Source organism: Zalophus californianus, chromosome 7 (genome assembly GCF_009762305.2).
Source record: "Zalophus californianus isolate mZalCal1 chromosome 7, mZalCal1.pri.v2, whole genome shotgun sequence".
Taxonomy (NCBI): Eukaryota; Metazoa; Chordata; class Mammalia; order Carnivora; family Otariidae; genus Zalophus; species Zalophus californianus.
This window is the reverse complement of record NC_045601.1, coordinates 71,242,396-71,314,484: the sequence shown is the minus strand read 5'-3', so window position 1 is coordinate 71,314,484 and position 72,089 is coordinate 71,242,396. Positions and strand designations below refer to the sequence as shown.

Below are 72,089 nucleotides of genomic sequence, written 5' to 3'. Positions count from 1 at the left end.
GTGATCAAATAAAGGAAGACTTTATCGCAGCATTAAAGAGAATCTCTTGGCTACCTAAGGACAGGAACTGCAGGGTGAAGGTGATTCTCTTTCAAGAGCTGTGTGGCCTTTTCCCCTCATGGTGTTCCTTTGTGTGTTTTGTGATTTTCTGTCTGAGAGCTGTATATTTTTCTGGAACTTCATCTGTGGAATCTTTTGAGAACTCGGTTGCAGTTGGGACTACTGTCAGGAGCTCTAGGAATTACACTCTCTGCTGGAAGTTTTTCAGACAACACAACTAGATGAATTTGGACTACAAGCTGTGTGAGGACTGGCTTATGGCTTATGGGAGATTGTCTAACCATCCACTCAGCACCAAGATCAAGACAGACGGGATCCTGGCTGCCACCTTCTGCAGAACAGGGTCTATTTGTCGCTCATCTGTACGCTAGGCATGTAGCCCTCTGGGCTTCCGACATTATGTGAGGAGCCTTCATTTAGATTGTCCATCTTAGGTGGGTCCCCAGCCTTGTGCAGCCCTCAAAGCAGTTGCTCAAATGCTCCAGGGTTTGGCAGAAACTTTCAGCATGAAAGCCAGTTTGGTATTCACTTAACTAACCAGGGTTCCTGCTCTGATTGCATTTTTGGGATCTACAAAAAACTTTGTTTTATGCCAGTTCATCGATGCATTTAAAAGCATTAAAAAAGGGCGCCTGGGTGGCTCAGTTGGTTAAGCGACTGCCTTTGGCTCAGGTCATGATCCTGGAGTCCCGGGATCGAGTCCTGCATCAGGCTCCCTGCTCAGCGGGGAGTCTGCTTCTCCCTCTGACCCTCCCCCCTGTCATGTGCTCTCTCTCTCTCAAATAAATAAATAAAATCTAAACAAAACAAAACAAAATTTTTAGCTGATATTTTAGTTGTGTCAACTGGGGAGTCGTTTGGAAGATCCGAATAAATCTCAGTGTCTCCACTTCCCTGTGGATATTTCTCTGTGTTCCTTTTTCTATTTGATCATCTTATTCTGTTTATTCAAAGTTTTTAGTCTCCAGAATTCCAGCTTCTTGTGATTTGGACAGCTAAGGCTTCTTTGGTTCTGACACTACTTTAATTTCTGCTCTTACTGTTTTTTGCTCTGGTACTCCCGTTCCCAAATGAAAATGAAGAGAGGGTCTAATTTTCAATTTGAACCATTTAGGTTCATAGGTTATTGGTCATAGGTCATTAGGTCAGAATGTATGCTGAGTTCAGTCAGGTGTGGTCAGTGTGTGTGTGTGTGTGTGTGTGTATATTGGGGTGGGGGAGTGGTAGGGTCAAGTGTTATAAAACATGGCCACTATTCCTTAACAAGGCTGTGGGCCTTCTGTGGTTTCCCATAGAAGACGGTGTGGGAGGGAACTATAAAACATTTCTGGTACAAAAACCTGTAAGAACAATACGCTTTCCTTCCCAGCCTTAAAACAACCAACCAAACAGTTGGATAGGATACCAGGCAGAGATGGTTTCTATCAAATTCTTCTTTAAAGTGAGAGCAGTGGCTATTGTGAGGTTATAACATGATATCCAAAGTGGAGTCCTGCATGAGGACTTGGTATCAGCGCCATCGCCCTTAAAACCAACTCTGTGTTTATGACTTTTGAAAGACCATGAAATTATTGCAGATATACATGAGAATCAAAATAAATTCACCAATGACAGTTTAGGAACTGCATTAGCGACTTTTATTAAGAAGTCTTTTTTAAGTATTACCAAATGTCCAAGAGCTCATTTAAGATGCACATTTGTATTTCTACATTAGTGCAATAATCGAATAAAATAAGGTATGGCCCTGACCCCACCTCTCCCTTCAGCTACTGCCACTTTGCAGCTAAACTTGCTGAAGCAGTATCTCTACTTTTCCACCTCCTATTTTCTCCTCAGTCCACTCTATTTTGTGCCACAACCCTTAGCACTGTGCGGAAACTTCATGGGAACAAGGATGTGGTCTGTTTCATTCACTGCTGTAGCTCCAGCAGTAAGGACAGTGCCTAACACATAACAGGTTCTCAGTAGGTATTTGTTAAAGAAATGAATGACTGAAATGGAATATTAGCCACCCATTAAAATGGTGATATTTATGAAGAGTTTTTAATGATATTGGGGAAACACTTTGACCAAGGCCTAAATGGGAAAAAGGATAGACAATTGTATATTTAGTATAATCTCAGCTACCAAAATGCATGGAAAAAAGACTGGAAGGAAATATGTTAAAACGTTAGCAGTTGTTCTCTGGAAATGGCATTATAAATGATGGATGATTACTTCCTTTTCATCTGTATTTTACTATTCTGTCAATGTTTAATAATGGGTAGTTTTTATAATTAAACAAAAATTAAATCCAAGCAACAACATGAAGGATGTGTTGTAGTATTTCAGTGTACCTTAATTTCAAGATCAAATAACAACTGTTACTATTGATGGAAGGTAATGTGCTGAGTGAGACTGCATTTGATAAGTATGGATGAATTGTTCCAATGGGAATGCATTTTTGGCTACCTAATCATTTTCAGTGTTTCAGCCTCATCCTTCTACTCAGATAGCAACCGTCTTACCACAAGGCAGTAGTCACGTCAGCAAACATTTACTGAGTGGTAACTATGTGTGGCAAATGCATTATTTCATTTAACCATCACACAAACCCTCTGAAAGAGATATTATTATCCCCAATTTTCAGATGAGAAAAATGAGGTGTAGGGTGTATATGGAACTTGCGCAGGATTGCAGTGCTAGTAGATTGGCCAGACCAAGTGCAGTTCTTAACCAGTGCTCTTGGAACCAAGGTTTTTATCAGTTAGCACCCTCCAGAGTAGTTTATCCTATGTGCAAAAGCACGATACCAAACACACGGTCTATAAACTGTTGTTTATAGGGATTGTTGCAGGGATTTTCAGAGGCTGCTCCACCCATCGCTGTAGGTATGTTATTTTTTCACTGTGGTTGGCAGAAGTGAAAAAAGAGTTCACGGTTGGTTTGGATCAGGCTGGGTATCGGGCTAAAATGAGAAGCACCCGGTGAAAATAATTTGGAGAGTTGTCATCGCTGAGAAGTGTATAAAAGCAAAGTATGTTCCAGCTCAAAAATATACTTAAAAAATCTGCGCTGCACACGGATAAATGGAAGCCACATGGGCTGAACTGGGCCAGGACACCATATGTGGGCTGCTGGGCCATGCAGATATGTGGGAGGACACATAGCCTAGCAGCAGTAGCCGTGGCCCTTTGCCTCCACAGTCCCTGGGCATGCCATTAAAAAAGTATAGAACTTTTTTTTTACAGTTGATAAAGTTACATGCACATGGTAAAAAAAAATGTACGAAAGAGAATGCAGTAAAACATCATCCCCCACCCACAACCTTCATTTCCTCTTCCCAAAGGCAACCATTGTTACCGATTTCTTGAGTGTTCTTCCGGAAATATTTATGCATAAAAGTATATATTTAGTATTTGTGTATATGCTGTTCGAAACACACACAAATGGTATCAAATTACACCCACCTCCCTTTTCTCCCCTTAATACGTCTTGGCAGAGTCTTGGCAGAACTATCATATATAGCTGTGCACAAGGCACTTGGCTGAGGGGAGAGTGGGCGCTGAAATTGAATAAACTGTGTTCTCTGGCAGGAGGCTGGGTCTGCCTAGAAGGGGCGTCCTTTTCTTAATTTGCACAAAGGTATCATCTTGGGCTCTAGAGTTTGTCCTGATCAGCACATACAGATTTATTTTATTCTTTTTCACCATCACCAGGGTATTTTGTTGTAGTGGATGAACAGTACTTTCTTGAGTTTCCTCTTGGTGGACATTTGGGTTCTTTCTAATCTTTGGCTCTTAGAAAAAATACTGTTACAAATTTCCTTATCTAAACATTTTTGTGCACCTGTGTGAGCACATTTGAGTACGAGTAAGTTTGGATATGCCACTTTTGAGTTTCTGAAATGTTTGGTTTCAAATGAGAAACAAAGTACCTTGATTTAAAAAATCCTGGACTCTAGAGATATTTCTTCTTTAATTTTTGTAAACAATATTTCAAATTTTCATTCATTATCAGCCTTGATAATTGACTTCCAGCTGCCACAGGAAATGCTTGCTTTCTTCTCTAATCATCCACAGCAGGTGCCTTTCCTCTCTTAGGCTGTCCTCACCACTCCCAGAATTATCCTTGTCAGCAGGGTCCTAGACCGGAGTAGTGTTCTTCCTTGGTCTTGAGGAGGTTCTTATGTACTGAAGTTTGGAAGAATTAAAATTCCTCACTTGATTTCCACAGGAGGGTGTACTTTATTCTCACATCTCTGGGGCCCTCAGCCTTCCTGCTATTAAATATCAGTAAATTTTCCCACACTTCAAAGTGCAGACAGTATAAGGCTGGGTATTTGGGTAAAGGGATTTGGGTGACAGAATTTTTATTCTTAGAGGCAATATTATGTAGTAAACAGGGGAGGGCCTTTGGAACCAACAGAATAGGAAAGAGAATTCTAGGTCTGTCATGCTGGATAATGAAAGTGTATAGAGCAATTTGCACATAGCCAGTAATCAGAATTAATATTGATGATGATGATAATGGAGATGATGAGGATGATGATAGCAAGGTAGTAAGTGTAAATGAATAAGGAAACAGATATGTCCTGGGGACTGTGCTGGGTTTTCTGTAGAAATTAAGTGATGGTCACCCTCTATAGTAAGCATCATCCCTCCGTTGTAAAGACAGAGTCAGAGAGGTGAAAAAGCTTGTTCAAGGACTCGCAGCTGCTAAGGAGTAGGGCTAGTATATAAGCCACACTTTTCCACATTCAAGAGTGTTTCTTTCCTAGGTATGTATAATAAAACACATGTTCCTTTCCTGGGTATATATAATAAAAAAATTTTTAGTCATATTTTAATGGTATTCTGAGCAGTGAGTTACATAGGTTCGATCTTTCTGCTTTCTGAAGACCATTTCTTTTCTTTTCTTTTTTTTTCAACCAATCTGCATATAGCATTTGAATTTTAAGAGTAGCTTTACATTTCAGTAACAATACAAAAGATGGCTTGTTAGGACGACAGGTTTACTAACAAGGTTTAGGTATCTGAAGAATTAATAAAGATGTGCTCAGGAAGAAACCTTTGATCTGCAATTCTATAAAAACATATTGTCATGATGAAGTGCTTTGCTGATCCTCAGTGTAGCCTTGAATATTTTACTGTCTTTTATTTACTTTTCTCAGTATGTACTTCAACCCAAGAGAAACTTTTCTATTTTCTTTGTCCTCTGTATTCATCGTTCGACCTATGAAACATCGGGTTCCTAATTCCTTTCTCTTTGGCTGAGCTGGAATCTAGACAGCTTATTTCTCTTATCTCCTTCTAACTCCATGGTGGTAGATTTTCCTGTTTCTTATCTCTTTTTTTGAGAAATATGACTTGTAGGATACTTTTTTAAGGTAGGAGGGAAGAAGATAAAGTAGCCTTGAGGGAAATGCAGCTGTGAAGTTTTGCCTCTTTGCAAAGCTGCATGTATAGGCAACTGCACCCTTGACAGTGGCCTTTCCTCTGAACTGGATCATCCGTCATCATGTCCTTATAATGTTTGAGGGAATCGCTTGGGCAATGCTGCCATTCCAAACTTGTTCTTATTTATTCTTTCTGAGGAGTAGCTTCTTTTCAGATGGATCTACCCATGTTGGGCTCAAGAATGAACATTTAACCTTTTTAAGAAAATTTTTTTTAAAAGATTTTATTTATTTATTTGAGAGAGAGAACGCATGAGCAGGGGGAGGAGCAGAGGGAGAAGCATGCTCCCCACTGAGCAGGGAGCCTGTGCGGGGCTCCATCCCAGGGTCCTGGGATCATGACCTGAGCCGAAGGCAGATGCTTACCCAACCGAGTGAGCCACCCAGGCGCCCCACATTTAAATTTTTGTGCTTTCTATTGTGAAAGTTTAACTTTCAGTGTGACTTGCTGCCATTTAAGCTCTGCATGAAAGTTATTTACATCCATCCAAGAAACATTTACAGAGTGCCTCCTGTGTATTCAGCATCGGGTGATGTGGCTGTGGTGGGTACAGCAATGACATTAACCTGTTTGGGTAGGGTTGCCAGATAAAATTGAGGATGCTCCATTAAATTCGAATTTCTGATGTAAAACAAATAATTTTCTTAAGTATAAGTATGTAAGTATAAGTAACAGGCCCCACATGGAGTTACTTGTGCTAAGCCCACATCACCAAATTGAGACTTAATACCTAACCTAATTGTAGTTTCAGCCTTTCCCAGAAATGTAATCTTAACCGGCCAATCTGGAATTACCTGATCAGTACTAGTGAGGTCTTTCATCTGGTAGACCCCTGCCATCCCTTAAAGGAAGGTGACCTTGCCTGAAACAATCCAGTCTTTGCTTATTCTGCCCCCTTTGGCTTATTAAAGTCTTTCATTTTGTACAGCTCTTTAGAGATCCTTTCTATTTGCTAGATGGGATGCTGCCCAATTCATGAGTCATTGAATAAAGCCAGTAAGATCTTTAAAATTTACCCTGTTGAAATTTGTTTTTTAACACTACTTATCTGAAATTTAAATTTAACTGACACCATGTATTTTAATCCATTAAATCTAATCTTAATCGTGGGAGACTAACATATAAATAGTTACATGACAGTGGAGTAAATGCTACGATAGGGGTACTCTAAAATATTCCAGCTATTACCTCGGTGGTATTCGCAGAGAAGAAAGTCTGGCAGGGAATTAAGGGGCAGTCTAACAAAAGGATATGTCTCCAGTCTGATGGGTCAGAGAGCTAGGATTGTGGTAGTCTGGCGTTTGAGAGAGGGGGAAAAAGTCGAACGGTTTTGTGAAGACACTGTGCGATCCAATATCCTTTCTGTTCCAGCTCCCACTCCCAGTGACAATCCTTAAGAGAACCATGGGTGTTGACATTTTAGATGCCTACTGGATCACGTATTTATTTGGCAGTTTAGTTTCCATGTCCTTCTGTCTCTAGCTACCAAAAGGATGGTGAACAAATATTTATTTGTTCAATAAGTATAGTGCTAAAAATACTGTATTCTGGTAATCTAGGAAGGATGGGAGAAAAAGCATGGGGCAAAGCATCTAAAATGATCAAACAGCTTCCTGCTCATGATCAGTCTGTTGTGTATATGTGCGGGTGGAGGGGGAGAACAGGGGGAGTTGGGATGTAAGTAGGGGTTGGGGCTGGGAGAACCAAGAACCAAATACTAAAGAGCCATATTATTTCAAACAATGTTAAAAAGAATCAAAGAACTTTATAAGCGAAGACCTGCATTTTTGGGGGCAGGATTTAGCCTTGATACTTAAGTGTTAAGGCAGTGAAGTAGCTTTCATCCAGCAAAGTTTCCTGGAGAAAATGACTGGGTTTGGTCTTAAAGGTCTGGAATTTGAGTGGGTGTAAAGGAGGAAAAAAGGCACAGCCCACGGGGAAAATAACATATTCAATGACATATTTCAGTACACTCTGCGCAGTGTGTGTGTGTGTGTGTGTGTGTGTGTGTGGAGTATCAACGGGGCTGGGTGGCATGAAGGTGAGAGGGTGAGGAGGTCCAAGATGACTCCCAGACTTGGAAGTGGAAAGGTTGTTAACTGATTAGATTTCAGACTCAAGGAGAAAGCTCAAGGAATTCATCTTACCAATCAGGAAAACTGATAAATGGAGATTTCTGGGGCATTTTGGTAAAAGTAGGGCAAAGCTGTGGTTTGAGATAGTATCTTGGATAATTGAAGAACTGTCCCACTTTTAACTGAATTACTCAGGAATTCAGAAAATTGCTTCACAGAAGTTGTGTTCTTACAATCATATTCTCCCAGAGGCTTCCAGCAGGTGGTATATTAGGAAAATATTTACATCGAAGAAGATAAAGACTCATTTTATTTTTTTCCTAATCCACGTTATACCTTAACTGCTTTATGGAAAAATCCTTTTTGCTTGGCCCTCTTTCTTGCATGGAAACACAGATCATGACCCCTGGAAAATTTAACTGCAGTCTTCTGCCACAGCAGGAAAATACATTATTTGTTGGGTTGGGTGTTTTATTAAAGATTTCTGAAGAGGCTGGATATCTTTATCTAAAATTCACAGAAAAGCCTTAGGCCGAGATCCTAAAAAATGAGAATTATTTACTTGGAATCTTTTTAGTTCACTGTCTGTTGCTGCTTTTCTTTCTCTCTCTTTTCTTATCTTGCTAATTGTTTTAGTGTGGTTCTGTATTGTCACAATAATTTCTACCAATCTACTACTTTTAACCATCCTTAATTCAGTACAGAAAGGGAAAGTGATTTTTTTCTCTTTCTGGAAATCAGGAAGGGTAGGAGATTACCTCTGAATATTTTTTTCCCCTGAATTAAGGGGCAACAATCGTCCTGAATTCTCAGGAGTAGATAATGTGGAGAATCCAGACTCGAAGGAATGTTTCAATGGAGGTATTTTCTCTGCACGCTGATTTCCCTTCTTGTAGGTTATCTTTATTGTGAAACTGCAGACCTCGAAGGGGTCTCCAGAGGACGTCTAGGAATGGCTTGCACAGATTGTAAGTGTGGTGCGAAGTTAGATTCTGGACCTGAGCAACCATTCCAAGAAGGTATTTATATTTCATAAAATTAAAAAGTTCTGTTAGAGACGGCAGGCTAACTTTTGTGGTCGACGTTTATAGCTAGTTACTCGATCACCCTTAAAAGCTCATCACAGATCCATTTGTAGAGACGTGTGTTATCCAAGAGGTTGCTCCTTTTAAGCCACATTCCATTTTCACACTTAAAATACAGAAAAATATACATCCACTTTTCCAAAGGTTTGCATCTCCATTAGAGTTAAATTGCACACATCCATTTTTCTGTAGCTTTCTTTATTAGTCTTAGTGTTTGATACTAAACCTGTATTTACATAGGCAAAGTGCATGTGAAGTTGTAACCACTGTGTGCTAATTCAAGCTTAAAGGCACTTTCTTTGACAAATGCAAATAATTGAGGAGAAGTGGTTTGGGGGGGATTGTATTACCTGGATATCTTCTTTAAATCTTCTTTTTTCATAAGGAAATCAGTTGACCCTTGAACAACTGACCCCCCCAAATGGTTTGAAAATCCATGTATAACTTTTGACTCCTCCCATAACCAACCAATAACATAAAGAGTTGATTAATACTTACTGGTTTGTTATATGTATTGTGTGTGTGTGTATTATTTTTACAATAAAGAAAGCTAGAGAAAAGGAAATGTCATTAAGAAAATCATGAAGGAGAGAAATTGCACTTATAGTACTGTCCTGTATTTATAAAAAAAAAAATCTGCATGTAAGTGGACCCATACAGTTCAAACCCACGTTGTTCAAGGGTCGGCTGCAGTTCCCTGTGTCCCATCTGAGGATAGAAAAAAATGATGAAATTGGCCTCCAGCATCTTTAGCTTCTTTTCTTCTTGAGAATCCCTTCTTCTTTCTTCTCCTTCTTTTTAAAGATTTTATTTATTTAGGGGCACTGGGGTGGCTCAGATGGTTAAGCGTCTGCCTTCAGCGGAGGTCATGATCTCAGGGTCCTGGCATCAAACCCCATGTCAGGCTCTCACCTCAGTGGGGAGTCTGCTTCTCCCTCTCCCTCTGCCTCTCCCCCTGCTTTTGCTCTTTCTGTCTCTGTCTCTATTTTATTTATTCATTTGAGAGAGAGACAGAGAGCATGGTGGGGGGGAGCAGAGGGAGAGGGAGAGGGACAAGTAGACACCCAGCTGAGTAGGGAGCCTGACACGGGGCTCCATCCCAGGACCCTGAGATCATGACCTGAGCCGAAGGCAGCTGCTTAACCGACTGAGCCACCCCGCTGCCCCTCTCCCTTCTACTTTCAAGTGTCCAGTGTCCCAGGGTCCTCTGTATTCCACTTTTCAAATTAGTGCCTGAAAAGGGTCCTGACAGCAATTATTTACTGCATAGTGTGAATAAGGTGAAAATCCAAGGGCTGCTTTAAGGGGCTATTGCCATTTCAAGCCTTTCTGATCATAGAGTATGTTTAAGCATTTCTGGTGTCTCTGAGCAAGTGAGGGAGATGCTCTGGAGGCTGGGGGTCCTTGTTACCCCATCCCACAACTAGCCTTGCTTTCTCTTCTCTTTTCTTCTACCTGAGGTGAGGTGGGGAAAACTCTCGTGGAGTCCTGTTTATTAGCTCTAAGAATCTCAAAGCTCTTTCTCCTTCTGCAGTAACAGTCTGTGTGTGCATATTGTTTACTAGATGACAGACACACTTCGCCTCTGTTAATGCAGTTGATTCATGATAATTATTGTCACCCTGTAGAGAGATGAGGAGACTGAGGTACGACAAGGTTGAGTAAGTTGTCTGAGCCAAGTTTGTGGAGCTACCCAGTGGGTGGAGCTAGGTTCAATCTGTACACTTTGCATAGGTGCCCCTCTGGTAGCTAACTACTTGGATACCTTCAGTTTTTGCTCAGAAGTGTTGAGCAAAATTATGTTGAGTGGTTTCCACCATTTATTAAAATGTTTTTACCCAAACCAAATACCATCTTTGAATGCTATCTAGTCTCAATATCATTGACCGAATTTTTTCTCATATAGAAACCTATGTTCTGTTAACCAGAAGCAAGACATATTTAATTTTAACTTTTCAGGAAAGGCATTTCACACCCCACTAATGTTTAGTTTGTGGCCCATAATGACCCTTTCTGCCCAGTCTTTTCTTGGTACCTCTGGTTTTGCTTTTTGTTTCCAAATCTTGTATAGTAGACTCTGTGGATGTTAGAGTAACGGGGTTTTGTGTGTGTGTGTGTGTGTGTGTGTGTGTGTGTGACACCAAACAGGTAGTCATTTGTCATTTCACGGAAGCAAAGATTCGAGTTTCAAAGACTGTAAGGCTGGTGCCCAGAACCAGTTCTGGAGCCAGTGCCTGTCTTGTCTCAGCACCGTATCTCAATAGCACTTCATTTTTTTCTAAAAGGGTATTTGCAGATTTGGGAATTTGAGAGGTTCTCAATCATCATTTCTCACTAACATCACAATACATTGTACTGAAATCACAGTTTCCAAGTGTATTTTGTTTTTGATGGACTATTTTTTCTAGTGGTTTACAGTTGCTTTTTTGCTGTTGTTTTGTTCTAAGTAAACTTTTATAGTAGTGTGTTAACTGCTCAGGCTGCTATAAGAAAATACCATAGATAGGTAGCTTAATCGACAGGCATTTATTTCTCATATTTCTGGAGGCTGGGAAGTCTAAGAAAAAGGTGCTTCCCATGTAGTTCCTGGTGAGAGTCCTCCTCCTTGTTGTAGATAGCTAGCCACCATGTCCTTACATGGCAAAGGGAGAGAGATCTCTGCTAGTTCTTCTTATAAGGGCACTAATTCTATCATGAGAGCTATACTCACATGACTTCATCTAAACCTAATTACTTCCCAGAGGCCCTGTCTCCAAATATCATCACATTAGGGGTTAGACCCTCAACATAATGAATTTTGGGGAATACAGTTCAGTTCATAATATATAGCATACAATACTATCATAAGTATATACTTATAAGTATAAAACTATTAATACATAACTCAAAATATTTTCCCAAAGTTTAATAGACCTGTGTAACCAGTGTCCCAATCAAGACACAAAATATTATCAGCACTCAGAAGCTCCTTCCTACTCCTGCCTCAAGGGTAGCTCTATCCTGACCTCTTATACTATTGATTAGTTTTGCCTATTTTTGAACTTTTGAATACTCTGTGAATATTCATTGTAGCGTTATTCACAATAGCTTAAAACTAGAAGTAGCAGAATGTACCCATTTCTGTTGGCTATCAACCTGGAAGTGGGATCACTGAGACATCTGGTATATATGTATGTTCAGTTTTACGAGATACTGCCAAAGAGTTCTCTAAATTGGTTGAACAATTTTATATCCCCATCAGCTTGAGAGTTCTTATTGTTCCTCATCTTCACCAACATTTCATATTGTCAGTCTTTTTTAATCGTTCTGATAGTACATAATGATATCATACATGGTTTTAACTTGTGCTTCCCAGATGACTAATAAGATTGAACATTTCCTCTTCCTTTTATTATAGTTGCTTTTAATTAGGATTTCATGACTTTTAAGGAGCCCCACTCAACTTTGTGTCATCTGAAGGACTAAAGTGCATACTTTCAGTCACAGCTTTCATTGTGAGGAGACTCTATGGTGCTCAGGTGGACACTAAGCCACTACAATTGTGTTTGGATCTGGCTTTTGACCAGCTAGATCCTAAACCGTATCTCAATAAGAAACTGCTAAGGATATCATGTAGACTGAAATTGAATTTCTGGAGGTAATTACCTCTAATTCTGCCTCCTTTATCTAGATACCATGTAGATCAGACTTATAGTTGAAGGGTTATATGGGTGCTCCCATGCTGGTTCTTCATGGAGCCATGTAAGATTATTTGAACTTGGTGCTTCTTTGGGTGCCCTCAAATAGATAGTTTAATGGTTTGTCTTATTGTTTCCATAGGAATTAATGTTGAGGAGTTGAGTTTATAATCGTCATCATGTCTCTTCCTACCTTTCCTGAAACTGTCAGGGCAGTGAGACTGCTTATTGATATAAGCCTGGAGCATTCATTATATTTAGTGTTACCATTGCCAGGATCCTTTCTCTAAAATAGTTCTTTCTTGAGGTGCCTGGGTGGCTCAGTCAGCTGGGCGTCTGCCTTCGGTTTGGGTCGTGATCCCAGGGTGCTGGGATTGAGCCCCATGTCAGGCTTTCTGCTCAGCGGGGAGCCTGCTTCTCCCTCTCCCTCTGCCTGCCGCTCCCCCTGCTTGTGCTCTCTCTCTCTCTCTGTCAAATAAATGAGATCTTTAAAAAAAATAAAATAAAACAGCTCTTTCTCCTTTTTCTTGTGTCTATTTGAAAATCTCAGGTTTTTCGGATGACCAACACCCTCTTGGTCAGTTTGCTGTGGTATACCAACAGAGGTGATTATGAAATTCAAGGCAAGAATGCTGGCTCTTGATGGGTGTGGCCCCAGATGTCTGTGTGTCAATCCCATTAAGTGATATGTATAACTTTCTGCCCAAAAGGAGCTACTCTAATACAGATTTTCGAAGGAACTTTGGAGCTCATTTGAAAATGACACATTGAAACCACTTTGGAAACTACACGTTCATACCTGTAGAGTGGCCTTTCTTTCAAAAGCGTGTTATTTGTGGGCGCCTGGGTGGCTCAGATGGTTAAGCGTCTGCCTTCGGCTCAGGTCATGATCCTGGAGTCCCGGGATCGAGTCCCGCATCGGGCTTCCTGCTCCTTGGGAGCTTGTTTCTCCCTCTGCTTCTCTCTCTCTCTCTCTGTCTGTCTCTGTCTCTCATGAATAAATAAATAAAATCTTTAAAAAAAAAAGCATGTTATTTGTGACACTTTATTTTTAACATATCTTTTAAAAATATTGGCTTTAATGTATTTTTATAACTTAAAAGTTGAGACTTCTCTTTGAGTTTTGTTTTTAGATTTGTTATCACACAGTCTGTGTTCCAACCTCCAGGAGAAAACAACAAATCGAATAACCCAATATCCTCCTACCAGGTAGCTTTTGGACTTCTGAGATTTGAAAGGGTGCTTCACTTTGATTAGAAGCGTGTTCTTGTATTCTCTGTTAACTGAGCACTAGATAATTATTAGGAACATCGTCTAGGGGTGAGTGAGCTTTCGGGGGGGGCTGATTCATTTTGGGATCCCTGCTGAGATGGTCATTAAGAAATGCCAGCCAATGAGGAACTGTGTGGCTGCTCTGTTTGGCATTGAATCAAGACCATTTCATTTCTCTTGGATCAAAAAACCCAACACACACACACACACACACATCCCAAAACAGTGATAATGAGGAGAGATATCTGCCTGCCAAGCAGTCTAGGCTTGAATCAACTGCTGCTCAGTAAACACCATTCCCTAGAAGCCATCTCCACCCACCTTCTTCTCTTGACCCATCTTGGCTCCATGGTAGATGGCAAGTTTGCTGTTGGAGCTCTGTTTGATCTCTTGTCACTAACTTATATCTGTGGTTAATTTTGATTGTCCTGCTGCTTGAGGTACTTGTGAACAACTGCGGTTGTCCCACGCTTGTCAGAGGTATGCAAAAACACGGCATTCGGTGATGTTTTTCACAGTGTATTCAGAGATCTGAGGCTTCTTAGGTAAATAATTCTCGAGCAACAGTCAACTTCTGTGGGATGAATAAATATGGCAATTTAGATGTTTATGAGCTACTGTAAATCTTTTCTGCATTGTGCTTTGAAAAAAATGTTTTAAGATTATCTTCCTTCCCATAGCTCCTGAATACTTAGAAATAATTGATTTTTGATGATTAAACATAGCTTCTCCAACTTATTTATTTAGAGTATCATCTCAAGTCACATTTTTTGATTTCAAAGAAATGAAACAAAATTTACATTTTGAGGTAGTTTGTCATTAGCCAAGACAATAATCTGCTTGGGTTTCATTTTTTTTTTTTCTCTCTGTAGACCATGTTGGAAGTTTCTACTTGGAAATTTATGCATTGTTTTCTCTCAGAGGAGTTTATCAGTAGGCAGAAGGTAAGAAGACAAGTTAGCTTGACTTGAGAGTATCTCTCAGTTATTACAGGGAGGGTGGTGGGGGGAAATTGGCTAAATCATGGCGTCTTGATAGTGAATCTTAAACTCAACTATATCAGAAGTACCTGATATATAAAATATAATTTGTGGATCCCACTCTCAGAGATTCTGATTCAGTAGGTCCGGGGTGGGGCTTAGCAATCTCTACTTTTTAGCAAGCACCCCGATAACTCCAGTGTACATGATCCAAGACCACACGATGTGAAATACTGATCTAAGGCCTCTTATTAGAACACGATGTAATGTTCCTGAAGCAGGTAAGAGGACAAGCCATTGTGAACTATATTATTGTAATTGAAAGAAAAAAACTGTCTCTTTAGATTCAAAGTTGCAAACTGGATGTTTTAGGCTGGGTTCCCTAACAGCAGAGCCTGCGACTGGCATTTGGATGTGTGTTAGTTATTGGAGTGGTCTCAGGAACAAGAGAGTAAGGGAAATAAGATAGGGCAGGCAAGGAGCTAAGCAGGGCTGTGGTCTCAGCTAGAGGCCAGCTTTAACCTGATCTCGTGAAGAGCTCCGTGGATGAATGGTACCACATAGCTGGTCCTGCCTCGAGGAAAGGAGGCCAGCCTTTTGTATCTCACATCAGTCGGTCACTGGTTACAAGCTGCCCTGGGATGGATGAGTGATATAATCTACTGCCTAAGATTAGCTCCTATTCTGCAGAGGGCAATTCTGGGAGGAAGCCTCTGGAGCTATTAGTAACCAACATTCATGGCCATGGGGGGGCGGGGTGGGGATGACAGGTAAAAGGGATCCAGGAGGGGCACCATCAGCATCCATTATGCGATGACAACACAGAGTCACATGAGAGGTTTTTCACAATGTGGCTTCTATTCTTGGTCACCCTGGCCACTCCGGCTGTCATACATTACTTTATAAGCTTGCTGCACTGAAGATGATTTTTGTAATTATAAGGGAAAACAGGGACAGCAAACATACTTGGATTTTTGTTTTTTAATATTTTCCTTCTTGTGCTTAAGTGAGAATTGTCATCCTGCAACAAAGTGTAGAAAATATGGCAACTTCTTTTGTCAATTTTGTTTCCCATTCTCCATAAGAGAAACAATGGCTTCAAATATTGAATTATAGATCCTCAGGCTGTAGTGAAATCTTAATGTGTTTTACTCAAAACTTCATTTGCAGATGATTCTGTCTTATGCTTCTTGTAATGATATTGCTTGTGGGAGATGTTCCCTTACTTAGGACTTTCCCTGAAAAATATGATGTTCTGGAAATTATTGAACTGGTTGTCATTGGTTACTTGGCTTTATTAAATAAAACAGCCTCTTCTAAACTATGTTCTGTGGAACATTTGTACCTTTTGTGTTCTATAGAAAATAAGTTCTATGGCCAAATAATTTTAGAGGTGCTCTATTTACTATATTCCCCTCTAGGAGACTCACAAAGGATTTTGGCCTATTGAAGGCTTTAAATATCCCAAAGGAAGGAAAACTGCTTGCCTTTGTTTAAACTCTTTGTTTCTCAAACCTGTTTGCTCATGGAGGAGCCCCTTAGCATGGCTGCCTCCTTCCTTTTCATTTTTTCGGAATATATGTTACCATCTTACAGAACTAATGTTCCGTAGAACACAGTTTGTGGAATATGGAAATAAAACTTTATTCCTTATCATCATGTGTTATCAGGGCATTGGTAAGCAGCAAAGAACTGGTTGCACTCTTATATTTTGTAAAACCAGCTGTGACACTTGATCTGCATGCAAGGCAAGTGCAAAGCAGATTTGGGGGGTCAGCGTAGTCTCTGGGGAACAAGGACGGGTTATTTGTTTTCCATACTGAAGGGGCCATAAAAACAGTAACATATTTAATGAAGCCTCACCATGGATATATTACTCTCCATAAAACATTTTATTTAGCCTAACCTGCAATTACTTAATGGACAGTGAGTTTCACAAACAGCCAGTCCCCAGCCTCAAATGTTTATTAAGTGTTTCTTCTTTTGGACTGACTTTGCCAGGGAGGGTTATGTAAGATTAAAAAGCTCGAATATTAAAAATTCAGCCAGACACACCAGGGCTGCCCTGATGATAACAACCATGGTGTAATGTTTCTGAATTCATATGGATTCCCATGTTCTCAGTAAAAGATACCCTGCCATTTCCCAGCATACTTTCATTTAAAAATTGTTTGGATTCTCATGGGTATGTGGCATTTCCTTTTTGCATAAGACAGACCCTCTGTGAGTTGTATTTTTCTAAGGAATTTTGAATTGTAAAAGACATAAATGAATGAATATTTATTTACAGGAAAACGAGTGAATCCTTACATTTTGTACAAGACTTTGAAGTTTACAGAGAAGTCCCCTCCTCCCTCAACTATCACCTTCATTCTTACAAAAATCCTGTAAGAATGGCAGTATTACAGGTGCCACAAAAGTGGCCAAGGACTCTTTTTTTCTTTAAGATTTTATTTATTTATTTGACAGAGAGAGAGAGAGACAACGAGAGAGGGAACACAAGCAGGGGGAGTGGGAGAGGGAGAAGCAAGCTTCCCACTGAGCAGGGAGCCCGATTTGGGGCTCGATCCCAGGACCCTGGGATCATGACCTGAGCCGAAGGCAGATGCTTAACGACTGAGCCACCCAGGTGCCACAAAAGTGGCCAAGGACTCTTGGAAGGCTGGCCAGAGCAGCGTTATAGAATTCAGTTTTAGTTGCCATTCATGTTGACCATTATTCTAAGTGACAGGCTCTCCTGGGTTTGTTTTCTTACAACATAAGAGAATTCTAGAAGGAAACCAAGGAAGGTTTTTTTCACATTTGCTCTGACTTTCTTCATGCTTAATTATGAACCAGCTTATCATTTAGACTAAGCCACAAGCTTACCACTTCTTAATCCATTACTTAGCGATAGTCACTTCTTGGCTCACAAGAGGTGGTAAGATTCTGGGGTACGTGTGTGAGTGTATGTGCATGCAGAATATAGAAAGTGGTGGAGGATGAAGTAGTCAGAGGCCATATTTAGACAGAGTCCTGTATTCCCTGATGAAGAATGTGGATATTCTCTAACAGGAAGCTGGAGGTGTCTAGGATCTTGGACGACTTGGGCAGGGTAGAAGAGAGTCTGATAACACAGATACCAGTGAAGAGGCCAATACATGAATAGAGTACACATGCTGAGGGTCTGGAAAATGGATATGGCTGAGGCAATGGAGAGGATTCCTAAGGTAGAACTGACTGGTCTGGATGGTAAAGGAGATACAGGAACTAAGGGTATATGTGAAGTTTCTAATATGAGTGGACGTTAATGCTGTTGTCAAAGAAAAGAATATGGGGGAGAGAACTGGGTTGGTGGGGTAGGGGTGGGGAAGAATCAGAAAGATAGAAGTCACCTCAGGACTTGATAAGTTTGAAATGAAATATTTAGAAAGCAGCTTGAAATATCAGTCCAAATTGTAGGGAAAGGAAGCAAAACCTGAGATTTAGATCTAGAATTCAACAGTGGATAAAAGCCCTGTGCATAGAGAAGGGCATCCAGGAAGAGTGTGGTGCTAGTTAGCCCACACAACTCAGGTATGTTAGAGATGTTGTATGTTATCATTCATGAGTCAGCTTCACTTCATACTGAGTGTCCCTTCATTTAGTCTGGGGCAAAGTTTAACTTCATTTATTTGAGTTTCCCTTTCTCTTACGCAGTGCCAAGTCATCAGGATGCAGAGTGGTTATCTGGTCCTTGGTCATCTTTCCAGGTAGGTTACTGCTAAGGCTGCCACCCTTCTACCAAATCCCTTTTTCTCTCCTGTGGCTATGCCACATGATGCTGGCTGGGGTTTTGTCTGCCTAGCCTAAACTCCACCCAGCCCTTCCATTTGGAGTTTTGCTGTCAACATTATGAGAGCATGGGGAATCATGGCTGCTCTGGGACCCTTTGGTATCTCTCTTCCTTCCTCTCCTGCTTTTACTCTAGGGATATTTCTTTCTAGGGCCGGGAAGAAAGGAAGGATGAAGCCCCATCCTTATTGTTTTTCATACTCTCTCCCATCTTTTCTCCAAACCACTGAGTTCCAGTAAAGGCTTAAACATGTTTTTTTGGGGGGAAAAAAAAAAGCCAGAAGGACTTGCTGGTTATTTCTGGTTTTGGCTCTGATGCATGCCTTCTGGAAGTCATGGCGTATCAAGACTACTACCAGTCTGAAATGGAGGAAGGAAACAAACAAATACAGAGAGAAAAGACATTAATATCTGAAAATATCATCTAGCCACAGTGTTAAAGTACAAAGAGAAAACAAGCAGGCCTGTGGGCTCCAGAGTAAAGAGCCAAGAGAGAACAGAAAGATGGCATCCAGGGAAGAAGCCAGAAAGCTTCTAGAATATGCAACAAAACACTGCTCTCAGGATGCCAAGACGAGGCACTGCCCCAGCTATGGTGATAGCTAGGTATTCCAGAGGAGGGAAGTAGGTTCAGAGCGCAGGGTTTTAAAGTATGTTCACAGCCCAGCATGTGGTTGGGAAGAGGCATCAGTCAGGTTGGGTTCAAATGGAGCCACTTTCACCTTGTGCATCATTATGTCATTTTGCTTACAGTGTTATCCTGCTCTTCTCTGTTTCTCTGATGGCTTCCTTCCCTGGACTATAAGTTCTTTGGGGGCAGGGCAATGCACTTGACATTCTTATATCCTCAGCCCTTAGCACAATGTCAGACACATTGTAGATTCTTTATTTAGATTTAATGAGTGACTAAGAGTCAAAGTTTTCTAAGAGGGTCATCATTTTATATGTCCAGCAATAGGGCTGAAATAATCCAAGGGCTCAGAGTAATTTCCCTCTAATGTTGTATTTAACCAAAGCAGGAGATCTGGGTTCTGTGCTGGTAGGCCTAGTAAATTGGTTTCCTTATTTCTAGTGATGATGGTTGACACCATTGGTAGCTGTTTGTTTAGGTCCAGTAGAATGAAAGATAGGGTTTAGGCATTTGCTATTTTTACCCCCTCATTTGTACCTTAATGTAAACACTGAGGTCATAATATATTTAATAGATATTTATATATTATATGTAAATATATCATGTAATATATATGAATTATAATATAATATATTTAAGAAAAAATTTAAATTATGGATGCAACTCAGAAACAAGTCCGTTCATCACAGATCTATATACTCTGTGCACACGGCACTGAGAGAAATTGGCATACAAAAAGAAAGGGTACAAATATATAGAAAGGGTACAAATATATAGGTCTTATTTTTAAAAAAAATCTCCCACTGTAGCAGAGGAGGATAAACAAGTAAAGAAATAGTTATAATTGAGGGCATCTGGGTGGCTCAGTTGGTTAAACATCTGCCCTTCAGCTCAGGTCATGATCCCAGGGTCCTAGGATCGAGCCCCGTATTAGGCTCCCTGCTCAGCGAGGAGTCTGCTTCTCCCCTGCCCCCTCATGCTCTCTCTCTCTATCTCAAATAAATAAATAAAATCTTAAAACAAAAGAAATAGCTATAGTTCATGAAGAAATAAAAATGCAAGTTTGAAAAAAATAAGGAAATGGAAAAGAGAGGGTATTTCCCAATTCTCTAGGTATCCGAAATAAAAGTTATTTCAATGAATCTTGCAAAGTAGAAAGACACTTAATTTTTATAGTATACTTACCTTTTGCAAAAAAAAAAAATCTTCAAAGCACAAAACAATAAAATTTAAAGGCAGGATCTTGATTATGCCAATGTTTTTTTTCTCAGCAAAGAAGAAAGGTGTCAGGAGGGTAGAGAAGATTATTGAAGAAGAGCCAGGACTCACTGTTTCCATTTATGGAAAAGTGTATGATTTTTGCCAAGGAATTACACACAGCAGACTGACTCCTTTTTTAGCTTCTAAATCCAAGTTGGAGAGGTACATGGTTTGGAACCATTTCAGCTGTGTTTGGAGTTGCTCAGGGACCCTTAGGTGAAAGGTGGTGTGTAAATCCAAATAAATATTCTTGTTATTTTATTATTGTTGTGATGAGTTTTGTTGTCAGGAATATGGGCTGTTGGAATCAGACTGGGAGCATGAAGGGGTTGTGTAGTCAACTAAAGATTGTATTTCACAGCTGTAAGCACCCAAAAGAACTTCTGGCAGAAGATCATCAACTGTAAATTTACAGCCTGCAGAGGCATCCAAGCTTTGTTAAAAAAAAATCTCCTGAAAATATGTTATTTTCAATGTCTGGCTTCTATTAGACTCTTATTTATGTGTTTTTAGCATGCGGGGGCTTGTGCAAGGGGCTGAAAAAGAAGGAGAGGATATCAAAAACACTTTGAAGGACCTGTAAATTTTTGTTTGTTCCCCCCCGCCCATTATCAGCTTCCTTATGAAACTAGCCATTTGAGTTGAAACATTAGTGAAGACGTATTTATTGAGTGCCAGCTTATTTATTGGGCTAGGACGGGTGCTTTGGGGACTATAGAATAGATGTCTAAGGTTGATCCTTGCTGTTCTGGAATGTCTAGCTGGAGGAAAAGGATCAACTTATGCAAAACAATAGGGGACCTTGCTTAGGAGAGGCTGTATCATTGAATGATGGGATGTGTGGTGTGGAGTATCTAGGCTGGAAAGGGCAGGTTAGGGGCTTAAATGAGGTCTCTGAGAGGCCCTGCTGTTAAAGAAATGGAAATGATCCTCAAGGGGAAAATTCCCCTTATGCGTTGTAACAACAGAACCAGCAGAGGAAGGGAAGAGGCACAGAAATGCTGCTTTGCTTCCCAGGAAGTGATGGGAGCTTCCTCCTTGGTACCGAAGCGTCAAGAGCATGCCTTCCTTGGCTTTGACTCTTCAAGGTGAGGATGTGTCCAGGGGTGAAAATGAAGGGTCTGGCCATGGAGAAAAGCAGACACTAAAGCTGAGAGCTCGTGTCACCAGGGTCCCTTGTTCTTCTTAAGCTGTGGGTCTCAGACCGTGGAGCTAGCAGCTGTGGACTTGCCCCCTGGTCACGACCCCTTTCTCAGACTTAGTGGAGCTGTCTGAGGGGTGACAGCTCATGAGTGGTGTCCTGAAAGTTTTTAAGGGGCGTGGGCAGTTGCTTAGCATTATGTTCTCTCTGATTGGTATTATTTGGGAAGCCTGCCCATGGCAAGAGCACTCCAAGCTGGTCAGGTAAAATTCTGTGCCGGAGCCAGATGCCTGCACTGGCACATTTGTACCTCATTCAGGAAGATTGCTTTTTCAGGTCGCCAGCTCACAGGGGTCACAGGGCTATATAAATAGGCAGATACTGAACTTACCGGTGTCACTGCATCTGCTCACACAGCCTATTGGGTGACTGCAAAATGCCCCAGGGGGATTTGGAGAGTCCTCAGGAGGTACCTGACATGTGCCTCATGAACAAGATCAGTTGGCACTCCGTTTACACTGCCTTGCTCTGATTAGTCTCTGAAGGCACATCCATTTCTTCTAGCACCTCAGTCTCTTTCTGGATGCTGCTCCAATGTGCTGGAGCTCTCAAGGTGCCCACGTGGGGAAGGGTCCATGCCAGAGATTTCCCCACTTTCAGGACACATTCAATGAGTGGGATTCTAAGACCAAGCTGTCTTTGGGCTGAGTGCCCCTACATAGTTCTTAGTGAATTAGTTCCTGTATTTTTTGCTTATACAGTTGACCCTTAAACAGTGTGGAGTTAGGGGCACTCGTCCCCTCTCCTCCCCTCCTGTGCAGTTGAAAATCTGTGTTTAACTTTTGACTCCCCCAAAACTTAGCTACTCATTGCCTGCTATTGACTAAAAGCTTTATTGATAGCATAGTCAGTTAACACATGGTTTGTATGTTATATGTATTATATACTGTGTTTTTACAATAGAGTAACCTAGAGAAAAGAAACGTTATTAAGAAAACCGTAAGGGAGAGAAAATACATTTACAGTACTATATTGTATTTATTGACAAACTTCCACGTGTAAGTAGACGACTTGTGCAGTTCAAACCCATGTTGTTCAAGGGTCAGCTGCACTTCTCCTTTCCATAACCTTCAGGCAGGAGTTCAATGGGGATTTGGGGTGAGAAAGTTCTAAGGGACAACCTGTATGCTATGCATGAGGTGGGCTCTCCTTGGCTTCTGAGGACTAAGTCTCTACCACTGGGTCCAGTTGACTGTCTGGCTCTGTTTTCATTGGGATGCCCTACTCAGGAGGCTCCTCACCCCCTTATCCACCTAGTTCACTAGTCAGCCCCTTTGGAGGCACCTAGCTGGGAACTCACTTTTCTTTCTGAGAGAGAGAGAACCAGGGCTACCTTTATTTTTGAAAATTATTTAAAAAATTAATATTTCAATTAAAGTAATATATGCATTAAGGCTTAAAATGAAAAAAAAATATAGTCATCTATTCCATCCCATTCAATCCCAAATCCTAGCTTCAGAGGTGACAACTGTCACCTAACTAAATATGTTTATGTCACACAATTATGTGTGTGTATTTGCATTTATTTTGTTTATTTTTAGACAGATATAATTGGTATATAACATTATTTTAGTTTTGGGTGTACAACATAGTGATTCAATATTTGTATACATTGTGAAATGATCACCTCAATAAGTCTAGTTACCAACTGTCACCATACGAAGTTACAAAAAATTTTTTTTCTTGTGATTAGAACTTTTAGGATTTACTCTTTTGGTGACTTTCAAGTATGCACTACAGTATTATTGACTATAGTCACCATGCTGTATATTACATCCCTATGGCTATTTATTTTTTAATTAGACATTTGTACCTTTTGACCCCTTTCACTGATTTTGCTCATTCCCTGACCCCCTCCCTTCTAGCAACCACTGTTCTCTGGATCTATGTGTTTTGTTTGTTTGTTTGTTCGTTCATTTGTTTGTTTTTAGATTCCACATATAAGTGAAATCATAAGGTCTTTCTTTGACTTATTTCACTTAGTATAATTCCTTCAAGATCCATCCATGTTGTTGAAAATGGCGAGATTTAATTCTTTTTTATGGTTGAGTAGTATTCTAGTGTGTGTGTGTGTATGTGTGTGTGTGTGTGTGTGTGTGTGTGTGTATCACATCTTTATCCATTCACCCATCCATGGGGACAGAGATTGTTTTCATATCTTGACTAATGTAAATAATGCTGCAATGCTGTTATCCTTGCTAACACTTATTATTTCTTGTCTTTTTGATAATAACCATTCTAAAGATGGGAGGCTGTATCTCATTGTGGTTTGATGTGCATCTTCCTGATGATTGCTGATGTTGAGCATCTTTTCTTTCTGTTCTTTCTTTCTGTTCTTTCTTTTCTTTCTTTCTTCTTTCTTTCTTTCTTTCTTTCTTTCTTTCTTTCTTTCTTTCTTTCTTTCTTTCTTTCTGTCTGTCTCTCTTTCTTTCTCTCTCTCTCTTTCTTTCTTTCCTGTATTATTTTTAAGTTTAAAGACTTAACCACATCACCCAGAGACCATTTTACCCACTGCTCTGTTTGGCCACCAGTCTCTTGTATCTCTCTTCAGCAGTGGTGAGGCAGATACCCTTTCCATGGGGAAGAGAAATCCATGGTTGGTTGCCTTTGCCAATAACAAAAATGTTGGAGAGCTGGATGGCAAATCTGTTGCCATTGGCATCTTTCACATGAACTATATCAAAAGAACCAAGGTATCCTTTTCTTTTGGTGATCACACCAATACTTTCCAGGTTAGCACTCTCAGTCACCATACACAGATTACCATCAAATGTGATGAAATCAGTAATCTTCCCAGATTTGGTGGGAAGATTACTGAATGGTGTCATTCACCTTGAGGAGGGGATTGGATAGTGGATGGTGCAGACATCATGGGTCATCAGATGGGGGATTCCTTTTGTCCCCACAAAGATCATTCTTGCTTTGCACAACTTATACTTGGCCTCCTCAGGTGTAATCTGATGAACAGCCAAGTGACCTTTGGTGTCATAGATCAGACGGAAATTCTCCCCAGTCTTGTTAATGCTGATGACATCCATAAAACCAGCAAGGTAGGTTATATCAGTTCACACCATGCTATCAATCTTAATAAAACACTGCATACAGATCATTACCTCATCTCCTGTTAGGGCATACTTAAGTCTGTTCCTTAGGAAAATGGTGAGAGGGAGACATTCTCTCAGTTTATGGGGACCAGTAGATGGATGAGGGGCAAACACACCAGTCAGTTTATCCAGTGTCCAATGCTTTGGAGCTGGTACATGCTTCAGATGCTTCTTGGGACCATGAGACATGGCTATGCTAGGCCACGAAAAAAGACTGTTGGGCATCTTTTCATGTGTTTGTTGGTCACTGTATGTCTTCTTTGGAAAAATGTCTGTTCAGATCCTCTGCTCATTTTAAAACTAGATTATTTGTTATTTTGCTCTTGAGTTGTAGGAGTTCTTTATATATTTTGAGTATTAATCCCTTACTGGATATATGATTTGCAAGTATTTTGTCCCATTTGGTATGTTGGCTTTTCATTTTGTTGATGGTTTCCTTTGCTGTGCAGAAGCTTTTTCGTTTGATGTAGTCCCATTTGTTCATTTTTGCTTTTATTGCCTTTGCTTTTGGAGTCAGATCCAAAAAATCATTGCCAAGACCATTGACCATGTTTTCTTTTAGGAAGTTTTTTGTTTCAGGTCTGGCTTTCAAGTTTTCAGTTCACTTTGAGTTAATAGTTGTGTGTGGTCTAAGATAGTATTTTAATTTCATTCTTTTGCATGTGGCTGTTCAGTTTTCCCAACACCATTTATCAAAGACTGTCTTTTCCCCATTGTATATTCTTTCCTCCTTTTTCATAAATTAATTGGCCATACATGTTTATTTCTGGGCTTTCTGTTCTATTCCATTGATCTATCTGCCTATCTTCATGCCAGTACCATACTGTTTTAATTGCTAAAGCTTTGTAGTATAGTTTGAAATCAGGGAGTGTGGAATTGTTGAATCACTATATTGTATGCTTGAAACTAATATAGCACCATATGTTAACTAACTGGAATTAAAATAAAAAGTTAAAAAGCCAAATAAAATCAGGGAGCATGATGCCTCCAACTTTCCACTTCTTTCTCAATGTTGCTTTGGCTGTTCAGGATCTTTTGTGGTTCCATAGAAATTTCAGGATTGTTTGTTCTATTTCTGTGAAAACTGTCATTGGAATTTTGTTAGAGATTGCATTGAATTTGTCAATTGTTTTGGGCAGTATGAACATTTTAACAATTTTCATTCTTCTAATCCATGAGCATAGAATATCTTACCATTTCTTTGTCTTCTTCAGTTTCTTTCATCAGTGTCTTGTAATTTTCAGTGTATAGGTCTTTTACCTCTTTGGTCATATTTGTTCCTAGATATTTTATATTTTAGATGCAATTGTCATTGTGATTGTTTTCCTAATTTCTCTTCATGTAGTTCATTGTTAGTATATAAGAAATGCAACAAATTTCTGTATATTGATTTTGTATCCTGTAACTTTACTGAATTTTTAAATTCTAACTCTTTCTGGGTGGAGTCTTTAGGATTTTCTAGATATAAAATCATGTCATCTGCAAATAGTGACAGTTTTACTTCTTACTTTCCAATTTGGATGCTTTTTATTTCTTTTTCTTGACTGAATTGCTCTGGCTAGGACTTCCAATACTATGTTGAATAAAAATGGCAAAAATGGGCATCCTTGTCTTGTTCCTGATCTTAGAAGAAAAGTTTTCAGTTTTTCATGTTGAATATGAGTGGTGGCTTACCATAAATGACCTTTATTATGTTAAAGTACATTCTCCTGATATCTTTGTTGAGAATTTTTATCATAAATTGATGTTGAATTTTGTCACATGCTTTTTCTGCATCTGTTGAGATGATCACTTGATTTTCATCAGTCATTTTGTTAATGTGATGTGTATGTCACACAATTTTAATAGTTTTGGACATCATCTCTTAATTTTTTGTCAGAAAATGAGGACTTTTCTTTTCAAGTTTTTTTCTTTTTCAAATTTTTATTTCAATTCTAATTGGTTAACAAATAGTGTAATATTGGTTTCAGGAAAATTTAGTGATTCATCACTTATGTATAAAACCTAGTTTCCAACGTGACAAGTGCCCTTCTTAATACCCATCACCCATTTAGTCCATCTCCCACTCACCTTTCTCCATCAACCCTCAATTAAGAGTATTTTATGGTTTGTTTCCCTCTCTCTTTCTTCCCCCTTTCCATATGTTCATCTGTTTTGTTACTTCAATTCCACATGAGTGAAATCAAATGGTATTTTTCTTTCTTTGATTGACTTATTTCACTTAGCATAATACACTCTAGCTCCATCCATGTTGTTGCAAGGGGCAAGATTTCATTCTTTTTGGTGGTTAATATTCCATTTTATATATATCTTCTTTGGCCATTCATCAGTTGATGGAAATTTGGGCTCTTTCCATAGTTTGGCTATTGTTGGTAATGCTGCTATAAACTTTGGGGTGTGGCTGAGAAGGAAAGATGTTGGAGGAGTAGGGGACCCTATTTCAATGGGGACCCTATTTCAACTGGTCCCCGGAATTGAGCTGGGTATCTACCAGACCACTCTGAGCACTCACGAAACCAGCCTGAGATGTAAGAAGATCTGGATCTCTACAAACAGAATGTCGCAGGCGGTTGGTTTCAAGGTACTAAGCGGGGAGCAGTGATTCCGCGGGTAGATATCGGAGGATAAACGGCGGCGGGAGGGAGCCTGGCCGTGGGGATCCTACACCGCTGGTGAGTGACAGCCTCACGCGCTGGGGACGGGGCACAGACTCACAGACTGTAGTGGTGGGGAAAGGACTTTAGGGCAGCCCCCCGGGGCAGAAACCTGGAGCGGCGGGGTCGCGCGTGGGAACTGGGAGAAGCTGGCGGTTCTAGAAGCACAAAGGGCAGAGACGTGCCCCGACCTGGAGGCAGGACTGGGGGCGCTGCGGAGGGGTGCACAACCCAGGACGCTGCAGTTTATAGCAGCACAGATAGAAACGGAGATGGTGTGGCTGGGAGAGCTCACTGAAGAACAGACTGCGGTCTCTCTGCTCTGAGTCAGAGGGTTGGAAACGGTTTCTTCTGCTCTGACTCGCAGGAGAGACATGGAGAGCCACCAGGGAAAGCCTCCAGAGAACAAAAGCCCCCCAAATTGATTTCTGCTGAGCCCATCCCCCACCACAGGGGGGCAGGGCAACTCTGCCCAAACAGGGCTGCCTGAGTAACAGCGCAGCAGGCCCCTCCCCCAGAAGACTGGCTGGGAAAACAAGAGGCCAGCAACCCTAAGGTCCCAAGAAAACACGTGCATCTTGCTTGGGTTCTGGTCAATAATTTGGACTCTATACATTCCCTCAAACACCCATCAACAGAATGACTAGGAGGAGGAACCCCCAAAATAGAAAAGACTCAGAGATTATGACTTATGCTGCAGATTTACAAACGGATGCAGATATAACCAAGATGTCGGAGATGGAATTCAGGCTGGCAATTGTGAAGACAATGGCTAGAATGGAGAAATCAATTAATGGCAACATAGAGTCTCTAAGGGCAGAAATGAAAGTTGAATTGGCAGAACTTAAAAATGCTATCAATGAGATCCAATCCAATCTAGATATTCTAACAGCTAGAGTAAGTGAGGCAGAAGAACGAATAAGCGACCTGGAAGACAATATAATAGATAAAAAGGGGAAAGAGGAGGCCAGGGAAAAACAACTCAGAATTCATGAAAATAGAATCAGAGAAATAAGTGACACCATGAAGCATTCCAATGTCAGAATAATTGGAATCCTGGAGGGAGTGGAGAGAGAGAGAGGACTAGAAGATGTATTTGAGCAAATTGTAGCTGAGAACTTCACTAATCTGGGGAATGAAATAAACATTCGCATCCTAGAGGCAGAGAGGACCCCTCCCAAGATCAAGGAAAACAGGCTAACACTTCGGCATGTAATAGTAAAACTTGCAAATCTTAGAACCAAGGAAACCATCTTAAAGGCAGTTAGGGGGAAAAGATTCCTTACATACAGAGGGAGGAACATCAGAATAAGTCAGACCTATCCACAGAGACTTGGCAAGCCAGAAAGGCCTGGCAAGACATATTCAGGGTACTAAATGAGAAGAACATGCAGCCAAGAATACTTTATTTGGCAAGGCTGTCATTTAGAATGGATGGAGAGATGCAGAGCTTCCACAACTGGCAGAAACTGAAAGAATATGTGACCACTAAGCCGGCCCTGCAAGAAATATTAAGGAGGGTTCTATAAAAGGAGAAAGACCCCAAGAGTGATATACAACAGAAATTTACAGGGACAATCTATAAAAACGTCTTCACAGGCAACATGACGACAATTCATATCTTTCAATAATCACTCTCAACGTGAATGGCCTAAATGCTCCCATAAAAAGGCACAGGGTTGCAGATTAGATAAAAAGACAGGACCCATCCATATGCTGCCTACAAGAGACTCATTTTAAACCTAAAGATACATCCAGACTGAAAGTGAAGGGATGGAGACCCATCTTCTATGCCAGCGGACCTCAAAAGAAAGCTGGGGTAGCAATTATTATATCAGACAAATTAGATTTTAAACTAAAGACTGTAGTTAGAGACACAGAAGGACACTATATCATTCTTAAAGGGTCTATCCAACAAGAAGATCTAACAATTGTAAATATCTATGCCCCCAACATGGGAGCAGCCATCTACATAAGCCAACTGTTAACCAAAATAAAGAGTCATATTGATAACAGTACATTAATTGTAGGAGACCTCAATACTCCACTCTCAGCAATGGACAGATCATCTAAGCAGAAAATCAACAAGGAAACAAGAGCTTTGAATGACACACTGGACCAGATGGACCTCATAGATATTTACAGAACATTCCACCCTAAAACAACAGAATACTCATTCTTCTCAAGCACACATGGAACTTTTTCCAGAATAGACCACATACTGGGTCACAAATCAGGTCTCAACCGATATCAAAAGACTGAGATTATTCCCTGCATATTCTCAGACCACAATGCTTTAAAACTGGAACTCAATCACAAGAAAAAATTTGGCAGAAATTCAAACACTTGGAAGCTAAAGACCACTCTGCTCAAGAATGTTTGGGTCAACCAGGAAATCAAAGAAGAACTTAAACAATTCATGGAAACCAATGAGAACAAAAACACATCGGTCCAAAACCTATGGGATACTGCAAAGGCGGTCCTAAGGGGAAAATACATAGCCATCCAAGCCTCACCCCCAAAAAATAGAAAAATCCCGAATTCGCCAACTAACTCTACACCTTAAAGAACTAGAGAAAAAGCAACAAACAATGCCTAACCCGTGCATTAGAAGAGAAATAATTAAAATTAGAGCAGAAATTAATGAATTTGAAACCAGAAACACAGTAGATCAGATCAACGAAACTAGAAGTTGGTTCTCTGAAAGAATTAATAAGATCGATAAACCACTGGCCAGACTTATCCAAAAGAAAAGAGGAAGGACCCAAATTAATAAAATTATGAATGGAAGGGGAGAGATCATGACTAACACCAAGGAAATAGAAACAATTATTAGAAATTATTATCAACAACTCTATGCCAATAAACTGAGCAGTCTGGATGAAATGGAGGCCTTCCTGGAAACCTATAAACTGCCAAGACTGAAACAGGAAGAAATTGACAACCTGAGTAGGCCAATAACCAGTAATGAGATTGAAGCAGTGATCAAAAACCTCCCAAAAAACAAGAGTCCAGGGCCTGATGGATTCCCTGGGGAATTCTATCAAACATTCAAAGAAGACATAATACCTATTCTGAAGCTGTTTCAAAAAATAGAAACAGAAAGAAAACTTCCACACTCATTCTATGAGGCCAGCATTACCTTAATCCCCAAACCAGGCAAAGACCCCATCAAAAAGGAGAATTTCAGACCGATATCCCTGATGAATATGGATTCCAAAATCCTCAACAAAATCCTAGCTAATAGGATCCAACAATACATTAAAAGGATCATCCACCACGACCAAGTGGGATTTATCCCCAGGATGCAAGGGTGGTTCAACACTCGCAAATTAATCATTGTGATAGAACACATTAATAAGAGGAGGGAGAAGAACAATATGGTCCTCTCAATTGATGCAGAAAAAGCATTTGACAAAATACAACATCCTTTCCTGATTAAAGCTCTTCAGAGTATAGGGATAGAGGGAACATTCCTCAAGTTCATAAAATGCATCTGTGAAAAACCCACAGCGAATATCATCCTCAATGGGGAAAAGCTGAGAGCCTTTCCCTTAAGATCAGGAACACATCAAGGATGCCCACTCTCACCACTATTGTTCAACATAGTACTAGAAGTCCTAACAACAGGAATCAGACAACAAAAAGAAATAAAATGTATTCAAATTGGCAAAGAAGAAATCAAACTCTCTCTTTTCACAGACGACATGATACTTTATGTGGAAAACCCAAAAGACTCCACCCGCAAATTACTAGAACTCATACAGCAATTCAGTAATGTGGCAGGATACAAAATCAATGCACAGAAATCAGTTGCTTTCTTATACACTAACAACGCAACTGTAGAAAGAAAAATTAGAGAAATGATTCCATTTACAATAGCACCAAAAACCATAAGATAGCTCAGAATAAACCTAACCAAAGAGGTAAAGGATCTATACTCTAGGAACTACAGAACACTCATGAAAGAAATTGAAGAAGACACAAAAAGATGGAAAAATATTCTATGCTCGTGGATCGGAAGAATAAACACTGTTAAAATGTCTACGCTACCCAGAGCAATCTATACCTTCAATGCCATCCCAATCAAAATTCCAATGACATTTTTCAAAGTGCTGGAACAAACAATCCTAAAATTTGTATGGAATCAGAAAAGACCCCGAATTGCCAAGGAAATGTTGAAAAAGAAAAACATAGCTGGGGGCATCACGTTGCCTGATTTCAAGCTCTATTACAAAGCTATGATCACCAAGACAGCATGGTACTGGCACAAAAACAGACATATAGACCAATGGAACAGAATAGAGAGCCCAGATGTGGACCCTCAACTCTATGGTCAAATAATCTTTGACAAAGCAGGAAAAAACATGCAATGGAAAAAAGTCTCTTCAATAAATGGTGCTGGGAAAACTGGACAGCCACATGCAGAAGAATGAAACTTGACCATTCTGTAACACCATTCACAAAGATAAACTCAAAGTGGATGAAAGACCTCAATGTGAGACAGGACTCCATCCAAATCCTAGAGGAGAACACAGGCAGTAACTTCTTTGACATCGCCCACAGCAATTTCTTCCAAGATACATCTCCGAAAGCTAGTGAAACAAAAGCAAAAATGAACTTTTGGGACTTCATCAAGATAAAAAGCTTCTGCACAGCAAAGGAAACAGTCAACAAAACAAAGAGGCAGCCCACAGAATGGGAGAAGATATTTGCAAATGACACTACAGATAAAGGGCTGGTATCCAAGATCTATAAAGAACTTCTCAAACTCAACACCCAAAAAACAAATAATCAAGTTAAAAAGTGGGCAGAAGATATGAAAAGACACTTCTCTGGAGAAGACATACAAATGGCTATCAGACACATGAAAAAATGTTCATCATCATTAGCCATCAGGGAAATTCAAATCAAAACCACATTGAGATACCACCTTATACCAGCTAGAATGGCAAAAATAGAAGGGAAAGAAACAACAAATGTTGGAGAGGTTGTGGAGAAAGGGGAACCCTCTTACACTGTTGGTGGGAATGCAAGTTGGTACAGCCACTTTGGAAAACAGTGTGGAGGTTCCTCAAAAATTTAAAAATAGAGCTACCCTATGACCCAGAAATTGCACTACTGGGTATTTACCCCAGAGACACAGATGTAGTGAAAAGAAGGGCCATATGCACCTCAATGTTCATAACTGCAATGTCCACAATAGCCAAACTGTGAAAAGAGCCGAGATGCCCTTCAACAGATGAAGGGATAAAGAAGATGTGGTCCATATATACAATGGAATATTACTCAGCCATCAGAAAGGATGAATACCCAACTTTTACATCAACATGGTTGGGACTGGAGGAGATTATGCTAAGTGAAATAAGTCAAGCAGAGAAAGTCAATTATCATATGTTTTCACTTATTTGTGGAACATAAGGAATAGCGTGGAGGACATTAGGAGAAGGAAGGGAAAAAGAGGGGGGTGGGGAATTGGAGAGAGAGATGAACCATGAGAGACTATGGACTCTGAGAAACAAACAGGGTTTTAGAGGGGAGGGGGGAGGGGGGATTGGTTAGCCCAGTGATGGGTATTAAGGAGGGCACGTACTGCATGGAGCACTGGGTGTTACATGAAAACTGGATCGTGGATCACCACATCAAAAACTAATGATGTATTGTATGGTGACTAACATAACATAAAAAAATTAAAAAAAAAAAACAAAACATTGGGGTGCATGTACCCCTTCAAATCTGTATTTTTGTATCTTTTGGTTAAATATCTAGTAGTGCAATTGCTTGGTCATAGGGTAGTTCTGTTTTTAACATTTTGAGAAATCTCCATACTATTTTCCAGAGTGGCTACACCAGTTTGCATTCCCACCAACAGTGTAGAAGGGTTTCCCTTTCAATGAGAGCTTATTCTTATACAAACATCCCCAGATCCTCTTCCCTATCCCACCCCCAAATAGTAGTATCACAAATTTTGCTTAAATCAATCATCAGTGCTTAGAGTATTATGATGGTGGAAATAATGTTCACTGCCAAGCCCAGTAATGTACTACAATCATGCCTCTTATCTTGTACAATCCTTTTGGAATTAATACTTGTCTCTTCACATTTGTTACATTTCTCTGGACCTATTGTAATTTTCCCCCAAATGCTCTAATATCTCTGTCACACATACCTATCAGTATTTTCCATATGCTCAAAAAATCAATTCCATCTTTTCCCCTTAAAACTGGAGCTTTTCATCCTTCTACTCCAATCCAGATGTGTTGCTTTATTTTTGAATTCCATCTGCAGCTCCTTTCAGGTGAATTCCTGTTTTGTTTTTTTGTTTTTTTCTCCATTGGTTTCCTTTCTTGGGTTGCTAGAATGTGCATTCCAGCAGCCTCCAAAGAAATAGTATGAGGAAAGTAAAATTCTTGAGATCTGAATGTCTGAAAATGTCTTTATTTTACACTCAAACTTCACTGATAGTTTGGGTATGGAATTTTATTTCTTTCAAAATTATGAAGTCGTTGCTACATTTTCTTCTACCTTATATAATTACTATTGAGTAATTTGCCATTCTGATTTGTAATTTTTTTGTGTGTGAACTGTTTTTCTCTCTGGAAGCTTAAAACAATGTTCTTTTTCTTTCTGAGCTTTTTAAATTTCACAACAGTGTGCCTTGGTGTTGGTCTTTTTTCATTCATTGTGATTGACCGTTTTAATCTAAAGATTAAGTTAAAAATTTAATATTTAGTCCTGGAGAATTTTGTTATGAGAAAAATATGTCATTCATAATTTCTTCCCCACTGTTATCTCTTTCTAGAACCCCTATTGGTTAGGTACAGGGCTCTCAAATTTATCTTCTGATTTTCTTACCTTTTCTCTCCATTTGTCTGTCTATCTATTATTCTTTTTTCTTCTTATTTCCTCACCTTATTTCCCAAGTTTTTCATTCTTGCTGTTACATTTTTAATTTCTAGACACTCTTTATATTTTTCTAATTCCCCACTCCCAACCTAAACACACACTTTTACATTTTTTTTGTGGCAGACTGATCTTGTTTCAAGGATTAAATACCTTTGACTATTTTTCTGAGAATCATATTCATAATTTCTGTGTGTATTGTCAGTGTTTCCCCTATTCTCTCTGCCTGTTTTGGTCCCTCTCATATTGGAGGCCTTCCTTTAATGTCTGATTATCCTGGGCTGTCCATTCATATTTAGAGTGAGACACTTAAAAGGAGATTGGAAGCTCTGTGTGTGTGTTGGCTTGTGTGTGGTAAGGGGAAGGGGTTGTGCAGGGAAAGTCAGCTTTGACACTGGAGACCTAACACCAGGTTTTCCCTCCACCAATATCTGAAATTTTTAAAATTTGCTTTTGTTGTTTTCTGTTTGTTTTGGTTTTTTGTTTGTTTATTTGTTTGCTTGTTTTTTGGCTATTTAGTTTCTCCAGAGAAAAATTCTTTCATTTCCTGCCTGGAGAGTTAAATCTGGCTCCTGGTTTTTGGAAGCAGAGCTGGGAAAAGAAACTAAGGAGTCCCACCCTTCTCAGTGCAGAATTGTCACTTTATTGCTTCATTTCTCTTCATGTCTATCCTCAACTCCCAACACATAATGTGATGATCACTGAGACTTGGGTTCCATGTCCTCAGAAAAGAATTCTTGGGACTCTGCATGGAGCATAGGTAGTAATATGGAGGAGGATATAGTTGACTGGTTATGTTGGGTGGGAGAATTGATATGGGATTCAACTCAGGTGGTGTGTAGCTTTGGCTCTATGTCTTGTTTTCTGCCCTGACACACCCTCCTGCCTCCTCTGATAAGTTGTGCCCCATGTCCCAGACTACCATTGTTGTGAGTATGCGACGATCTCATTTCTTTTCAGGATTTTCCTCTGTAGTAGCTTAGCTGTCCCTTCCTCCTCCTTGTGAATCCACAAAACCACACTTCCATCCTTTTGCTGTTTTCCAACTATTAGTAGAAATCTCTTCTCTGCTGGCAGCTCTTCAGCTGGTCATTTGCTCTTGTGGGCTAAAATCTTTTAAATTCCTTTCTTGCCATTTGATGGAATTTAGGACACAGTCCTATGTATGCATCAATCTGCCATGTTTAATCTGCTCTACTGCATTTTGAAGACCTCTTCTGACTCATGTTCTGTTAAGAATCCTAGTTCCTTGGGAGGTTTTTGATCACTGCTTCAATCTCATTACTGGTTATTGGCCTATTCAGGTTGTCAATTTCTTTCTGTTTCAGTTTTGGGAGTTTATAGGTTTCCAGGAAGGCATCCATTTCATCCAGGTTGCTCAGCTTATTGGCATATTGTTGTTGATAATAGCTTCTAATAATTGTTTCTATTTTCTTGGTGCTAGCCATTCTCTCACCCCTTTCATTCATAATTTTAATTTGGGTCCTTTCTCTTTTCTTTTGGATAAGTCTGGCCAGTGCTTTATCAATCTTATTAATTCTTCCAAAGAACCAGCTTCTAGTTTTGTTGATCTGATCTACAGTGTTTCTGGTTTCTAATTCATTGATCTCTGCTCTAATCTTAATTATTTCTCTTCTAATGCATGGCTTAGGCATCATTTGTTGCTTTTTCTCTAGTTCTTTAAGGTGTAGAGTTAGTTGGTGAATTCGGGATTTTTCTATTTTTTGGGGGTGAGGCTTGGATGGCTATGTATTTTCCCCTTAGGACCGCCTTTGCAGTATCCCATAGGTTTTGGACCGATGTGTTTTTGTTCTCATTGGTTTCCATGAATTGTTTAAGTTCTTCTTTGATTTCCTGGTTGACCCAAACATTCTTGAGCAGAGTGGTCTTTAGCTTCCAAGACCAATGGAACAGAATAGAGAGCCCAGATGTGGACCCTCAACTCTATGGTCAAATAATCTTTGACAAAGCAGGAAAAAATATTCAATGGAAAAAAGGTAGTCTCTTCAATAAATGGTGCTGGGAAAATTGGACAGCTATATACAGAGGAATGAAACTCGACCGTTCTCTAACACCATACACAAAGATAAACTCAAAGTGGATGAAAGACCTCAATGTGAGACAGGAATCCATCCAAATCCTAGAGGAGAACATAGGTAGTAACCTCTTTGACATTGGCCACAGCAACTTCTTTCAAGATACATCTCCAAAGCCTAGTGAAAGAAAAGCAAAAATGAACTTTTGGGACTTCATCAAGATAAAAAGCTTCTGCACAGCAAAGGAAACAGTCAACAAAACAAAGAGGCAGCTCACAGAATGGGAGAAGATAATTGCAAATGACAGTACAGATAAAGGGCTGGTATCCAAGATCTATAAAGAACTTCTCAAACTCAACACCCAAAAAACAAATAATCAAGTTAAAAAGTGGGCAGAAGATATGAAAAGACACTTCTCTGGAGAAGACGTACAAATGGCTATCAGACACATGAAAAAATGTTCATCATCATTAGCCATCAGGGAAATTCAAATCAAAACCACATTGAGATACCACCTTATACCAGTTAGAATGGCAAAAATTGACAAGGCAAGAAACAACAAATGTTGGAGAGGTTGTGGAGAAAGGGGAACCCTTTTACACTGTTGGTGGAAGTGAAAGTTGGTACAGCCACTTTGGAAAACAATGTGGAGGTTCCTCAAAAATTTAAAAATAGAGCTACCCTGTGACCCAGAAATTGCACTACTGGGTATTTACCCCAAAGACACAGATGTAGTGAAAAGAAGGGCCATATGCACCTCAAGTTCATAGCAGCAATGTCCACAATAGCCAAACTGTGGAAAGAGCCAAGATGCCCTTCAACAGATGAATGGATAAAGAAGATGTGGTCCATATATACAATGGAATATTACTCAGCCATCAGAAAGGATGAATACCCAACTTTTACATCAACATGGATGGGACTGGAGGAGATGATGGTAAGTGAAATAAGTCAAGCAGAGAAAGTCCATTATCATATGGTTTCACTTATCTGTGGAACATAAGGAATAGCATGGAGGACATTAGGAGAAGGAAGGGAAAAATGAGGGGGGTGGAATCAGAGGGAGAGACGAACCATGAGAGACTATGGACTCTGAGAAACAAACTGAGGGTTTTAGAGGGGAGGGGGATGCAGGAATGGGTTATCCCGATGATGGGTGTTAAGGAGGGCACGTACTGCATGGAGCACTGGGGGTTCTATGAAAACAATGAATTGTGGATCACTGCATTGAAAACTGGTGATGTATTGTATGGTGACTAACATAACATAAAAAAAAAAAAGAATCCTAGTTCCTGTTCACTTCTAAACTAACCGTGTAACCTTCAGTAAAGCACTCAAACTCTCTGGGCTTTAGTTTCTTACCTGAAAAGACAGCAGTAAAAAACCTGTCAACAGCAAAGCAAGTATCTGTTTTGTCAACTTTGTGTTACTGTGTGGCTGAAACGAGATTTGTTATATGAGAGTGTTGTGGAAAAAGCAGAAGTGGATGAAAATTAAAAACATCATACATTAAACTAAGAAACAGAGGGAATCTCTTTTTACCAATGGCAAAGAGCTCCTTCCTCTCAGATATCTGGGCTTCCCCTATACTGATATGGATAGGGGTGTTCTGCTGATAACCCCCAGGCAGGAAACTTGTTTTGATCCAAATTCCTTCTCTCTCATTTCATGGTAGATCAGCTTAGCATGATTTCTGCTTTTATCCTCTCCATAATCTTTGAATATCTCTATGTTTCTAGTGTTTTTTGGTCTCAGTTTGAGCTCTCTCTTAAAATTTTTCTATTTAATTGCAAATTTATGTTCTAACATTGTAAATCCATGTCTTCCTACATTGTCTGTTGGGTTATATTACTTGTATAAATCAAGGAAAACAGCAGAGAGAAATAAAAATGAAAGGTTAAACACAGTCATAATTTTGTAACATTAATTGCAACTTGCTGGAATCCATGGCATTATGAGGCTATACCTTCACAATGGATTATTGTGAAGATGAAATGGATAATGTGAGAAAATGCCTTTTTTTAAAAGATTTTATTTATTTGTTTGTCAGAGAGAGATTGAGAGAGAGAAAGAGAGAGAGAGAGAGAGAGCACACAAGCAGGGGGAGTGGCAGGCAGAGGGAGAAGCAGGCTCCCTGCTGAGCAAGAAGCCCAATACCAGACTCAATCCCAGGACCCTGGGATCAGGACCTGAGCTGAAGGCAGATGCTTAATCGACTGAGCCACCCAGGCATCCCAAGGAAATGCTTTGTAAACCATAAAGGTCTTTAATAAATGTAAGGAGTTGCTTCATCATTGTCCCTCTCTCTGGGCCTCAGTTTGTTCATCTGTGAGATGAGTTGTTGAGTTGTAGTTCTGCGATGGGGAGGTTAAGCTCACTATAGCACGTACCTCCTACTGATTGCAACTAAAAACTCAGGATAAAATTTAAAAATTAGCTACCTGAGGATTCTGAAAGCCTTACGTGTAGTTTAATTAGGCGATCAACTGTATAGTATGTTTGGAGAGGGACACCAAATGCTTTGCAGCTCTACTGACCTGACCTATAGATTTTCTGTCAAGTGCCTGAATGTCCAACTGGTGGTTAACTTCCAGGTGAGTGTTAGGTAAAAAGAAACAAAATGCCAGTACTCCTGGGAAAGTTAACACCTCTGGACTCCACTGTTAATACTTCATTATAATTTAGTTCACTAGAGGGGACTTGAATCCTGTGAACAAATCCAAATATGAGCTCCACTTTTTATGTCCTGTGAAGCAAGCACCAGAATTTGATCCTGATACTGTTTATGCTTCTAAGTGGGAAATGCAGTAAGATTTAAAAGTTCTAGAAGTAAGTCTTCTGTTACAAGTTTTGGTGATATAGCTCCATCAGGGAAGCCATTTCCTGCTAAAAATTAAAAAAAAAAAATTCTGAAAAGAGAGACTTTGAAGAATCCTAGAGCTTCCAACTTTAGATAAGAATTAAAATATTCTTATAATAATGTTAGTAATATTATTTTATGTTTTTGTAAATCCAAATGGTTTTATGTCTTCTCTACATTAAAATAATTACAATATTAATAAGTATTTCTCATCTTTGTATCATGTCAGAAAATGTTAGAGTGGCTTTTATTACTAATTATACCCATTGACTAGAGTTTTGTTTCCCTATTCATGTTTTAAAAAGCAAATAAGAGCTGATCCAACATTTAAAAATCAAAGTAATCCACCACATCAACAAGCTAAAGAAGAAAGATGATGTGATCCTGTCATTTGATATGGAAAAAGCATTTGACAAAATCCAACAACCATCATGATAAACTCTCAGCAAATTAAGAATTGAGGGGAACATCCTCAACTTGACAAAGAACATCTACAAGAAATTTCCAGCATGAAACAGTATGGTTGGGGTTGGCAGTATTATTTCACCAGGGGAATAGTGCCTTGGCATTGTGGTGGCAGGGGTGGGGAGAGGGAAAGAACCGAACACTGTTTGGGGGAAGACACTGAAAACGGAAAGCAGAACACTGAGATGATGAGTGTTTGGTCAGTCACACCAAACTCATGGTTTTGCCAGGAGTCACCCTTGTATAGCAAGGTTGTGCTACTGGTGTTGCCCTCTGCTCTATAGACATAGCTGTGCCTGGACATGAAGAAGTGATGCCAATAAACACAAGAAGTGGTTGGCCAGGCAGTCTCCTAGGTCTATTTAACTTTCCATTTTCAGGATTGATTTGGCCCAAGAATTCTGACTATGTTTCAGTATTCATAAACACCAACTTAAAGATAGGATTACCTATTCAGTGTGTGATACCGATACCAGCAGATACTGGCCTAAAGTGTTAATTACAGTATGTCTGGGACAGTTAAGTCCTTCCCGTTTTATGATTTCTGATACAGAAGCTATTGGATGTTTTCCCAGGATTTTGCTGATCTTGGGCCACCCTTCCAAAATCTTATCCTCATTGGTCTAGAGGGATGTTTCCAACTCAGAAGCTCCACTCAACAATACCTTTGGAACAAGAAAATAACACTTCAAACCTTATACTCCTTTCATGTGGTTCCCATACTGGCTTCAGAATACTGCTGTGTGATGACTTACAGCAAAAGATGCTTCATAAAAATCAATTATAATATGTTTTACAGCAGGTTAGACTCCTTTAATGTATCTTGTTTGTAGTATTGCATCAAGGACATTAGTAGAATTTTAGGAGATCTGCCAAAATATAAGGATAAGAACCATTGATGGGGCAAAATTTCCTTGTCTTGAAATCACTTATGTTGCAAGAGGAAAGAGTAGAATGGTTTTTTCATGCTAGCTCCAAATCCAAGAAAAAGGAGTCCCAACTCTACATACTTAATGGGATTTCTCACCATGACTGAATTTTAGGGTTTTGGTATTTGTGCTCCAAAAGTCACTACAAAAATTTTGTCTTCTATATCCCTAGGATGAGGATCAGCTGTAATAAGTTGGAGCTGGGCTTCCAGCTCATGTTTCCAAGATGGTGAGCAAATTTACTTTCTTCTTTGCTATTATTTTATGTAAGGCAACCTTTAAAAATACATGTTAGTCTTACTTTAACCATTGAAAAGACAAGTACATAAGCCAGAAACTGAACTTGCTACCAAAAAAGCATGTTTGAACCAGAAAGAATATGGAAACCACAAAATTAAATCTGATACTCTCTCACAAACACACCAGATGTTTTATATACCAAATTATCCCTTGGTGCTGAAATCTAGGTCTTCTGACATCCAAATATTGCTATTGCAAGTGTTGAAATACTCTCAAGTTTAACATGTGTAAGGAAACCAAACCCTTCTCCAGATAAAACTATGCAACCTCAAACTATTCAAAGAGCTGTGATTTATTTCAGAGATTGCAAATGTGTGGTAAGGCATAAAAAAACACCATATGACATAAGGTAGGTTATACTTAATATGTTTATTTTCAGAGGTTCACCACCATTAATCCATGACAGGTGTAGGGTTTATAATTTGAAACAATTATCTTTCAAACCATTCATATCACTGCTTAAGAGATGGCTTCATTCTTCCTAGTCACCATATGTCTTAACAATGCAAATGAGAAGGAGAACAACATCTGGTCGACCACTGTTGTCTCGCTTGTCATGCAAAACATGTGGTATTGCATGTGCTCCTCATCGGATTCCTTTGGGACATCAGCATGGTGGATGATTTCATATTTTATACAGCTGGTGCATTTAGGACATACCATCAATCTTAGTTCAGTAGCATCCTTACACCTTTGGGTTTTTATTGGGCTTTTGGTGGTGATTCCATTTTTGGGTTATGCAAACATCTCTCCTGGAGCTTCAAGTGAGAGTAGCCATATTTATGTAACAGCATCTCAGTATAATTTGACAGCTTATGGTAGAAATGTGGCATAGGAAGAAATAGTTCTCTGGAAATCCTGAGTTGATATCCATGTTTTGGTGTTAATACTGACCTTATTTTAGTTGCCTTGGAAAAAATTCACTAAGTTCTGTATATCTTTATTTAATGCCTTGTAAAATGAAAAATAGCCATCAAATAAATATTCATCCTCCTATCATGTTACTCGTTGGATGGAGGCTATCATACCCACTCCTGCCGTTATATACAAAACAAATCACCTTTTTTTCTAGGGTGCATGTTTGAATTACAGTATTAGTTGGTAACATGTTTATTCACTGTGCTGCCTCTCATTTGCCCAACTTGATCATTTCTTACTTGCCCAGGGCTCTGATGGCAAACCTAAGCATCGTGAGGGTATAGTTTCTTGGGATCAGTGACCCATTCTTTGCCACTGCTAAATCCATCCTGCGAAGGAGTGTTTATTAGGTGAGGAAGCCTTAGTCTCAATCTAAGAAAAGGACATGTGTTACCTTGACACAACCAATATCGCAGCACTTACATATTTTTTATTTTTCTGAACTGAGGACAATTTTATTGCTCATTTTTTTCCTAAGCCCGTGTGTTTCTTGAACTATGACCAAGTAGAATTACTTCTATAATATGAGAAATAACTAAATTGAGAGCTTTAGTTTCAGATGCAGTTACAGAATCAAATATGGATTTATATGGTTATATATGGAAACTGAAAAAATACATTAAAAGTGAACAACAGTCCAGATCTTCAGAACATGTTTAAATAATGGCCAAAAAAATACAGAATGCATTTTCTTTGTTTTCTTTTTTCCATTAATATTCACATGATGGAACAAAAAAGGGGTTTTCTTTTTTCTCCTGCATAATCAAATCTTTAAGAAGCTGTGAGAGCTGGACTGTATTTTTTAGTCTCTGAATGCCAGCCAGCACACTGGGGGCAGTTAAATAATAAATAATAACAAATACCCGGTTTATTGACTCCTGAACCCTTGAATCAATCAATTAATCATGATATTATGGCAAGATCAAAGGAATAAAATTCTTAAAACCAACTGCAAGATGCAAATGGATAAATCCCCCAGCAGAAATAATTGCAAACCATTTTGATCAAATATAAAATGATGATCAGTTGTGCTCTTTAGGGCCCAATAACTTAGGTTTATTTAAATGCTGTAAAGTACATCCCTTCAGGATCTAATAATCTCCTACACATCACTTGTTAGGGTAAGGCATCACAATCTAATCACTCTAAAGACTGAAACCACAGATTCAAAGTGGTAAGCACCATCTAAATTTTAAAGGACAATATCCCTGAAAAATGTCCCCTTGCAACAGCTGATTTAGATATTTCAGTAAGTCTTACAATGAGGCTAATTTCTTCTGTTTGCATTGTAATTAACTTTCCTTTTTTCCAACCTCCAACATTAGTTAGGTACTAAACTAAGATTTCATGTGAACATTTTGGTCAATCTACAAGAAACAATGTAGATGGTACTAAGTGAATCACCAGAGAGAGAAAGAAGCCCTGTCAGAACTTGCAATATACAATAATAATACTCAGCTATAACAACGGACACAAAGATCTCCCCATGGTCACAGGACTCTGGAATAATAACTGTTAGAAGTTTATGCTGGCTGTTATGGATTTGTTCACTCGCTTACCCTTTGAGTAGTGTACCAGATGTATAGTTAATACTCAGGGGAGATTCCCCTGAGTACAGAGAACCCTCCTGAGTTTTGTCAGGGGATGTGGTCTTTCTGATAGGCTGCTCAGAACACAAGCAGAAACCACAGTAATAGAATTTCTTTTGGATAATTGAGATGCTGCCTTCAGGAAATCTATTGTCCTTATGATTCTGGGGTTGCCTGGTTTTTAAAAGGGACATTTGGGAAGTCTGTTTTCAAGGCTTCAGATAGTTAGTATTCTGGTTTGAGATCTAGATATTGTATTCTATGATTTTATCTTTTTAAGAGATTGAATTCATTCAGTCATTCAACAAACATTTGTTGAACATCTAATGTGTGCTAGATGTTGTAGATTTCAACAGGAATAGTATGTGATCACTGTACTTAGGAATTCATTGAACCATCTCTTAGAATTGAGTGGTAATTTCACATGCATTATCTCCTTTAATCAACTGACCATTCTCTGGAGGATGTATCATATTTTAAGATATGGGAGTGCAGCTCAGTGGGTTGATATAGTTTGCTTAAGTTTCCTTAGTGTCAAAATGTGGATTTAACAGTCTTCTCTGGCTTCTTGGTCTTGTGCTATTTCTTATACATCTTAGCATATAATCCCTCCTCTGAATCTTGGTTTCATCTTCTGTAAATTAAGGCAGAGAGACTTTTTTACCAAATTCTCCTTTTCTCTCTAAACAATTTATGTTTTATGTATAACCAGTATTTGGATACAAGGAATTAGACAAGACTTCAATTTCAGTGACTCATCAAACTCTCTCAAACACCTTGGAATTTTGATAAACCAGTTGGCACAATACGTTTCCAATCCTGGACACCTTCAAGTCTGGTGGTGATTTTTATCCCCAAGAGCTTCTTGGTGTTAGTCTTCCATGACCTACAGAAGAACAATTAGAGATGGGCCTCGTCCTGAAGACGCTTCCTCCCCTCCTTTTATAGTCTGTCCCTTCCTCAGGTCCCAATGATTGGATGGGTAGTCAGTAGTGTTTGCTAGGGGTCTCCTACCCCTTCTCTTTCTAAGCCATCAATAACCCAGCTCTCTTCCTTTTGTGTTTCTCATAAACCATCCCAAGACGCTGGGAAAACAGGATCTTCTGGGATGAACACCATCTAATCTCTTGTTATATGTTGAATTGTGTCCTTTCAAAACTTGATATGTTAAAGTCCTAATGCCCTGTACCTCAGAATGTAACCTTCTTTGGAAATAGGGTCAGTGCTACTGTAAATAGTTAAGTTAGGATGAGGTCATAGTGGAATAGGATGTGTCCCTAATTCAATATGATGGTGTCCTTATAAAAGGGGGAGATTTGGACACAGTTACATACCCAGGGAGTGAAAATGAAGGCATAGATCAAGGCTAGGCATCAGGAACTAATGAATGCCAAAGATTGCCAGCAGACATAAGAAGCTAGAGAGAGGTGTGGAATAGTTTCTCCTTACAGACTCAGAATGAACCAGTCCTACTGACACTTTGATTTCTGATGCCTAGTTTCCAGAATTGTAAGACATTAAGTTTCTGTTGTTTAAGGCACCCAGTTTGTGATACTTTGTTATGGCAGCCCCAGCACAGTATACCCCTTGTATAATAGAAGTGGCTTGGAGACAAAGGCTTTTGTTTTGTTTTGTTTTGTTTGTTTGTTTTTGTTTTCTTGGCTCAGGATAATGTCTCCCTTAATTCTCACTATTAGTGGAATGCCCACTCATACCTTTCTACATGGGGCTATCAGTCTTCCTCAAGTGACCAAATAATTCCATCAGTTGCCCAAAGCCTTGCGCACATGACCTGGGTCACTGGTCATCACTTATCATTTGTTTTCCTGAGGGCCTGCACACAGTGTGCACTGAAACCTTTCCATTATACTCTTTGACTCCACAGGCCTTTGGCTACTTGAATATCTAATGGTAATTGTGTAATTCTCAGTGTCCCTCTCATTATAAGAGAAAAGACAAAGCCATGTTTTCATTTGCAAAGTCTGTTATTATTTGAGATGCTACTTCCTCCCCACTAAACAAATACCAGTGAGTGTTTTCCATTTCCCTCCCAAGCTGTTCTGAGTGCTCCCTCCCTCCACATCTGATTAAACTGTCCATTCATCCTTTCATACATCAAACATTTATCAAAGACCAACCACATGTTGTCAGTATAAAGAAGTAAACTGTTGACTTGCCCCTGCAGAGCTCAAAGTCTAGTAGGATAAATGCTCAAAGTCTGGTGGGAGAGTCATACATGGGAGGAATTGTTCTGTAACAAGCCCATGGTGGAGTATTTACCACGTAAGGCCAGAAGCAAAACTGGTTAAATGTCCTTGGAGAAAAGTTTTAGAAATCTTCATAGAGGAAGTGACTTTCGAAGAATGGGAAAGAATGAATGGCATTTGAAGGAAAGGCAGAATAGGGGCACAGGTTGAGGAAGGGATCCCAGGTAGAGGTGACAAATGGAAGTCTCCAAGACTCGGGAAAACCTGGCACTATTTGACTTGAGTGCATATAAGACACACACACACACACACACACACACACGTTTGGCAGGAGATGGGGCTCAAAATTGAAGCTGGAGCTCAGTAGTGGAGGGTTTTCCACATTTTGAGTGGAAGAAATATGGTGAGATTTGTTTTCTTAAATGATCCCTCTGGTGGCAGAGTGACACATGACTTAGGGCACAGATGGGAGGCTGGAGGCCAGTGGGGAGGCTGTATTTCTTGAGTAAAAAAATTACAACATGGTTCAACAAGTATTAATGTAGTTGTAAGCTCAACAGGACAGAATATTTGAAGTCAGGATTCTTTAGAAGATTTCCTGTGGCTGTATGTAGGGGCTGTGCAGGAAAGAGAGAATGAAATTATAAATCAGGGCAATGCCAGTTGGAATGGAGAGAAAGGGATACATTTATGAGTTAAAAAGGACTGAATAGATGATGTATTTAATATCAAAGTGAAGAAGAAACAGGACTCAAAGGTGGCTTCCAGATATTTTATTTGTCCATAAAGATAATGGCAGATGGAGATACTAAGAAAAAATAGTGATGGATTTCCCAAGAATGCTACTGGGTTCAGTTTTAGAAATACTGCGTTTGATGTACTTACAGAGGATATCTAGGGAGAGAGAACTATAGGGAGTTGAAAATATTGGACAGGAGCTCAGAAGGGTTATTTAAGAAATAATTATAACAACAACAAAGTAATATCAACAATTTATTGAACTTTTATGATATGCCAGACACCTGCTCAGTCCCTGTGTATATTATTTCATTTAGTTCCTTCAACAATGCAATGAAGTATTATCTTCTTTTTATAGGTGCCAAACTTAAGATCACAAAGCTAGTAGGTAACAGAATTGGGATTTCTACCTGAGTCTGCCTGATCTCAAAGCCAGCGTTCTCAGCCCTTCCCTTCTACTACCATCGCTGCACGCGTGTCTGTGAAGCTGTCAGCTAGGGTAAGGTCATGCAATGCCTGTCGTTGGAAGGGAATCCATAAATGCTAAATAACTGAATGAAGCTCTGGATGTCGCCCAGGCTAGGTATCAGGAAGAAAGGGGCTGCACAGCTGATTGAAAGACACCAACAAACAACAGGCACCACAAGTGAGGATACCGTATTGGTTGCTACTCCATGGCAGACACAACTGCCTTCTCTCGGTTGGAGGGACAAGTTTCTCTGGCCCTTACATCTCACAGAAGCCACCAATAAAGATGGTTCCATCTACCTGGGATGAGCATCACTTTGAGCACCAAGTCATCCAAGATGCCCTTTATGATTGATTCTCATGAAGTGCTGTATGCTGTCTTACCCCTCCTCACCCCCAACTGCCCAGGAGATCTGCTGAGATTCTGCTACAACATTTCTGCATAGGAGACAAAGAGTCAAGGTCACTAAAATTCAAAGGAAACTGAAAGCAAGAATGAAAATCTTAAAGTACTTTTTACAACATTAATCAAAATTTACATACCAAGAAGATGGGAAGAATTTGAAGTTTCAGTCTGAAATAAGACTTGAGGGGACCCTCAGCCTTCTGAACATGTTGCTGTGGTTCTGCAAGGAGAAAACCTTGACTTTTTCATCACTTGTCTCAGACTGAATAATGTCAAGCCTAAGGATATTCATATAAATGTCAATATTTTCAAGAAAATACCTTAAAAGATGAGAATATCTTTCTGATTTTTGTGTTTTGATGAATCTGATGTTAAGAATGTGCCCTGAATATAAAATCTTTCAAGGTGCTGGATCAAGAATGATTTTTACAATTGACTCACTTTTGGGGAGGAGGGATTGATAAGAGGCCTTGTGAAAGTTTAGATTCATATAATTAAAGTTTGCTTGGAAAGGAAAGCTAAAGTTCTGAAACTTTGTGACCTACAGCTTTGATGTGCAATTATCACTTTCTTTTCTGGACCTTACATTTCAACAGCCTAATCTTTTAAAAGAAATGTGTTCACTGAAGCGGTAGAAACTACAGCACTGACAGGTCACTTTGATTGAATAGGAGTTTTAATTTTAATTCAATAAGTTTTTATTTAATTCAATAAATTAATGTCAGATTTCTTGCTGTTAGCAATGTTTATCTCACAATAATGGCAGTAACATGTGTGAGATCTTGTACTTCTTTTAGAAAAAGAATATTCTTTCTTTATTAAAAGAAAGAATAAGGTTTATTAGATCCCGATGTTGTCTGAATTTACCACCTTTGTCAAAAGAGAAATATGCAATGCTTCACAAATTTGCGTGTCATCTTTGTGCAGGGGCCATGCTAATCTTCTCTGTATCATTCCAATTTTAGGATATGTGCTGCTGAAGTGAGCACAAGGATATTCCCTTTGTAAAGCCCTGTTAAAAATATTTTTTCTTGGGGCGCCTGGGTAGCTCAGTCGGTTAAGCGACTGCGTTCGGCTCAGGTCATGATCCCGGGGTCCTGGGATCGAGCCCCGCATTGGGCTCCTTGCTCTGCAGGGAGCCTGCTTCTCCCTCTCCTCCCCACTTGTGTTGTCTCTCACTATCTCTGTCTCTCTCTCTCTCAAATAAATAAATAAAATCTAAAAAGAAAAAAATTTTGAATATTTTTTCTTTTCCTGAGTTTTGTACTAATTTCATGACTAAAATAGAATCTTAGCATATTGCAAACAACTTTTAACTGTAATTATAAATATTATCTTTTAATTCCACAGATGATTAATCTTACCTTAAATCATACTTACTTGGGATTAAAAAATTTAATTGGCATTTTATAGGCTTTATGATCAGAAAAGTATCCAGTATACATGTACGGATTACATGTATGGCCATAAAAATACACAGTATATCAGAATTTCCTTGACTAAATAGTTATTTGAGCCTCTAAATTTCAGGTATTTATGACCCTCAATCTTTTAGGAACAGCTATTTATTTATTTATTTATTATTTTTAAAGATTTTGTTTATCAGAGAGAGAGTGTGTAGGTGCAAGCAGAGGGGAGGAAGAGAGGGAGAGGGACTAACGGACTCCATGCTGAGTGCACAGTCCAATGTGGGGCTCAATCCCACGACCCGAAGATCATGACCTGTACCAAAATCAGGAGTTGGATGTTTAACCAGCTGAGCACCCAGGCGCTCCAAGTAATAGTTATTTATACAGTCATTAGAATAACTCACCTACTTTTGTTGAAAATTACTGGAAATTCTGGGATAATTCTGTCTTTTAGGATATTGGTTTTCAAATTTCAGTGTGTGTTATCAATCAGGGTCCAGGTTGGAGATGGAAACAACACAGTAATTAAAATAGAAAAAGCTTAATTAAAGAATTATTAACTTGCAATGGGTCATAACTACTAAGGGGTAAAAATAGCTCTAAAGAAAACAAGAATGGCAAATATAGGTAGCAGCCAGTAGCTCTCGGATTGAGGTAGGGTACATGGGGAATGAACACATTTGGAAGAGGGTTCTCTCTTCCCCAGTCACTAAGTGCTGAGAGTCAGACTTCTTTGGAGAGGATGTAACTGAAGTTCACTGGGTGACCGAGAAAATTACTGAGGTGCCACAGGCTGAATGAGGGGAGCCATTGTTCCATAGGAGAACATCTGCAAAGACCTTGAAGTAGCTTAAGAATTTATAGCAATTTAAATATTAGAATACTTATATTGCTTCACTAACTTCTAGGGGCTTGTTGAAGCTTTTATAGATATTGAAATAGGAAAAAATGTGCAAAACTTTATGCAGATTGTTTCCTGTATGTTTTCGCATTCAAAGCCCACAGGTCCATATACTTTGATACACCCCCATTTTTGTACTAATACAAAATACCCCACCATTTCCTAAGGATTAAGGCCAAATTCCTCAGAATGACTCATGCTTGCAAGGCATGAAACTAACATATTTTTCTAGATTCATTTCTCATCAGTTCCTATGCTCCATTCCTACAAGTTATGATGGATGCTTTCTTATTGGATTTATAATATTTGGATTTATAATAGTCCCCATTTGGATTTATATATTATAATATATTATATATGTATAATATATATATAATATTTGGATTTCTAATATTTGGATTTATAGTATTCCCCATTCTTTCTATGAAACACACTAAATTGATGTTTATAGCCTTCTAAACACACCTGGCTTGCAGGACGCTCTCTAGTATGCCCTAAACTTCTGCTCCTACCAGTTGGCATTGTATATTCACAAAGAATCAGATGATTGTGTATATGTGTTCCCAGATCTGTTTGTTTCAGTTAAATTTATTATTATAATCATATAATTAAAGTGAATATAAAGCATTATAATATTAGTACAAAACAAGAAGTGCATGTTAAAAAATAAAATTGAGAATTTCTGGTTCCAGCAAGCTGGCCGATAAAACAGTTAGAAAATTCTCTTTCTAATAGCTTCTATATATGCTGGATAAAATGCAATAAGAATTCTTAGAAATGTATAACTGCGTTTATGAGAAAAGGAAACCTACAGGTCCCAGGGATAAAGAAGAAACTGTAAATCAAAGAAGTATGAGTCTGAGCTGATGCTAAATCTTCCCTGGAGGTTGAGGCAGGAGGGTTTTAATGCCTACAATAGAGAAGAAATGAGGCTTGTCTTGTATAGGCAGAGAGTTTGAAATAAAACCCTTGTATAAAGCCAGGATTTTGAAAGTCTGCACCCTCTTTGTAAAGGCGAACTGAAAAACAATTCACACACCAAAATAGGGAGATAATGAGAAGGCTTATCTGGGTGTGTGTGGGGTGGGAGGCAGGGGTGAAGGAAAAACAGGAAAATCTCTTCCGAGAACCTGAAACCCAAGGTTTGAAATTATAATATCCACATGTTATGGGCACCCTCAAGCCAAGAAATTCAATAAAAATTGCCGTGGGCAGATGTTGTCCCTGGAATACTTTACAGAAGCAAATACAAAACCACTTTTGAGGATCATGCATTCACCCCTGTAGCACAGGATGTCAGTGTAGAACTTGCTGAAGATGAAGTCACAACCCAGGATTATAAAACAGATGAGGAAACATCATGCCATGAATGACAGCCACCTGGCACAATAAAATAGGAGCATGAGTTTCCCAAGCCTTCAGATAACAGAAATCAATGGAAAATAGGTACATTTAAAATAATTAAAAATGTAAAAGTACACATTAAAATCATAGAAAGTAAGATGGTATGAAATACAATGAAGAGCTTATTTGCAAATAGTTGCAGACATGTTTGCAAATAAATAAAATAGAACTCCTAGTAATGACTACTATAGTCATTGAAACAAAACAAAACAAAACAAAACAACCCAATGTGTGAATTGTAAAGGGAATGCTTAGTGCAGTGCAGTATGTGTGAATTTTTTGCCAGTACAGGTGTGCTGGCTAGTGAATCCCCAAGTGGCAACTTCTGCCTTCTGCCCTTTTCATGTTCCTCATATGGTGTGATTATTTCAAATATAATATGTTACTAAGGTTTTTAAGCTTAGTCCTATAGCCCTTGGGACCCAGACATCAGAAGATATATGTTAGCTGATGAGGAGAGAGTTACCTTCCAACTCGTGCAGTCCAGCAGCATGGAAAAATCTATAGCAATTCATGCTCACATAGGTTGTACCATGACTGGGATCACCGTCTTTAATTGGTAAAGACAATGGCAGTGGAGAGTTTGACCTGTGCTGTGTTCAACCTAGCTCCACAATTTAGAGAAGATATTAAAGCTCGGGTGCTACACTACATCTCTTCTTACTGGAATACAGTTTGGAGAAGTTTTTGAGAAAGTACCCCAGCTGCTTCATGTGGGCACTTGAGAGATTTTTGTACAATGCAATGTTTAAGCAATTGGTTTTTCCTCAGAGGGTGTACAGGATTCCTTTAAAAAAGGTTACCATAAATCTATAGCACTGAATAAAGCACCACATCTTTACTTGTCATTCAAATACAATGACTGAGAAGTTGAATGTAAATAACATAGAGTTAGCTACACTAACTAGACAAGAAATTTCAAGTGAAAAATAGAGAAATTTTTAAATATTGAGGATAAAATGAGAAGGTCCATCATAGTTCTAATAAGAGTTCCAGAAAGAAAAGAGGGAGAATAGTAAAGAGGCAATGCATAAGGATATAATGGCTGAAAATTTTTAAAAGTTGATGTAAGAACATGAATAATGAGTCAGAAGCACAATGAATACAAGACAGAATAAATACAAATAAATTCACAGCCGTATATATTGTAATGAAACTTAACTGTAACAAAGATAACATGGAGATTTTATAAGCAACCAGAGAAAAAAGTCAGGTTACAAAAGGAATGACCATTAAACAAATAGCTGAATTTTTAATATGAACAAATGAAGTCTGAAGCCCGTAGAATGATATATTAAAACTGCTGAAAGTAAATAGTTACTATCTAGAATTACCAGGTTTAACTATCATTCTAGAGTGAGGACACAATTAAGACATTTTCAGAAAAACAAGATGGGGTGAATCTAGCAATCACAGAGCCTCACTATAAGAATTTTTTTTTTTTTTTGCGTTCCGATAAAATTTATTTACAAAAAAACAGACAATGGGTCAGATCTGGCCCTAGGACTGTAATTTGCCAACCCCAAGATGTAAGGTTAGGAAGCTCATGAGAAGCCTTGCTGGGCCCACCCTGTGAGGTTTTTTTAAAATTTTTTTATTGTTACGTTAATCACCATACATTACATCATTAGTTCTTGATATAGTGTTCCATGATTCATTGTTTGTGCATAACACCCAGTGCTCCACGCAGAATGTGCCCTCCTTAATACCCATCACCAGGCTAACCCAACCCCCCACCCCCTCCCCTCTAGAACCCTCAGTTTGTTTTTCAGAGTCCATCGTCTCTCATGGTTCATCTCCCCCTCTGACTTACTCCCCTTCATTCTTCCCCTCCTGCTATCTTCTTCTTTTTCTTTTTTCTTAACATATCTTGCATTATTTGTTTCAGAAGTACAGATCTGTGATTCAACAGTCTTGCACAATTCACAGCGCTCACCATAGCACACACCCTCCCCAATGTCTATCACCCAGCCACCCCATCCCTCCCACCCCCCACCACTCAGCAACGCTCAGTGTGTTTCCTGAGATTAAGAATTCCTCATATCAGTGAGGTCATATGATACATGCCTTTCTCTGATTGACTTATTTCACTCAGCATAACACCCTCCAGTTCTATCCACGTCCTTGCAAATGGCAAGATCTCATTCCTTTTGATGGCTGCATAATATTCCATTGTGTATATATACCACCTCTTCTTTATCCATTCATCTGTCGATGGACATCTTGGCTCTTTCCACAGTTTGGCTATTGTGGACATTGCTGCTATAAACATTGGGGTGCACGTACCCCTTTGGATCCCTACATTTGTATCTTTGGGGTAAATACCCAGTAGTGCAATTGCTGGATCGTATGGTAGCTCTATTTTCAACTGTTTGAGGAACCTCCATACTGTTTTCCAGAGTGGCTGCACCAGCTTGATTTCCCACCAACAGTGTAGGAGGGTTCCCCTTTCTCCACATCCCCGCCAACATCTGTCGTTTCCTGACTTGTTAATTTTAGCCATTCTGACGGGTGTGAGGTGGTATCTCATTGACGTTTTGATTTGGATTTCCCTGATGCCGAACGATGTGGAGCACTTTTTCATGTGTCTGTTGGCCATTTGGATGTCTTCTTTGGAAAAATGTCTGTTCATGTCTTCTGCCCATTTCTTGATTGGATTATTTGTTCTTTGGGTGTTGAGTTTGATAAGTTCTTTATAGATTTTGGATACTAGCCCTTTATCTGATAGGTCATTTGCAAATATTTTCTCCCATTCTGTCAGTTGTCTTTTGGTTTTGTGGACTGTTTCTTTTGCTGTGCAAAAGCTTTTTATCTTGATGAAATCCCATTAGTTCATTTTTGCCCTGGCTTCCCTTGCCTTTGGCGATGTTTCTAGGAAGAAGTTGCTGCGGCTGAGGTCGAAGAGGTTGCTACCTGTGTTCTCCTTTAGGATTTGGATGGACTCCTGTCTCACGTTTAGGTCTTTCAACCATTTGAGTCTATTTTTGTGTGTGGTGTAAGGAAATGGTCCAGTTTCATTCTTCTCCATGTGGCTGTCCAATTTTCCCAACACCATTTGTTGAAGAGACTGTCTTTTTTCCATTGGACATTCTTTCCTGCTTTGTCAAAGATGAGTTGACCATAGAGTTGAGGGTCCATTTCTGGGCTCTCTATTCTGTTCCATTGATCTATGTGTCTGTTTTTGTGCCAGTACCATACTGTCTTGAGGATGACAGCTTTGTAACAGAGCTGGAAGTCTGGAATTGTGATGCCGCCAGCTTTGCTTTTCTTTTTCAACATTCCTCTGGCTATTCGGGGTCTCTTCTGGTTCCATACAAATTTTAGGATTATTTGTTCCATTTCTTTGAAAAAAGGGGATGGTATTTTGATGGGAATTGCATTGAATGTGTAGATTGCTCTAGGTAGCATTGACATCTTCACAATGTTTGTTCTTCCAATCCATGAGCATGGAACGCTTTTCCATTTCTTTGTGTCTTCTTCAATTTCTTTCATGAGTATTTTATAGTTTTCTGAGTACAGATCCTTTGCCTCTTTGGTTAAATTTATTCCTAGGTATCTTATGGTTTTGGGTGCAATTGTAAATGGGATCGACTCCTTAATTTCTCTCTCTTCTCTCTTATTGTTGGTTTATAGGAATGCCACTAATATCTGTGCATTGATTTTATATCCTGCTAGTTTACTGAATTCCTGTATGAGTTCTAGCAGTTTTGGGGTGGAGTCTTTTGGGTTTTCCACATACAGTATCATATCATCTGCAAAGAGTGAGAGTTTGACTTCCTCTTTGCCGATTTGGATGCCTTTGATTTCTTTTTGTTGTCTGATTGCTGTGGCTAGGACTTCTAATACTATGTTGAATAGCAGTGGTGATAGTGGACATCCCTGCCGCGTTCCTGACCTTAGGGGAAAAGCTCTCCAGCTTTTCCCCATTGAGAATGATATTGGCTGTAGGTTTTTCATAGATGGCTTTTATGATATTGAGGTATGTACCCTCTATCCCTATACTCTGAAGAGTTTTGATCAAGAAAGGATGCTGTACTTTGTCAAATGCTTTTTCTGCATCTATTGAGAGGATCATATGATTCTTGTTCTTTCTTTTTTAAATGTATTGTATCACATTGATTGATTTGCGGATGTTGCAAATTTATCCCTGGCCTTGCAGCCCAGGGATAAATCCCACTTGGTCATGGTGAATAATCCTTTTAATGTACTATTGGACCCTATTGGCTAGTATTTTGGTGAGAATTTTTGCATCCATGTTCATCAAGGATATTGGTCTGTAGTTCTCCTTTTTGATGGGGTCTTTGTCTGGTTTTGGGATCAAGGTAATGGTGGCCTCATAAAACGAGTTTGGAAGTTTTCCTTCCATTTCTATTTTTTGGAACAGTTTCAGAAGAATAGGTATTAATTCTTCTTTAAATGTCTGATAGAATTCCCCTAGGAAGCCATCTGGTCCTGGGCTTTTGTTTGTTGGGAGATTTTTGATGACTGTTTCAATTTCCTTAGTGGTTATAGGTCTGTTCAGGATTTCTATTTCTTCCTGGTTCAATTTTGGTAGTTGATACATCTCTAGGAATGCACCCATTTCTTCCAGGTTATCTAATTTGCTGGCATAGAGTTGCTCATAATATGTTCTTATAATTGTTTGTATTTCTTTGGTGTTGGTTGTGATCTCTCCTCTTTCATTCATGATTTTGTTGATTTGGGTCATTTTTCTTTTTGATAAGTCTGGCCAGGGGTTTATCAATCTTGTTAATTCTTTCAAAGAACCAGCTCCTAGTTTCGTTGATCTGTTCTACTGTTCTTTTGGTTTCTATTTCATTGATTTCTGCTCTGATCTTTATTACTTCTCTTCTCCTGCTGGGTTTAGGCTTTCTTTGCTGTTCTTTCTCTAGCTCCTTTAGGTGTAGGGTTAGGTTGTGTATTTGAGACCTTTCTTGTTTCTTGAGAAAGGCTTGTATTGCTATATACTTTCCTCTCAAGACTGCCTTTGCTGTATCCCAAAGATTTTGAACAGTTGTGTTTTCATTTTCATTGGTTTCCATGAATTTTTTAAATTCTTCTTTAATTTCCTGGTTGACCCATTCATTCCTTAGTAGGATGCTCTTTAGCCTCCATGTATTTGAGTTCTTTCCGACTTTCCTCTTGTGATTGAGTTCTAGTTTCAAAGCATTGTGGTCTGAAAATATGCAGGGAATAATCCCAATCTTTTGGTATCGGTTGAGACCTGATTTGTGACCTAGGATGTGATCAATTCTGGAGAATGTTCCATGGGCACTCTTAGAGAAGAATGTGTATTCCGTTGCTTTGGGATGGAATGTTCTGAATATGTCTGTGAAGTCCATTTGGTCCAGTGTCCATTTATTTCCTTGTTGATCTTTTGCTTAGATGATCTGTCCATTTCAGTCAGGGGGGTGTTAAAGTCCCCCACTATTATTGTATTGCTGTCAATGTGTTTCTTTGCTTTTGTTATTAATTGCCTTATATAATTGGCTGCTCCCATGTTAGGGGCATAGATATTTACAATTGTTAGATCTTCTTGTTGGATAGGCCCTTTAAGTAGGATATAGTGTCCTTCCTCATCTCTTATTACAGTCTTTGGTTTAAAATCTAATTTGTCTGATATAAGGATTGCCACCCCAGCTTTCTTTTGGTGTCCATTAGCATGGTAAATGGTTTTCCACCCCCTCACTTTCAATCTGGGGGTGTCTTTGGGTCTAAAATGAGTCTCTTGCAGACAGCATATTGATGGGTCTTGTTTTTTAATCCAATCTGATAGCCTGTGTCTTTTGATTGGGGCATTGAGACCATTTACATTCAGGGTAACTATTGAAAGGTATGAATTTAGTGCCATTGTATTGCCTGTAAGGTGACTGTTACTCTATATTGTCTCTGTTCCTTTCTGATCTGTGCTGCTTTTTGTCTCTCTCTTTGCTTAGAGGACCCCTTTCAATATTTCTTGTAGGGCAGGTTTCGTGTTTGCAAATTCCTTTAGTTTTTGTTTGTCCTGGAAGCTTTTTATCTCTCCCTCTACTTTCAATGACAGCTTAGCTGGATATAGTATTCTTGGCTGCATATTTTTCTCGTTTAGTGCTCCGAAGATAACATGCCAGTCCTTTCTGGCCTGCCAGGTCTCTCTGGATAGGTCTGTTGCCAATCTAATATTTCTACCATTGCAGGTTACGTGTCTCTTCTCCCGAGCTGCTTTCAGGATTTTCTCTTTGTCTCTGAGACTCGTAAGTTTTACTATTAGATGTCGGGGTGTTGACCTATTTTTATTGATTTTGAGGCGGGTTCTCTGTGCCTCCTGGATTTTGATGCCTGTTTCCTTCCCCACATTAAGGAAGTTCTCTGCTATTATTTGCTCCAATATACCTTCTGCCCCTCTCTCTCTTTCTTCTTCTTTTGGGATCCCAATTATTCTAATGTTGTTTCGTCTTATCATATCGCTTATCTCTCAAATTCTGCCCTCGTGATCCAGTAGTTGTTTCTCTCTCTTTTTCTCAGCCTCTTTATTTTCCATCATTTGGTCTTCTATATCACTGATTCTCTCTTCTGCCTCATTTATCCTAGCAGTTAGTGCCCCCATTTTTGTTTGCACCTCATTAATAGCCTTTTTGATTTCGACTTGGTTAGATTTTAGTTCTTTTATTTCTCCAGAAAGGGTTTCTCTAATAACTTCCATGCTTTTTTCAAGCCCAGCTAGTATCTTTAAAGTCATGATTCTGAACTCTAGGTCTGACATTGTACTAATGTCTGTATTGAGTAGGTCCCTGGCTGACGGTACTATCTCTTGTTCTTTTTGCTGAGGTGGTTTTTTTCATCTTGTCATTTTGTCCAGAGGAGAACAGATGAATGAGAGAACAAAATGCTAACAGGTTAACAATGTCCCCAGCAAATATACTCTATACAAATCAGAAAAGACCTGAAACCAGGGGAAAAGAAAGGGAAAGAAAGAAAAAAGAAAGAGAAAAGAAAGAAAGAAAAAAAAGAAAAAGATTAAAAACAAAAACAGAACAATACAAAAAATCCGAATATGATCAAATATGATCAGGCTAGTGCATAGATCAGTGCCACACACTAGATTTTGGGCGTATTTTGGTCTGTTAGAAAAGAGTGCCTCCTAAAATTTTAAAGGAAGAAAGACTTATATATGTACAAAATAAGGGTTGATACAGTGAAGGGATGGAAGATGACTGTAAAGATGAATATTATAAAAGATTTTATAAAAGGAATTGATATGATAAGAAGTTGTTTGAAAAAAGAAAGAAGATTTAAAAAATAAAAAATAAAAAAAAAGGGAGAGAATGTGATCAGGCAGGAGACTAGAACAAAGCCATACACTAGTGATTTAGGGTATATTTTGATCTGTTAGAAGAAACTGTATCTCAAAATTTTAAAGAGAGAACAACTTATATATATATGCCAAAAATAAGGGTAACTACTATGAAGGGATAAAATATGACTCTAAAAATGAAAAATGTTTTTTTTAAAAAAAGGGATTGATAAGATGTTGGTTGAAAAGGGATTGATAAGATGTTGGTTGAAAAAGAGAAAAAAAGAAATTAAAAAAAACAGTTAAAAAATTAACTTTGAAAAACTAATGAATCATGGTAAAAAAAAAAGCCATGAATTCTATGTGCAGTATTCCCCTAGCACTGGAGTTCTCCCGTTCTCCTTGATCAGTAAAGTTGGTCTTGGCTTGCTGGCTGTTCGTGCTGATCTTCTTGGGGGGGGGGGGTGGCTGTTGCCGTGATTCCCAAATGTCTTTGTCCAGAGGCGGAATTGCCCCGCCCTTGTCGGTCCCAGCTAAGGAAGCTGCTCAGGTTTGCTCTCAGGAGCTTTTGTTCCCTGCAAGCTTTCTGTACAGCTTTGGAGGATGACAGTGAAAATGGCGGCCTCCCAATCTCCGCCCCAGAGGAGGCAAGAACTCAAGGCTCCACTCCTCAGTGCGCCCCCAGAGAAAAGCAGCCAGTCACTCCCGTGTCCCCAGTCTCTGGCCACACTCCGTGCTCACCTGGCCTGTGACCGAGCATTTCTATGTCTGGCACCTGACTCCGTGTGGAGTCTCCAAACCCAGCAGATCCCCGCAGTGCGCTCCCGCGCCACTCCTCCTGGGGGAAGAAGGGGAGTCTCCCCAGATCTGCTGCTTGTTGGATCCCTGCTGGAGGAGGAGTGGCCCGACTGGGCTGCAGATCACAGTTTATGGCCACCCCGAGCTGAGAGCCCGCGCCTCGGCTCTGTCTCTGCAGTCGGCTTCCCTGCTCCGATACCTGGGAGCTCTGCCGCACTCAGGCACCCCCAGTCTTTCTGTGACCCCGAGGGTCCTGAGACCACACTGTCCCGCAAGGGTTCCACCTCCCGCTTAGCCACTGGAGCGACGTCCCTCCGCGGAGTCGACTTCTAAAAGTTCCGATTTTGTGCTCCGCGGCTCTATCACTTGCCAGAAGCGGCTGACGGAGGCCCCCTCCCCCGCTGTCTATCCTCCCGAATATCGCCTCGGATTCACTTCTCCGCATGTCCTACCTTCCAGTAAGTGGTCGCTTTTCTGTTCAGAGAGTTGTTGCTACTCTCCTCTTCGATCTCCTGTTGAGTTCGTGGGTGTTCAGAATGGTTTGATCCCTATTCAGCTGAATTCCTGAGACCAGACGAAATCCAGGTCTCCTACTCCTCCGCTATCTTGCTCTGCCCCCCTCACTATAAGAATTTATAAAGGGTAAACTAGTAAAAAGGTAATTTATCCCAAAGGAAAGGGTGGGAAACAAAAAGCAATGATGACTGAAGAAATTGGTAAAATGTGAATGAATCTAAAGATGTATTAATTATATAAAACTGTAATAATGATGTTGACAATAAATGGAGGGAGGGAGAGTTTAAAAGCAAGGTGGAATTTAAAAACTGGGCAAAAATAACATGTAAGATTGAAGGAGACATCAGAGTTAAAATATTCTAAGTCTCTCTATTTGGGAGGAGTGAAGGTATATTGATTAATCTTATAATTTGATAAGCCCAATATACATTAAAATATGAGTAATCATTAAAAATAGCAATAGATGGTATAGCTTCCAAATTATATAAAGAATAAAACAACAAATTCAACAGAAGTTAGGAAAGTAAAAAAAAAAAAGAAAAAAAGGAAGTGCATCAAAAGCTTGCTTAATGGAAGTTTCAAAATAATAGAATAGAAATAAATGGAAGTATTTCAATATTACAACAAATATAAATGAACTAATTTGGTAGCTAAAAGGAGAGAATCTTGGATTAGATCTTTAAAAATGCAGCTCTGTGATATTTAACAGACTCATCTAAAACTTGATGCATAAGGGCTAAAATTAAAAGCTAGAAAATGTATTTTAGGCCAGACTAAGTAAAAGAAAGTTAATATAAATATGTTGACAACAAGTGCTCTTTAAGAATTAAGAACATTATTCTTTAATTATTAAGAATTAAGAGCATTGTGGGACACCTGTGTGGCTTAGTTGGTTAAGTGTCTGACTCTTGATTTCAGCTCAGGTTATGATCTCAGGGTCATGTAATTAAGCCCCAAGACAGGATCCAAGCTGGGCGTGGAGCCTGTTTAAGATTTTATCTCTCCCTCTCCCACCCTGAGCTCACACATGCTCTCTCTCTCTCAATAAATAAATAAATAAACAAATAGATAAATAAATAAAATTAAGAGCATTGTTACATGAAAAGAAAGAACATTTCACTAGGAAAATAGATCAATTCAAGACTTGTACTTACCCAACATTATAAAAAAGAGAGAAAGATCCCCAACTAATTTTTTGACTAGTATAGTTTTGATAGCAAAATTGAAAAAAGAAAATATGTGAATAGGAAATTACAGGTTATGCTCACTTATACACAGAGATGAGCATAAAATATATAAAAATAATAATCAAATATAGAAATATTCAAAATATAAAATTTTTGCTATAGTATTAAGGGAGAACAACCATTTAATAACTCAAAATTTGCAAAAAAAAATTCTGGGAAACTCAGCATTCATGATAAAATCTCTTAACTAACTAAATAGAACAAAATTTCTTTAATCAAATAAAAGTAAGAAAAGTATGTATGACTATCATAATTAGAAGTATTCTAGGGAAGAAAAAGACAAATATATCCTCTATTCTTGTTCATATTCAGCATTGTATTTAGAAGTCTTAGTCAGCACAGGGGCACCTGGGTGGCTCAGTCGGTTAAATGCCTTCGGCTCAGGTCATGATCCTGAGGTCCTGGGATCGAGCCCCACATCAGGCTTTCTGCTCAGTGCGGAGCCTGCTTCTCCCTGCCCCTCTGCCTGCCACTCTGCCTGCTTGTGCTCTCTCTCTCTCTGTCAAATAAATAAATAAAATCTTTAAAAAAAAAGAAGTCTTAGTACAATACAAGGAAAAAGAAGATCGGCATTTGGAATTATTTGCATTGTCTATATAGAATCATTAATGTTAATCATTAACAAATGATTAACATTAATTAATAGGGCAAATAATACTACTTGATTTATCAAAAATATCAAAATATAATTTAAAAAATATGTTATTTGTAATTGCAAGAAACACTCTAAGGGACAGTATACTGTTTTTTCCATATACAGACATAACTATGACAAAGTTTAATTTATAAATTAGGCACACTAAGCAATTAACAACAACAATAGTAAAATAGAACAATTGCAGCAATGTACTGTAATAAAAGTTATGTGAATATGGTCTCTCTCACTCTCTCAATATCTTAGTATACCGAACTCACCCTTCTTTATCTTGTGATGATGTGAGATGATAAAATGCCTATGTGATGAGATGAAGTGAAGTGAATAACAGGCATTATGATGTAGCATTAGACTACTATTGACCTTACGTTGATATGTCAGAAGAAAGATCATCTGCTTTGGGATGGCAATTGACCATGGGTAACTGAAACCATTGAAAGAGAAAGTATGGCTCCAGGGGTAGTGATGCGGGGGATTACTGTAACATGTAATTCACAGAAACCTGACTAACCAATAAACATGTAAGAAATGTCCAATCTCTAAATAGATGAGAGACTTACAATGATATACCATTATGTTATTAGTAAGATTAGCAAAAATTAAGAAGTCTGATAACTCTTAAGTGTTAGTGAGGTTGTGGGAATGTTGCTGTTGGGACCATAAATAGGACAGCTACTTTGAAGAACTATTTGGTAATATCAAGTAAAATTGGAAATGCACAGACTCTGGGGCACCTTGGTGGCTCAGTCGGTTAGGTTAGATCGAGTCCCGTATGGGGCTCCCTGCTCAGCAAGGAGTCTGCTTCTCCCTCTGCCCCTCCCCCTGATCATGCACCCTCTCTCTCTCTCTCTAACTCACCCTCTCTCAAATAAATAAATAAAATCTTAAAAAAAAAAGAAAAAAAGAAATGCACAGACTCTTTGGCCCAGCAATTCCACTGTTAGGTATACACTAGGGCTACCGCATGGCAGAAAACCTGGAGTTGTGCAGTGTGCAGTCTCTCATATCATAGAGCAACTCTCACAAATGTGCACAAAGAGACCATTCTAAAAAATTGGAGGAAGTTGGGGCTTGTACTTATTAGTTATTCTCCCGTTCCCACTTGAGTACAAGAGCTGAAACTGGAGATTGTAGACATATTTTGATATTTATGTAAGAAATACAATGCATCACTCCTGTCAAAAGACCTATCCTGAAGAAAAAATTTTTGCCCCATATCAAAAGATTGAAGAATAAATATACCTTGATATGTTTATATAAGAATGTAAAGTTCTGAGCAAAACAAAATGCAATTCTTTTTTGTTTAACAAAGTGTTTGCATTCCTGGAAAATTAAAAAAATATATTCCTTTATAAATGAATGGTGCCAAAAACAAAAGAAAACAAAACATATCCTTTGTGGTTTATATGTAAAACTTGAGTTAGCGTAAGGCTCAGATAATTTTAAACAGGTTTTTTAGGTCCTAAATGCCTGGCATGACATTTGACATTTGAAAATCATGTGGGAAGCAGAACAATTCTTGGTTTAGAGAGCTGACCCTGGGTGAGGGTGGTTAGCTTTCCTGACCTCCACCCACTAAATGCTAGTTGTGTCGCAGTCACTGAGACAATAAGGCCCCTAGGGATGAGAGGCATTGTTTAATCTAGACCCAGCTCAAACATTTTCTCCTTCCTGGAGAGCTCTTTATTATTAATTTCTCTGTGCCCACACAGTGTACATGACCTCTATAACATTTATCCCATTGCACAGTGATGAGCTTCTTACGTATCTGTTCTCTCCTCCATATCATGGCTACCTAGAGGACTGGGACCATATATTATTTTCTACACCCGAAAATACTCAATAAATGTTTGTTGTATGAAAAATAGTGTAATCAGATCTGGCCTTTTGAGTTTCTAGTATGTCACTGGACTGCTTGCTGCCTTTCATTTCCCTCTTCCAATGAAAGCTTTTATCTATAAAAGGCTAAAAAATGGAGTCTTTTAGCAAAAGTCATCTTCAGTTTCCTAAAAATGTCTGTTGTGTACTGATGATACCTTAGATCAGTCCTTATTAACTGAATGTCCTTATCTACAGAGAAATTAGAGTAAAGAGGGTCATAGCTCTTGTTAGAGAAATATGTAAATATCATCTGGCCAACATTTAAGAAGTCCTGAAAAAATGTATTTTACATGCATTCTTCATTCCTTTGTAGGGCAGACACCGTTATTTTTTCCCCCTTCTTTTGGCTTTATCCTTTTCAAGCAACTCTCATTTGGCCAGTTCTGTCCAACATTATTATAAAGATAAACCCTGTGAATCCAGACGAGACTTCACATTCTAAGGTACATGGATTGATGGGATGGTCTTTCTAGTTGAAATGTAGATTTTTCACAATCTTCAAATCATAAGTGGCATTAATTGAAGAAGAAATCAAGGGGATTCATGAACACATTTATAAATTTTCTTCTTTCTCCATTTTAATTATACTGGCATTTTAATTGCATTGTAATTGCACTTTAATTGCATGTATTTGTATAAATTAAAAAATAATTAGAGCTCTGCAGCACCATGGGAAACTAATTTATGCATATAGACCTTTAAAGATGTACACATGGAGAATGATTTCATAATTCTCACCATGTTAGACACTTTAAAATTGTCCTTGCTGAAAAGATCTATAGGTATCTAGATTGATAAGCCTTCCCTGTTCTTTCTGTGAGTAAGAAAGCAAGACAGAACTGGAGATTGAATGGAGGGCAGTTCTTAGTTTTTGGGACTCCCAGCTTGAAAAGTCCTTAAAAAAAATATATATATATATATATATGTTTATATATAAAAATATTTATATAAATATTATATACATAATATTTATATATATAAACATATATATATGATTTCTGCAAGAAATACAATGTACAACCCATATGTTTTCTGATAGGAGTCATACATTGTATTTCTTACATAAATCATATATATGTACATATATGTATATATGCATATATATATGTATAATTTTTTCCTAGGTTAGTCTTGAGAAGTTTCTGTGATCTGACTGCATGTGGGTGGAAGAGACAGAGGATGAGTCACTAAATTAGGGCAACAGAACCAGTGAATTTTTAACAGTATTCCTGGCACAGGTTATCATGGCAAAACATATGCATGATGTAGGGTCCATTCATTCAACAAGCATTTACCGAACGCCTACTGGGTGGTTGGCATTACTGAGTAATGGCCCCACCCCATTCCATGGGTTATTTACCCAAAAGCAATTTGAATTTTCTAGCCTTCACGTTTATCTCCTTATTCAGTGTCTTAGCTTTCACTGGAAACCTGAGTGTTAACACAATCTTGGCACCCTACGACTGGGCTCTCCTATATCCAGGTTTTCTGCCCCAGAGAATGTACCTCTCTTTATGTACTTAATATCCCAGAGAATTCTTAGTGGTAGATTTATTCCTTAAAAATTGCATTTTAATTTCTTTTTGGAAAGGAAAAATCTTTAAGAAACTTAGTAACTAAGATTGTATTGCTCATTTGTCTTGAGATTATGGCACCAAATGCTTTTGTAAGCAAGAGGATCCAGTGTAAATAAACTTCCTGTTCCCTCCTAGCTCAGGGCCTGCGCTTGAGCTATTCTCTCTGCCTGCCCCCTGGGTGATCCCCCTCCTACACACAGCATCCATTCTGTCCCTCCCAAGAAAAATTCCTGGTTGCTCCATGTGGAATTATTCCTTTTGTTCTTATGGTACATTCAGTTTGTTCTTAGAACATATTCTGCATCCCACTCTTCTCTAATGCTTAGGTTAGAGTTATAGTCTGTCAGTTCCCGGAGGTCATGGATGGCGTCTTATTTATTTTTTATCCACTGTGGGAGCCAGTGTGCAGCTTTGTCTTGGACAGATATAACCTGAGTCTGGAATTCAAAGGGCAAATATCTTTGTGTGTGTGCATGCGTGTGTGTAAACTACAAGCCCCCATTAGAATTGTCTAGGGTCCTTTATTGCATGAAAACACAAGTCAGTCAACATGCTCAGAGGAATTTGTAGGCTCTGCTCTGGGCTGTGGCTGGGTTCTCTGGCCTTGTTCTTTTATTGGGCTGCTCTTTAGAAAAGGAAACTCAACCTAAAAACCCATCAACCTAAAAAGTTTTGCAGCTAGATGGTGTTCCAGGCCTTGGAACATGATGGGGAGAGCAACAGAAAGGAGTTGTATTACCTTTGGATGTTATCCTTTGGTGTGTCCTGAAGAGAAGAAAATCCAGAAAGGAATACTTCCCATTCAAGCCAGATAATGCTTATCACAAGAGCCTTCTGACCCTTGCAAACTCAGAGTAGGGCAGCGGCAGGCAGGCTCCTGCCCCCATGGACAGAGCCTTATTCAGGTCTAGATACTGTCCCTGAAGTCCGGGAATGACAGTATTTACATTTGGCCTAGTCAAATACATGAGTCAGGGTAATGCTAGCTAGATGCTATTACAAATGGATCCCACACAGTAGTTTATTTCCTGCTAAGATAGTGGTCCAAAGCAGTGGGTCTTTGTTGATGGATGTTTCCTTCATGAAATGTTTCTGGCCCAGGCTTCTTCCATCCCGTGGCTCTGTCCGCACATAGGGGTTGATAGCTGCATCCAGCCAGTGGAATGGGGGAAGGGAGTGAAGGTGCAATAACGGCTGAAAAGCCTGGGTCTGGAAGTGATGCACATCATTTCCATTCACATTCTCTTGTTTCTAGCAGCAAGAGGACTGGGAAAGTGGTCCTTGGCCGGGCAACTGCTCTCCAGAGGCAACTCCTAACTCTGTACTGTAGAAGGAGAATTTTGAGTTTGGAGTACAGTTAGCATCCAGGGTTGCTCTGCTGCTTTTCTAGGGCAGCACTATTTTGTCCAATGGCCCAGATGCCCAACTTCCATCAAAGGGTTGTCTGCTGCTCACTGCCAAGCAGTCATCTTATTACTGTTTAAACCACTGAAGCAATTCCTGCTTCCTGTCAGGTAGTTGACAAGTGTCCCAAAGGTGCTCCCAGCTCAATCTCCATCTGTCTTGGGCAGGGGTGAAGAAAGCTGATCTCTCTAATAGGTACTTAGCAGGACTTGGTGGTGCAGTCCTCACCCTTATACCAGGCATTGCTTATCGGTTCCCACCTCATGGGGGGGCACAGCACAATCTTGCATGGCTTGGATGATGGAATGGGACACTTTCTTAAGAATTTCACCTAAGCTCATGGTGCCTAATTTATTTATTTTAAAGATTTTATTTATTTATTTGAGAGAGAGAGAGCACAAGCAGGGGGGAGGAGTAGAGGGAGAAGCAGAGTCCCTGCCAAGCAGGGAGCCCGATGCAGGACTCAATCCCAGGACCCTGAGATCATGACCTGAGCTGAAGGCAGACACTTAACCAACTGAGCCGCCCGGGCACCCTCATGGTACCTAATTTCAAACAGTTGCTTTGGCAGATGACCTCTGCCTGTCTCCCGTTATAGGTCACAATTGTGGACCTCTTAGGCCTAGAGTTTTCTTAAACAGACCTTTTAGTCCTGGGCATGTGTGAAAATGGTCCTCGGCCTCTGGGCCTGATCTTTTCATCTCTTTTCTTTTTAGGTGTCCTCTTTGACAACTGCTGGACCCCACAACTTACAGCCTGTTTTCAAGGTAGAAAATATTTAATTGAATTGAATTTCAGAGTTTTCTTGCAAAAGGGGAGGTGTTATGTGTTACAGAAAATATTTCATAAGAATTTTACTGAGCAAGTATTATATCCGATGTGACGTGAAAAGATCCATGAGAAAATTGAAGGAGCATAAGATATGGTCTCTGCTTATGAGGGTTTTCTAAGTTAGTAAGAACTGTTAATCACCCAGTGTCATGAGTAACAAGGCACTAATTTTAGGCTACCACCTAGATATAAGATGAATTGAGGGGAGGCATCTTTATTAAGTATGCTTCCTGACAGTTTTCCTTGCCATCCTTCATTTGATAAAGTACAAAACTAAGGCTGTGTTTTGCCTAACATATCCAAATGTGATTTAAAAAAAGAAAATTTTAAAGTATTGTTATTTTATCTTCCAAGAGTGTTCATTTTTGCAACTCCTAGAAAGTATACCAAATTTAGTTTGCATTTCTAAAAATTTTTAGAATTAGAAATATTTATTTCATTCTTGCTCATGATAAAAATGCAAACAACATTAAAGAGTTTATGGTGGAAAAGAAGTTTCTCTTTTAACCTGTACTGCAGACCTCCTTGGAGGCAGCCATGGTTATTCCCTGCCCCTCGACTTCCAGAGGTATTCTGGGCATTTTATTCTTCATTTTCTCCCGGTTTCTTCCTCTCCACTTGCTAGATCAGTAGTTCTCATTTTTACTGTGCAAAATAAACACCTGGGAACCTCTGAGAAATGCAGATTACCTAGTTTTTTTCCCCCAGAGATTCAGTGGGGCTGGGTGAGTTCAAGAAATTTGCATTTGTAACTAGGTGATTCTGAAGCAGGTGGTGCATGCGCCTACTTTGACACACTGATTTAGAAAATAATTAGGGTCTCACTGCACTGGGGCCTGTGATCAAGTCACAGGCTGCTGTGGTAGATTTTACCTCTTGCTAATGCCATACTCACTTTTCCAGTCTTTAACCTTTATTGGGGTTCCCCTTCCTTTGGTCACCATGGTGATGCACAGAGGTCTTCCACACGTAATTAGCCTAAGGATGTTGATTTGTTCCATTGCCTCTCATTGACTGCCTCACTGCTAAGCTGCAGAGTGTCATTAGCTAGACTGAGAAAACTCAATTTGTTTTCTTTCTTCCTCCAGTGGTATGATTACAGGAAACAGCAGTTTTCTTGTATCTCTGAGGAGTAACAAAACTACAGACTTTTGAAAGGTGATAGTAACTTAGAAATTGTTTCACCCACTTTGTAGATGAGGAAGCTGAGGCCCAGAGAGATTAAGAAAAGTAACCAAGGTCACAGAATTAATGGCAGAGCTGATCAGAAGCCTGGTTGACTAATTCTGAATCTGGAGCCCTTTTCTCATCTTAGTGGCAGCTAAAAATCTCAGGGTCCCTGAAAGGCTTTCAAAAGTTCCTGTTACCCAGTCTGCCTACCACTTTGAAATATGTCCTTCTGTGACCTGTCCACCCCTCCACCCCCACTCCCATGGGTCGCACTAGCCCTGGGTGGTTGTCTTGCTCAGGGTAGTGGTAGTGTGAATTATTTCTGAGCTCTTGAATGTGGCAAAATTTCATCTACTTGAACTCAGGTCACCAAATATAAAGCAATTTTGAATGGAAGGGGTTGTGGTTACTTTAAGTCTCTGTGGAAACACAGAAGCTCCCAATTCTTACTCTCAGCTTCCTCAAACAAAGACCCAAAGAACAGTCCTTATTATTTTTCAGACGTTGGGGGAGGGTTGAGGTCGTGAAAAGGTTGCTTGATTTACAGCCTCATCCTGTCTCCCTCCTCCTATTGACAAGGCATCAGGATAGTTTATACATTGTCACCTCCCTTTAAGGCCTGTTTGCTGATGTTTTGAGACATTTATCCAATCTCAGGAAACTCTAGGGACCTGATTTCGACTTTGAATTATATATTATCCATATCTGGGATGGAATGGGCAATATTAATGGAAAAAGCCCATCAGTCAGGCCAGGGATTAGGAAAGGCTTTGATTTGTATATTTGTTGAAATCATCTACATTGATGTAAAATTTTTAAAGTTCTATGAATTTAACAATATTTTAACTTGAATGTGATTAACACCCTCCCACTGTACTACCCCCCCCCCCACATGTGTTCTTCCCTGTTTTGTTTTTTTTCCTCTTAACCTTTGGTGAAATAGTAACTTACTGTACCATAACTTTGATAATGTCCCCAGAGTTTAGCCAGGAGAAATATCAGACTGTCCTTGGAGAACATGTCTGTCTTGATGAGAACAAGAAGGATTCCAGGAAAAAGGGCTCAGTTCCTGAAATAAATTACAGTAACTTCAGAAAGGAAATTAAGTGTCTATGGAAAGATACATTCAATAGACTAGTGACTTGCCCCACATTTTTGTAATTCAGATACTGTATCCAGGAAAAGGAAATTAACTAGAGGTTTTGGATACAAATGGTGAGAAATGGGAAATAGCATTTGAAAGCCCTTAAGTACATATAGTATTGTACTTACGTAATTAGAGCTGGTCGTGAATCACTCTAGTATCTTAGCTGATGAAGTTGCAGTCTTTCAAACAGGTATTTACATTAAGCCTGAAGATACATACAGGCGTGAAAACAATAGTATCTTTTTTTTTTTTAATCTGTTGTAACATGCAGCCTGTAAATTAGTCTCTCTCTAACCATAGGATAAGGAATGATGCTATTTTGCTTATGTGCATTATTCTTGGAATTCTGCATCCCTGGGTGAAGGTTATCAAAGGTTACGTTATGGGTGTTATGCACAAACAATGAATCATGGAACACTATATCAAAAACTAAAGATGTAATGTATGGTGATTAACATAAAAATAAAAAAATAAAAAAAAAGGTTATGGTTATGCACTGAGGCAGGCACAGCATATCCAGACATACACTGAAGATAAAAACCATGTTGTATGTGTCTATTCCCATCACCCTATGCATCAATGCTCATAATTTTTAAGTACCAAAATTGTCCTTTGCTATTTTTGGTCCACTTACTTTCTTTTGAGAATGATGGTTATTATTCCGACATTTTGTTTCATATGTATTTCCCCCTGCCCTTGAAATCCAAATAGACATTAGTTTTCCATCCATATGTTTTCCTACCTATTGCACAATTGGGTTTGGTTCATTTGCATTTAGTTGTCTTCGCAAGGTTAATGATTTTATTTTCAAAAGGTCAACTGCTGACACATAACCTATAAGATAGTTAGCTGTCCAGGGTTCTTTCCACTCATTCCTCAAATACTCAGTTTTGTTTTGTTTTGTTTTGTTTTAATTCACTACTGAAAATCAGTTGCCTCTAGGAATTTCAATATTACATTACAGCATAACAAACTATCCAGTATCACTAATGGCCTATTTAGGAATGAAATGCTTTTCTTTTGGTTTTAAGCAATTTCTAATTTTGACGGGGATCAAGCACCATCTACAAGGATGGAGTTAATAGCTCCCTGAAGGGACACATCACTAGCCAGTTCGTAAGAAATCATGCATGGCTTGCTCTTTTCAACCATAAGGCAAGAGGAAAACAAATGCATCTATTTTCTTCCAGCATTACATTTGTGGTCTGAAGATGCTTGGAAAATTACAGTTGTTGTATTATTATTGTTGTTGTTGTTATTTTTTGCAATGTTTCTGAAATCTGGGTAATTATCTATTTTTATCTATCTGTCTGGTATTTATATCCATTCCCTAAGAATTTACTCTCTAAGATGCCTTCTTTCAAAATCATATCCCAAACAGGATACAAGTGCTGGGATGAATATATACCATTTGAGGGTTTGCCATGTGAAGCTATTGTCTGGAAAATTCAGGCAAAAGAACTAGTTAGTGAGGGAAGAAATTACTCAACATATTTGTTTTGGCTGCTCAGTCAATCAGATTTGTGGGATAATAACTTTAATTCTTTGTAATAAAACACACCAATCTTCTCCTATTTCTGTATTGTAAATGTACCCATTTGACTAAGACAAAATTGATCTGAACGCAAGTGTGTTTGCTTTGTCATTGTAAAATGTGCTGAGTAAAAGCACCTCAGGAATGGACGGAAGAACACAGAGCAGCAGAGAAGGAAGTAGGGGTGGGTGGGCTGAGGGTGGGATTTCGATCCCACCCAGAAACTAGATGATAAGAATTGGCAAAACCATCTCAGTGTCAGGAAAAGTTAAGGCCAGATGGTCAGGTGCAGAAGACTTGCTAGAACTAGACAGTGGTGGGGAACGGGCTCCCCAGCATGGCATAGAGATGTTCACATCATTCTCCTCTGAGGGAAGAGAGAGGGTGTTTATTATTAGGTGGCGGTAGAGAAGCACCTTGGATTCAGATCACCTGTAACCCAAGCAGATTCTAAAAGGACACAGTTTTCCTTATGGGGAAAGGAATCAATGTTTGTTGAGCTCCCAGTAATGGACCAGGTCTTCCATAGATGTTATATAATTTAATTCTGCACAGCATCCCTATGAAGGAAGTTACAGTAATAATAGCTAACATTTTTTGCATGCTTATTATGTGCCCCACACAGTGCTAAGTGCTTGTTTTGCATTGCTTCTTCATAATAGTCCTTTATAATTCAGGAAACAGACTCAAAGATGAGAGCAACTTACTCAAGGATGCAGTTAATAGAACTGGAATTTAAGTCTAAATATGTCTGACCCATCCAGACTTTCTGGCTTACCATGATGTTTCCTTAGTGAAGGAAAATCCACTGGAGATGGAAGAGCCATCTGTTAATTTGTGACCTCTATCTGATGGGTAAGCTGTACCTCCCATTTACTTGGCTAGGCCAAGTCATTACCTAAATCCCTCAGAGTAAAGTCAAGGTAATAGTCTAAGGAGGTTTTAGAGTGAGAGTTTTTATGACTTATGGAGGGGCAAGGGCAAAGATAATTTATCTAATGATAAATAACCAGTCACACAAAAACAAAAGATTCCAAATCTTTAACCCTTTGATTGGTAGTGATGAAAGGAATCTTAGGAGAATATGGAAACCCTTAAATGGATGGTACTTTGGAAAATGTTATTTCATTCAGCATCCCACATTGCCTTTGAGCTTCACAACTACCATATAATGATGAGTCTAATTCTGCTTCATAACCATCTCTAAATATGAGAAGAGGGACTAGGCCTCTGGAGAAGACTTTTTGGAGCATGTCTTTGTGTTGGGCTCACA

The 72,089-nt window shown here is 39.2% G+C and overlaps 1 non-coding gene and 1 pseudogene across 1 annotated transcript; both read right to left on the bottom strand.

Moving 5' to 3' along the window:
- Positions 1-23,996: 23,996 nt before the first annotated feature.
- On the bottom strand, positions 23,997-24,785 carry LOC113927370 (annotated as a pseudogene).
- A 23,166-nt stretch (positions 24,786-47,951) lies between these two features.
- Positions 47,952-48,058, bottom strand: LOC113928094. Its single transcript, XR_003521779.1, has one exon. It is a non-coding gene; the product is annotated as a U6 spliceosomal RNA (small nuclear RNA).
- Between the last annotated feature and the right edge of the window lie 24,031 nt (positions 48,059-72,089).